This window comes from Triticum aestivum, chromosome 4D (assembly GCF_018294505.1).
Source record: "Triticum aestivum cultivar Chinese Spring chromosome 4D, IWGSC CS RefSeq v2.1, whole genome shotgun sequence".
Lineage (NCBI taxonomy): Eukaryota > Viridiplantae > Streptophyta > Magnoliopsida > Poales > Poaceae > Triticum > Triticum aestivum.
Window position 1 is genome coordinate 513,337,136 of NC_057805.1, and position 72,089 is coordinate 513,409,224.

The following is a 72,089-nucleotide window of genomic DNA, read 5'->3' on the forward strand; positions in this document are numbered from 1 at the left end:
GGAAAGGCAGGAGGGGCCACCCCTTCCCTTCCCCTAGGGCCAGCCAGCCAAGGGAAGGGGTGCACCAGCCCCCTTGTGGGCTGGTCTGTCCCCCCTTTGGCCCATAAGGCCCATACACTTGCCCGAGGTGAAACCCCTTCCGGTGACCCGATGAGTACCTGGTGCACTCCAAAACTGTTCCAGTGTCCGAATTGAAGGAAATATGCCCTAGAGGCAATAATAGAGTTGTTATTCATATTTCCTTGTATCATGATAAATGTTTATTATTCATGCTAGAATTGTATTAACCGGAAACTTAGTACATGTGTGAATACATAGACAAACAAAGTGTCCCTAGTATGTCTCTACTTGACTAGCTCGTTAATCAAATATGGTTAAGTTTCCTAACCATAGACATGTGTTGTCATTTGATGAACGGGATCACATCATTAGAGAATGATGTGATGGACAGGACCCATCCGTTAGCTTAGCATTAATGATCGTTTAGTTTTATTGCTATTGCTTTCATCATGACTTATACATGTTCCTCTGACTATGAGATTATGCAACTCCCGAATACCGGAGGAACACCTTGTGTGCTATCAAACGTCACAACGTAACTGGGTGATTATAAAGATGCTCTACAGGTGTCTCCGATGGTGTTTGTTGAGTTGGCATAGATCGAGATTAGGATTTGTCACTCTGTGTATCGGAGAGGTTTCTCCGGGCCCTCTCGGTAATGCTCATCACTATAAGCCTTGCAAGCAATGTGACTAATCAGTTAGTTGTAGGATGATACATTACGGAACGAGTAAAGAGACTTGCCGGTAACGATATTGAACTAGGTATGATGATACCGACGATCGAATCTCGGGCAAGTAACATATCGATGACAAAGGGAACAACGTATGTTGTTACATGGTTTGACCGATAAAGATCTTCGTAGAATATGTAGGAACCAATATGAGCATCCAGGTTCCGCTATTGGTTATTGATCGGAGATGTGTCTCAGTCATGTCTACATAGTTCTCGAACCCGTAGGGTCCGCACGTTTAACGTTCGATGACGATTTGTATTATGAGTTATGTGATTTGATTACCTAAGATTGTTCAGAGTCCTGGATGAGATCACGGACATGACGAGGAGTCTCAAAATGGTCGAGAGGTAAAGATTCATATATTGGAAGGTTGCATTCTGACATCGGAATGGTTCCGAGTGATTCGGACATTTTTCCGGAGTACCGGGAGGTTACCGGAACCCCCCGGGGGAAGATTGGGCCTACACGGGCCATAGGGAAGAGAGGAGGCAGCCCAAAGGGGGCAGCCGCGCCCCCTCCCTATAGGGAGTCCGAATTGGACTAGGGAGGGGGCGCGCCCCCCTTTCCTTCTCCTCCTCCTCTCCCTTCCCTCTTTCCCCCTCTCCGAAAAAGGAATGGTGGTCCAACTAGGATTGGGAGTCCTAGTTGGACTCCCCTCTATGGCGCGCCCCCTAGGACGGCCGCCTCCTCCTCCCCTCCTTTATATACGGGGGAGGGGGGCACCCCATAGACACACAAGTTTCTCTTAACCGTGTGTGGTGCCCCCTCCATAGTTACACACCTCGGTCATATCGTCGTAGTGCTTAGGCGAAGCCCTGCGTCGGTAACTTCATCATCACCGTCGCCACGCCATCGTGCTGACGGAACTCTCCTTCGTCCTCAACTGGATCAAGAGCCCGAGGGACGTCGTGTGCTGAACGCGGAGGTGCCGTACGTTCGGTACTTGGATCAGTTGGATCGCGAAAACGTTCGACTACATCAACCGCGTTACTAAATGCTTCCGCTTTCGGTCTACGAGGGTACATAGAAACACTCTCCCCGCTCGTTGCTATGCATCTCCTAGATAGATCTTGCGTGATCGTAGGTAAATTTTTTGAAATACTGCGCTCCCCAACAGTGGCATCTGAGCCAGGTCTATGCGTAGATGTTATATGCACGAGTAGAACACAAAGAGTCGTGGGCGATAATAGTCATACTGCTTACCAGCAACGTCTTACTTTGATTCGGCGGTATTGTTGGATGAAGCGGCTCGGACCGACATTACATGACTGCGTTCATGAGACTGGTTCTACCGACGTGCTTAGCACACAGGTGGCTAGCGGGTGTCTGTTTCTCCAACTTTAGTTGAATCAAGTTTGACTACGCCTGGTCCTTGTTGAAGGTTAAAACAGCACACTTGACGAAAAATCGTTGTGGTTTTGATGCGTAGGTAAGAATGGTTCTTGCTAGAAGCCCGTAGCAGCCACGTAAAACTTGCAACAACAAAGTAGAGGACGTCTAACTTGTTTTTGCAGGGCTTGCTGTGATGTGAAATGGTCAAGACGTGATGAAATATAAATTGTTGTATGAGATGATCATGTTTTGTAAAAGTTATCGGCAACTAGCAGCAGCCTTATGGTTGTCGCTTTATTGTATGAAATGCAATCACCATGTAATTGCTTTACTTTATCACTAAGCGGTAGCGATAGTCGTAGAAGCAATAGTTGGCGAGACGACAACGATGCTTCGATGGAGATCAAGGTGTCAAGCCGGTGACGATGGTGATCATGACAGTGCTTTGGAGATGGAGATCAAAGGCACAAGATGATGATGGCCATATCGTATCACTTATTTTGATTGCATGTGATGTTTATCTTTTATGCATCTTATTTTGCTTAGTACGGTGGTAGCATTGTAAGATGATCTCTCACTAAATTTCAAGGTATAAGTGTTCTCCCTGAGTATGCACCGTTGCTACAGTTCGTTGTGTCGAGACTCCACGTGATGATCGGGTGTGATAAGCTCTACGTTCACATACAACGGGTGCAAGCCAGTTTTGCACACGCAGAATACTCGGGTTAAACTTGACGAGCCTAGCATATGCAAATATGGCCTCGGAACACTGAGACCGAAAGGTCGAGCGTGAATCATATAGTAGATATGATCAACATAGTGATGTTCACCATTGAAAACTACTCCATCTCACGTGATGATCGGACATGGTTTAGTTGATTTGGATCACGTGATCATTTAGATGACTAGAGGGATGTCTATCTAAGTGGGAGTTCTTAAGTAATATGATTAATTGAACTTTAATTTATCATGAACTTAGTACCTGATAGTATTTTGCATGTCTATGTTGTTGTAGATCAATGGCCCGTGCTACCGTTCCTTTGAATTTTAATGCGTTCCTAGAGAAAGCTAAGTTGAAAGATGATGGTAGCAATGATACGTCTTCAACGTATCTATAATTTTTGATTGTTCCATGCTATTATATTATCCATCTAGGATGTTTTATATGCATTTATATGCTATTTTATATGATTTTTGGGACTAACCTATTAACCTAGAGCCCAGTGCCAGTTTCTGTTTTCTCCTTGTTTTTTAGTATCGCAGAAAGGGAAAACCAAACGGAGTCCAATTGACCTGAAACTTTACGGAACTTATTTTTGGACCAAAAGAAGGCCATGGAGTAAAAGAGCTGGGCCAGAAGAGTCCCGGGCTGCCCACGAGGGTGGGGGGCGCGCCCACCCCCTGGGCACGCCTCCCTACCTCGTGGACAGCCCGGAGACCCCCCTGACTTGTTCTCGACGCCAAAACCTCTTATATATACAGAAACCTCCAGAATATAACCTAGATCGGGAGTTCCACCGCCGCAAGCCTTTGTAGCCACCAAAAATCAATCTAGACCCATTCCGGCACCCTGCCGGAGGGGGGAACCCTCACCGGTGGCCATCTTCATCATCCCGGCACTCTCCATGACGAGGAGGGAGTAGTTCACCCTCGGGGCTGACGGTATGTACCAGTAGCTATGTGTTTGATCTCTCTCTCTCTCTCTCTCTCTCTCTCTCGTGTTCTTGAGGTGGTACGATCTTGATGTATCGCGAGCTTTGCTATTATAGTTGGATCTTATGATGTTTCTCCCCCTCTACTCTCTTGTAATGGATTGAGTTTTCCCTTTGAAGTTATCTTATCGTGTTGAGTCTTTAAGGATTTGAGAACACTTGATGTATGTCTTGCATGTGCTTATCTGTGGTGACAATGGGATATCACGTGATCTACTTGATGTATGTTTTGGTGATCAACTTGTGGGTTTCGTGACATTGTGAACTTATGCATAGGGGTTGGCACACGTTTTCGTCTTGACTCTATGGTAGAAACTTTGGGGCACTCTTTGAAGTACTTTGTGTTGGTTTGAATAGATGAATCTGAGATTGTGTGATGCATATCGTATAATCATACCCACGGATACTTGAGGTGACATTGGAGTATCTAGGTGACATTAGGGTTTTGGTTGATTTGTGTCTTAAGGTGTTATTCTAGTACGAACTCTAGGATAGATTGAACGGAAAGAATAGCTTCGTGTTATTTTACTACGGACTCTTGAATAGATCGATCAGAAAGAATAACTTTGAGGTGGTTTCGTACCCTACCATAATCTCTTCGTTTGTTCTCCGCTATTAGTGACTTTGGAGTGACTCTTTGTTGCATGTTGAGGGATAGTTATATGATCCAATTATGTTATTATTGTTGAGAGAACTTGCACTAGTGAAAGTATGAACCCTAGGCCTTGTTTCCTAGCATTGCAATACCGTTTACGCTCACTTTTATCATTAGTTACCTTGCTGTTTTTATATTTTCAGATTACAAAAACCATCTACCATCCATATTGCACTTGTATCACCATCTCTTCGCCGAACTAGTGCACCTATACAATTTACCATTGTATTGGGTGTGTTGGGGACACAAGAGACTCTTTGTTATTTGGTTGCAGGGTTGTTTGAGAGAGACCATCTTCAACCTACGCCTCCAATGGATTGATAAACCTTAAGTCATCTACTTGAGGGAAATTTGCTACTGTCCTACAAACCTCTGCACTTGGAGGCCCAACAACATCTACAAGAAGAAGGTTGTGTAGTAGACATCAAGCAGTTTCTGGCGCCGTTGCCGGGGAGGTGAGTGCTTGAAGGTATATCTTTAGATCTTGCAATCAAATCTTTTAGTTTGTTGTTTTATCACTAGTTTAGTTTATAAAAGAAAACTACAAAAAAATGGAATTAAGGGTGCCTCATATTCTTCATCTTTTTAATGTCTTTCGTGAAAATGATGGGATGAAAATTGCGCTCAAGTACTAGAAGATGAATTACATAGAATGCTTGGCATAAAATATGTGAATGATGAGCATGATTGCAATGTTGTTAGTATGAATTCTTTGAATACCCATGATGCTAATGATATGCAAAGCCACAAGCTTGGGGATGCTATGTTTGATGAAGATGATATGTTTAGTCCCCCAAGTTTTGATGAGCAAATTTATTATGATGAAAGCATGCCTCCTATTTATGATGATTATATTGATGAAAGTGGGTTTGGAAGAGTGTCAACTTTAGGAAGTAATGATCCCACTATTTTGGAGGATGTTGAATATTATTGTGATAATTATGAAAGTGGATTTGGAGAGGTCATGACTTTATTTAGTGATGAATCCACTATTTCGGAAGAGGTTCCAATTAATTATGAGAACAAAGTTGCTATCTATGATGATTATTGTGATGACTTGTATGCTATTACGAATAATGATAACCATGAAACTTGTCATCATGATTTTAGTTTTCAATTGGATTATGCCTCACATGACAGTTATTTTGTTGAGTTTGCTCCCACTATTATTCATGAGAAGAAATTTGCTTATGTGGAGAGTAATAATAATTCTATGCTTGTAGATCATGAAAAGAATGCTTTATGTGATGGTTATATTGTTGAATTTATTCATGATGCTACTGAAAATTATTATGAGGGAGGAATATATGCTTGTAGGAATTGCAATAATATCAAGTTTCCTCTCTATGTGCTTAAAGTTTTAAAGTTATGCTTGTTTTGCCTTCCTATGCTAGTTGATTATTGTTCCCATAAATTGTTTTCTCACAGAATCCCTATGCATAGGAAGTGGGTTAGACTTAAATGTGCTAGTCATATTCTTCATGAAGCTCTCTTTATGTTTCAATTCTTATCTTTTATGTGAGCATCATTGAAATCATCATGCCTAGCTAGGGGCGTTAAACGCTAGCGCTTGTTGGGAGGCAACCCAATTTTTATTTTTGTTCTTTGCCTTTTGCTCCTGTTTAGTAATAAATAATTCATCTAGCCTCTGGTTAGATATGGTTTTATGTTTTAATTAGTGTTTGTGCCAAGTAGAACCTTTTGGGAAGACTTGGGTGAAGTCTTTATGATCTTGCTGTAAAAAACAGAAACTTTAGCGCTCACGAGATTAGCTGCCATTTTTTACTGGAGAGTGCTTTTAGGTTGATTCGTTTTTTCAGATGATTAATAGACAAATTCCTAAGGTCCACCAATTTATTTCAGATTTTTTGGAGTTCCAGAAGTATATGTTTGATACAGATTACTACAGACTGTTCTGTTTTTGACAGATTCTGTTTTCATTGTGTTGTTTGCTTATTTTGATGAATCTATGAGTAGTATCGGAGGGTATGAACCATAGAGAAGTTGGAATACAGTAGATATTACACCAATATGAATTTAGAATGAGTTCACAACAGTACCTAAGTGGTGATTTATTTTCTTATACTAACGGAGCTTACGAGTTTTCTGTTGAGTTTTGTGTTGTGAAGTTTTCAAGTTTTGGGTAAAGATTCGATGGACTATGGAATAAGGAGTGGCAAGAGCCTAAGCTTGGGGATGCCCAAGGCACCCCAAGGCAATATTCAAGGATAAACAAGAGCCTAAGCTTGGGGATGCCCCGGATGTCATCCCCTCTTTCGTCTTCGTTCATCGGTAACTTTACTTGGAGCTATATTTTTATTCACCACATGATATGTGTTTTGCTTGGAGCGTGATTTTATTTTATTTTGTTTTGCTTTCTGTTTGAATAAAATACCAAGATATGAAATTCTTAAATGTTAGAGAGTCTTCACATAGTTGCTTAATTATTCGACTACTCTTTGATCTTCACTTATATCTTTCGGAGTAGTTTGTCATTTGCTCTAGTGCTTCACTTATATCCTTTTAGAGCACGACAGTAGTTTTATTTTGAAGAAATAGATGAACTCTCATGCTTCACTTATATTATTTTGAGAGTCTTTAGAACAGCATGGTAATTTGCTTTGGTTATGAATTTAGTCCTAATATGATAGGCATCCAAGATGGGTATAATAAAAACTTTCATATAAAGTGCATTGAATACTATGAGAAGTTTGATTCCTTATGATTGTTTTGAGATATGAAGATGGTGATATTAGAGTCATGCTAGTTGAGTAGTTGTGAATTTGAGAGATACTTGTGCTAAAGTTTGTGATTCCCGTAGCATGCACGTATGGTGAACCGTTATGTGATGAAGTCGGAGCATGATTTATTTATTGATTGTCTTCCTTATGAGTGGCGTCGGGGACGGCGATGGTCTTTTCCTACCAATCTATCCCCCTAGGAGCATGCGCGTAGTACTTAGTTTCAATAACTAATAAATTTTCGCAATAAGTATATGAGTTCTTTATGACTAATGTTGAGTCCATGGATTATACGCACTCTCACCCTTCCACCATTGCTAGCCTCTCTAATACCACACACTTTTCACCGGTATCATACACCCACCTTATACTTCCTCAAAGCATCCACCATACCTACCAATTATGGCATTTCCATAGCCATTCCGAGATATATTGCCATGCAACTTTCCACCGTTCCATTTATTATGACACGCTTCATCATTGTCATATTGCTTTGCATGATCATGTAGTTGACATCGTATTTGTGGCAAAGCCACCTTTATAATTCTTTCGTACATGTCACTCTTGATTCATTGCATATCCCGGTACACCGCCGGAGGCATTCATATAGAGTCATATTCTGTTCTAAGTATCGAGTTGTAATTCATGAGTTGTAAGTAAATAAAAGTGTGATGATCATCATTATTAGAGCATTGTCCCAGTGAGGAAAGGATGATGGAGACTATGATTCCCCCACAAGTCGGGATGAGACTCCGGACGAAAATAAATAAATAAAAGAGGCCAAAGAAGCCCAAATAAAAAAAAAGAGAAAAAAGAGGCCATAAAAAAGGGAGAAGGCCAAAAAAACAAAAAAATGATGAGAGAAAAAGAGAGAAGGGGCAATGCTACTATCCTTTTACCACACTTGTGCTTCAAAGTAGCACCATGATCTTCATGATAAAGAATCTCCTGAGACTGAGTGCTTCTACTGCAAAGGGACTGGTCACTGGAAGCGGAACTGCCCCAAGTATTTGGCGGATAAGAAGGATGGCAAAGTGAAAGGTATATTTGATATACATGTTATTGATGTGTACCTTAGTAATGCTCGTAGTAGCGCCTGTGTATTTGATACTGGTTCTGTTGCTCATATTTGCAACTCGAAACAGGGGCTACAGATTAAATGAAGATTGGCTAAGGACGAGGTGACGATGCGCGTGGGAAATGGTTCCAAAGTCGATGTGATCGCCGTCGGCACGCTACCTCTACATCTACCTTCGGGATTAGTTTTAGACCTGAATAATTGTTATTTGGTGCCAGCGTTAAGCATGAACATTATATATGGATCTTGTTTGATGCGAGACGGTTATTCATTTAAATCAGAGAATAATGGTTGTTCTATTTATATGAGTAATATCTTTTATGGTGATGCACCCTTGATGAGTGGTCTATTTTTGTTGAATCTCGATAGTAGTGATACACATATTCATAGTATTGAAGCCAAAAGATATAAGTTTAATAATGATAGTGCAACTTATTTGTGGCACTGCCATTTATGTCATATTGGTGTAAAGCGCATGAAGAAACTCCATGCTGATGGGATTTTGGAATCACTTGATTATGAATCACTTGATGCTTGCGAACCATGCCTCATGGGCAAGATGACTAAGACTCCGTTCTCCGGAACAATGGAGTGAGCTACAGACTTGTTGGAAATAATACATACTGATGTATGCGGTTTGATGAGTGTTGAGGCTCGCCGCGGGTATCGTTATTTTCTGACCTTCACAGATGACTTGAGCAGATATGGGTATATCTACTTGATGAAGCATAAGTCTGAAACATTTGAAAACTTCAAAGAATTTCAGAGTGAAGTGGAAAATCATCATAACAAGAAAATAAAGTTTCTACGTCTGATCGTGGAGGTGAATATTTGAGTTATGAGTTTGGTCCTCATTTGAAACAGTGCAGAATAGTTTCGCAACACACGCCACCTAGAACACCACAACGTAATGGTGTGTCTGAACATCGTAACCGTACTTTATTGGATATGGTGCGATCTATGACGTCTCTTACTAATTTACCGCTATAATTTTGGGGTTATGCTTTAGAGACGGCTGCATTCACGTTAAGTAGGGCACCATCTAAATCCGTTGAGACGACACCATATGAACTATGGTTTCGCAATAAACCCAAGTTGTCATTTCTTAAAGTTTGGGGCTGTGATGCTTATGTGAAAAAGCTTCAACCTGATAAGCTCGAACCCAAATCGGAGAAATGTGTCTTCATAGGATACCCAAAGGAGACTGTTGGGTACACCTTCTATCACAGATCCGAAGGCAAGATATTCGTTGCTAAGAATGGATCCTTTCTAGAAAAGGAGTTTCTCTCGAAAGAAGTGAGTGGGAGGAAAGTAGAACTTGATGAGGTAATTGTACCTGCTCTCTTATTGGAAAGTAGTTCATCACAGAAATCAGTTCCAGTGATTCCTACACCAATTAGTGAGGAAGCTAATGATAATGATCATGAAACTTCTGATCAAGTTACTACTAAACCTCGTAGGTCAACAAGAGTAAGATCCGCACCAGAGTGGTATGGTAATCCTGTTCTGGAGGTCATGTTACTTGACCATGACGAACCTACAAACTATGAGGAAGCGACAATGAGCCCAGATTCCACAGAATGGCTTGAGGCCATGAAATCTGAGATGGGATCCATGTATGAGAACAAAGTGTGGACTTTGGTTGACTTGCCCGATGATCGGCAAGAAATAGAGAATAAATGGATCTTCAAGAAGAAGACTCACGCTGACGGTAATGTTACTGTCTACAAAGCTTGACTTGTTGCGAAAGGTTTTCGACAAGTTCAAGGAGTTGACTACGATGAGACCTTCTCACCCGTAGCGATGCTTAAGTCTATCCGAATCATGTTAGCAATTGCCGCATTTTATGATTATGAAATTTGGCAAATGGATGTCAAAACTGCATTCGTTAATGGATACCTTAAAGAAGAGTTGTATATGATGCAACCAGAAGGTTTTGTCGATCCAAAAGGTGCTAACAAAGTGTGCAAGCTCCAGCGATCCATTTATGGACTGGTGCAAGCCTCTCGGAGTTGGAATAGACGCTTTGATAGTGTGATCAAAGCATATGGTTTTATACAGACTTTTGGATAAGTCTGTATTTACAAGAAAGTGAGTGGGAGCTCTGTAGCATTTCTGATATTATATGTAGATGACATATTGCTGATCGAAAATGATACTGAATTTCTGAATAGCATAAAAGGATATACTTGAATAAGAATTTTTCAATGAAAGACCTCGGTGAAGCTGCTTATATATTGGGCATCAAGATCTATAGAGATAGATCAAGACACTTAATTGGACTTCCACAAAGCACATACCTTGATAAAGTCTTGAAGAAGTTCAAAATGGATCAGTCAAAGAAAGGGTTCTTTCTTGTGTTACAAGGTGTGAAGTTGAGTCAGACTCAATCCCGACCATTGCAGAAGATAGAGAGAAAATGAAAGTCATTCCCTATGCCTCAGCCATAGGTTCTATCATGTATGCAATGTTGTGTACCAGACCTGATGTGTGCCTTGCTATTAGTTTAGCAGGGAGGTACCAAAGTAATCTAGGAGTGGATCACTGGACAGCGGTCAAGAACATCCTGAAATACCTGAAAAGGACTAAGGATATGTTTCTCGTTTATGAAGGTGACAAAGAGCTTGTCGTAAATAGTTACATCGATGCAAGCTTTGACTCTGATCCGAATGACTCTAAGTCACAAACCGGATACGTATTTATATTGAATGGTGGAGCTATAAGTTGGTGCAGTTCCAAGCAGAGCGTCGTGGCGGGATCTACGTGTGAAGCGGAGTACATAGCTGCTTCGGAAGCAACAAATGAAGGAGTCTGGATGAAGGAGTTCATATCCGATCTATGTGTAATACCTAGTGCATCGGATCCAATGAAAATATTTTGTGACAATATTGGAGCAATAGCCTTGGCGAAGGAATCCAGATTTCACAAGAGAACCAAGCACATCAAGAGACGCTTCAATTCCATCCGCGATCTAGTCAAGGAGGGAGACATAGAAGTTTGCAAAATACACATGGATCTGAATGTTGCAGACCCGTTGACTAAGCCTCTTCCACGAGCAAAACATGATCATCACCAAGACTCCATGGGTGTTAGAATCATTACTATGTAATCTAGATTATTGACTCTAGTGCAAGTGGGAGACTGAAGGAAATATGCCCTAGAGGCAATAATAAAGTTGTTATTTATATTTCCTTATATCATGATAAATGTTTATTATTCATGCTAGAATTGTATTAACCGGAAACTTAGTACATGTGTGAATACATAGACAAACAGAGTGTCCCTAGTATGCCTCTACTTGACTAGCTCGTTAATCAAAGATGGTTAAGTTTCCTAACCATAGACATGTGTTGTCATTTGATGAACGGGATCACATCATTAGAGAATGATGTGATGGACAAGACCCATCTGTTAGCTTAGCATTAATGATCGTTTAGTTTTATTGCTACTCCCTCCGTTTCAGTTTACAAGTCCTATGCGTATACCTAGGTTGCCAATTTTATCACCCTATAAATTATATAACATAAAAGTTATACCGTTTGAAAATAGAACATTTTAAGTTTATATTGGTATATTTTTTTGTAATATATGACTTGTATTTGGTTGGTCAAACTGACGACCTAGGGGTACGCGCACGCCCTGTAAACTGAGAGAGAGGGAGTATTGCTTTCATCATGACTTATACATGTTCCTCTGACTATGAGATTATGCAACTCCCGAATACCGGAGGAACACCTTGTGTGCTATCAAACGTTACAATGAAACTAGGTGATTATAAAGATGCTCTACAGGTGTCTCCGATGGTGTTTATTGAGTTGGCATAGATCGAGATTAGGATTTGTCACTCAGTGTATCAGAGAGGTATCTCTAGGCCCTCTCGGTAATGCTCATCACTATAAGCCTTGCAAGCAATGTGACTAATGAGTTAGTTGCGGGATGATACATTACAGAACGAGTAAAGAGACTTGCCGGTAACGAGATTGAACTAGGTATGATGATACCGACGATCGAATCTCGGCCAAGTAACATACCGATGACAAAAGGAACAACGTATGTTGTTATGCGGTTTGACGGATAAAGATCTTTGTATAATATGTAGGAGCCAATATGAGCATCCATGTTCCGCTATTAGTTATTGACCGGAGATGTGTCTCGGTCATGTCTACATAGTTCTTGAACTCGTAGGGTCCGCACGCTTAACGTTCGGTGACGATTTGTATTATGAGTTATGTGATTTGATGACCGAAGATTGTTTGGAGTCCCGGATGAGATCACGGACATGACGAGGAGTCTCGAAATGGTCGAGAGGTAAAGATTCATATATTGGAAGGTTGCATTCGTACATTGGAATGGTTCCGAGTGATTCAGGCATTTTTCTGGAGTACCGGGAGGTTACCGGAACCCCCCTGGGGGAAGATTGGGCCTACATGGGCCATAGGGAAGAGAGGAGGCAGCCCACAAGGGGCAGTCGCGCCCCTCCCTATAGGGAGTCTGAATTGGACTAGGGAGGGGGGCGCCCCCCCTTTCCTTCTCCTCCTCCTCTCCCTTCCCTCTTCCCCCCTCTCCGGAAAAAGAAAGGGAGTCCAACTAGGATTGGGAGTCCTAGTTGGACTCCCCTCTATGGCGCGCCCCCTAGGCCAGCCGCCTCCTCCTCCCCTCCTTTATATACGGGGGAGGGGGGCACCCCATAGACACACAAGTTTCTCTTAACCGTGTGCGGTGCCCCCTCCATAGTTACACACCTCGGTCATATCGTCGTAGTGCTTAGGCAAAGCGATGCGCGGGTAACTTCATCATCACCGTCGCCACGCTGTCGTGCTGACGGAACTCTCCCTCGTCCTCAACTGGGTCAAGAGCCCGAGGGACATCATCGAGCTGAACGTGTGCTGAACGCGGAGGTGCCGTACGTTCGGTACTTGGATCGGTTGGATCGCGAAGAAGTTCGACTACATCAATCGCGTTACTATACGCTTCCGCTTTCGGTCTACGAGGGTACGTAGACACACTCTCCCCGCTCGTTGCTATGCATCTCCTAGATAGATCTTGCGTGATCGTAGGTAATTCTTTTGAAATACTGCGTTCCCCAACATGAATACCATCGTCCTATATATTAATCTTTACCTCTCGGCTATTTCGAGACTCCTTGTCATGTCCGTGGTCTCATCCGGGACTCTGAATAACATTCGTTCACCAAATCATATAACTCATATAACACTATATCGTCAACAAACGTTAAGCGTGCGGACCCTACGGGTTCGAGAACTATGTAGACATGACCGAGACACCTCTACGATCAATAACCAATTTCGGAACCTGGATGCCCATATTGGTTCCTACATATTCCACGAAGATCTTTATCGGTCGAACCGTTATGACAATATACGTAATTCCCTTTGTCCGTCGGTATGTTACTTGCCCGAGATTCGATCATCGGTATCTCTATACCTAGTTCAATCTCTTTACCGACAAGTCTCTTTACTCGTTCCATAATGCATCATCTCGTAACTAACTCATTAGTTATTTGCTTGCAAGGTTTCTTATGATTTGTATTACCGAGAGGGCCCAGAGATACCTCTCCGATACTCAGAGTGACAAATCCTATTCTTGATATATGCCAACTCAACAAACACCTTCGGAGATACCTGTAGAACATCTTTATGATCACCCAGTTATGTTGTGACGTTTGATAGCACACAAGGCATTCCTTCGGTATTCGGGAGTTGCATAATCTCATAGTCAAAGGAATATGTATTTGACATGAAGAAAGCAATAACAATAAACTGAACGATCATTATGCTAAGCTAACAGATGGGTCTTGTCCATCACATCATTCTCCTAATGATGTGATCCCGTTATCAAATGACAACACATGTCCGTGGTTAGGAAAATTTAACCATCTTTGATCAATGAGCTAGTCTAATAGAGGCTCACTAGGGACACGGTATTTGTTTATGTATTCACACATGTATTTAAGTTTCCGATCAATACAATTATAGCATGAATAATAAACCTTTATCATGAATAAGGAAATATAAAATAACAACTTTATTATTGCCTCTAGGGCATATTTCCTTCAGTCTCCCACTTGCACTAGTCAATAATCTAGTTCACATCGTCATGTGATTAACACCCATGGTTCACATCGCCATGTGACTAACACCAAAAGAGTTTAAGGTGTGATCATATTTTGCTTGTGAGAGACATTTAGTCAACGGGTCTGCCACATTCATATCCGTATGTATTTTGTAAATTTCTATGTCTACAATGCTCTACATGGAGCTACTCTAGATAATTGCTCCCACTTTCAACGCGTATCTAGAACGAGACTCAGAGTCATTTGAATCAGTGTCAAAGCTTGCATCAACGTAACCCTTTATGACGAACTCTTTATCACCTCCATAACCGAGAAACATTTCCTTAGTCCTCTTAGGTAACTAAGGATAATTTTGACCGTTGTCCAGTGATCCACTTCTGGATCACTATTGTACCCCCTTGCCAAACTCATGGCAAGGTACACAATAGGTCTGGTACACAACATGGCATACTTTATAGATCCTATGACTGAGGCATAGGGAATGACTTTCATCCTCTCTCTATCTTCTGCCGTGGTTGGGCTTTGAGTCTTACTCAAGTTCACACCTTGTAATACAGGCAAGAACCCTTTCTTAGACGGATTCTTTTTGAACTTCTTCAAAACTTTGCCAAGGTATGTGCTTTGTGAAAGTCCTATTAAGTGTCTCGATCTATCCCTATAGATCTTGATGCCCAATATGCAAGCAGCTTCACCGAGGTCTTTCATTGAAAAATTCTTATTCAAGTATCCTTTTATGCTATCCAGAAATCCTATATCATTTCTAATCAACAATATGTCATCCACATATAATATCAGAAATGCTACAGAGATCCCACTCACTTTCTTGTAAATACAGGCTTCACCGTAAGTCTGTATAAAACCATATGCTTTGATCACCTCATCAAAGCCTATATTCCAACTCCGAGATGCTTGCACCAGTCCATAGATGGATCGCTGGATCTTGCACACTTTGTTAGCACCTTTAGGATCGACAAAACCTTCTGGTTGCATCATATACAACTCTTCTTTAAGATATCCATTAAGGAATGCAGTTTTGACATCCATTTACTAGATTTCATAATCATAAAATGCGGTAATTGCTAACATGATTCGGACTGACTTAAGCATCGCTACGGGTGAGAAAGTCTCATCGTAGTCAACTCCTTGAACTTGTCGAAAACCTTTCGCGACAAGTCGAGCTTTGTAGATAGTAATATTACTATCAGCGTCACTCTTCTTCTTGAAGATCCATTTATTTTCTATGTCTTGCCACTCATCGGGCAAGTCCACCAAAGTCCACACTTTATTCTTATACATGGATCCTATCTCAGATTTCATGGCCTCAAGCCATCTGTCGGAATCTGGTCTCATCATAGCTTCTTCATAGTTCATAGGTTCGCCTTGGTCTAATAACATGACTTCCAGGACAGGATTACCGTACCACCCTGGTGCGGATCGTGCTCTGGTTGACCTACGAGGTTCAGTTGTAACTTGATCTGAAGTTTCATGATCATCATTAGCTTCCTCTCTAGTTGGTGTAGGCATCACGGGAACAGATTTATCTGATGTAGTACTTTCCAATTCGAGAGAAGGTACAATTACCTCATCAAGTTCTACTTTCCTCCCACTCACTTATTTCGAGAGAAACTCCTTCTCTAGAAAGGATCCATTCTTAGCAACAAAGATCTTGCCTTCGGATCTGTGGTAGAAGGTGTACCCAATTGTTTATTTAGGGTATCCTATGAAGATGCACTTCTCTGATTTAGGTTCGAGCTTATCAGGCTAAAGCCTTTTGACATAAGCATCGCATCCCCAAACTTTAAGAAACGACAGCTTAGGTTTCTTTCCAAACCACAGTTCATCCGGTGTTGTCTCAACGGATTTAGACGCTGCCCTATTTAACGTGAATGCAGCTGTCTCTAATGCATAACCCCAAAATGATAGTGGTAAATCGGTAAGAGACATCATAGAATGCACCATATCTAATAAAGTACGGTTACGACGTTCGGACACACCATTACGCTGTGGTGTTCTAGGTAGCATGAGTTGTGAAATAATTCCACATTGTTTTAAATGAAGGCCATAACTCAAATATTCGCCTCCGCGATCAGATCATAGAAACTTTATTTTCTTGTTATGATGATTCTCCACTTCACTTTGAAATTCTTTGAACTTTTCAAATGTTTCAGACTTGTTTTTCATCAAGTAGAATACCCATACCTACTCAAATCATCTGTGAAGGTCAGAAAATAACGATACCCACCGCGTGCTTCAACACTCATCGGACCGCATACACATCGGGACGTATTATTTTCAATAAGTCATTAGCTCGCTCCATTGTTCCGGAGAATAGAGTTTTAGTCATCTTGCCCATGAGGCATGGTTCGCAAGTATCAAATGATTCATAATCAAGTGAATCCAAAAGTCCATCCGCATGGAGTTTCTTCATGCGCTTTACACCAATATGACCTAAACGGCAGTGCCACAAGTATGTTGCACTGTCACTATCAACTTTGCATCTTTGGCATCAATATTATGAATATTTGTATCACTACGATCGAGATTCAATAAACCATTTATATTGGGTGTATGACCATAGCAGGTTTTATTCATGTAAACAGAACAACAATTATTCTCTGACTTAAATGAATAACCATATTGGAATAAACATGATCTAATCTTGTTCATGCTCAACGCAAACACCAAATAACATTTATTTAGGCTCAACACTAACCCCGAAGGTAGAGGGAGTGTGCGATGGTGATCGTATCAACCTTGGAATCACTTCCAACACACATCGTCACCACGCCCTTAACTAGTCTATGTTTATCTGCAACTCTGAGTTACTAATCTTAGCGACTGAACCAGTATCAAATACTCATGGGCTACTACGAATACTAGTAAGGTAGACATCAATAACATGTATATCAAATATAACTTTGTTCACTTTGCCATCATTCTTATCCACCAAGTATTTGGGGCAGTACTGTTTCTAGTGACCATTCCCTTTGCAGTAGAAGCACTCAGTTTCAGGCTTAGGTCCAGGTTTGGGCTTCTTCACGGGAGTGGCAACTTGCTTGCCATTCTTCTTGAAGTTCCCTTTCTTTCTCTTTGCCTTTTTTCTTGAAACTAGTGATCTTATTAACCATCAACACTTGATGCTCTTTCTTGATTTCTACCTTTGCCGATTTCAGCATCGCGAAGAGCTCGGGAGTATTTTTCATCATCCCTTGCATATTATAGTTCATCACGAAGTTCTAGTAGCTTGGTGATAGTGACTAGAGAAATCTATTAATCACTATCTTATCTGGAAGATTAACACCCACTTGATTCAAGCGATTGTAGTACCCAGACATTCTGAGCACATGCTCACTGGCTGAGCTATTCTCCTCAATCTCGTAGGCAAAGTACTTGTCAGAGGTCTCATACCTCTCGACATGGGCATGAGTCTGAAATACCAATTTCAGCTCTTGGAACATCTCATATGCTTCATGGCATTCAAAATGTTTGTGAAGTCCCGGTTCTAAGCCGTAAAACATGGCGCACTAAACTATTAAGTAGTCATCACATCGAGCTTGCCAAACGTTCATAACGTCTACATCTGCTCCTGCAATAGGTCTGTCACCTAGCAGTGTATCAAGAACATAATTCTTCTGTGCAGCAATGAGGATAATCCTCAAATCACGGACCGAGTCCGCCTTATTGCTACCATCATCTTTCAACTTAGTTTTTTCTAGGAACATATCAAAATAGGGGAGCTATATCATGAGCTATTGATCTACAACATAGATATGCAAAAACTATTAAGACTAAGTTCATGATAAATTAAGTTCAATTAATCAAATTACTAATGAACTCCCACTTAAATTTACATCCCTCAACTTATCTAAGTGATATATTATCCAAATCAACTAACCCATGTCCGATCATCATGTGAGATGGGGTAGTCATCAATGGTGAACATCTCAGTGTTGATCATATCTACTATATGACTCATGTTCGACCTTTTGGTTTCTAGTGTTCCGAGACCATGTCTGTACATGCTAGGCTCGTCAAGTTTAACCCAAGTATTATGCATGTGCAAAACTGTCTTACACCCATTGTATGTGAACGTAGAGTCTATCACACCCGATCATCACGAGGTGCTTTGAAATGACGAACTTTGGCAACGGTGCATACTCGGGGAGAACTCTTTTATCTTGAAATTTAGTGAAGAGATCATCTTATAATGCTACCGTCGTTCCAAGAAAAATAAGATGCATAAAGAATAAACATCACATGCAATCAAAATATGTGACATGATATGACCATCATCATCTTGTGCTTTTGATCTCCATCTCCAAAGCATCGTCATGATCTCCATCGTCACTGGCTCGACACCTTGATCTCCATCGTTGCGTCGGGGTCGTCTCGCCAACTATTGCTTCTACAACTATTGCTAACGCATAGCGATAAGGTAAAACAATTACATGGCGTTTGCACTTCATACAATAAGAGACAACCCTAAGGTTCCTGCCGGTTGTCGATATTACAAAACATGATCATCTCATACATCAACATATATCATATCACATCACAACATGCCCTGCAAAAACAAGTTAGACGTCCTCTACTTTGTTGTTGCAAGTTTTACGTGACTGCTACGGGCTTCTAGCAAGAACAGTTCTTACCTACGCAAAAACCACAACGGTGATTCACCAAGTTTACTGTTTTAACCTTCTTCAAGGACTGGCCGTAGTCAAATTCGACTCAAGTAAAGTAGGAGAAATAGAAACCCGCCAGCCACCTTTATGCAAAACTAGTTGCATGTCAATCGGTGGAACTAATCTCATGTGCGTGCACATGTAAGGTTGGTCCAGGCCACTTCATCCCACAATACCGCCGAATAAAAATAAGACGTTGGTGGTAAGTAGTATGACTATCACCACCCACAACTCTTTGTGTTCTACTCGTGCATATCATCTACGCATAGACCTGGCTCGGATGCCACTGTTGGGAAACGTTGCATGGAAAATAAAAAATTCTACGCACACGCTAGATCTATCCATGGAGATGCATAGCAACGAGGGGGAGAGTGTGTCTACGTACCCTCGTAGACCATAAGCGGAAGCCTTTGACAATGCGGTTGATGTAGTCGAACTTTCTTCGCGATCCAACCGATCGAGTACCGAACGTACGACACCTCCGTGTTTAGCACACGTTCAGCTCGGTGACGTCCACGCCTTCTTGATCCAGCAAGACGACAAGGTAGTGGATGAGTTCCGGCAGCACGACGACCTGGTGATGGTGATGGTGAAGTTATCTCCGCAGAGCTTCGCCTAAGCACTACAAAAATATGACTGGGGTCTAAATGGTGGAGGGGGGCGCCGCACACGGCCAACAAATGTTGTGTCTTGTTCTAGGCGCCCCCTCCCACATATATATAGGTGGGGGGGGGGGTGTGTCGAGGGAGTGGCCAGGAGGCGCCCCCCAAGTAGGCCGAATCCTACTTGAGGTTTTTGTTGGGGAACGTAGTAATTTCAAAAAATTTCCTACGCACACACAAGATCATGGTGATGCATAGCAACGAGAGGGGAGAGTGTTGTCCACGTACCTTCGTAGACAGAAAGCGGAAGCGTTAGCACAACACGATTGATGTAGTCGTACGTCTTCACGATCCGACAGATCAAGTACCGAACGCACGACACCTCCGAGTTCAGCACACGTTCAGCCCGATGACGTCCCTCGACCTCCAATCTAGCCGAGTGTTGAGGGAGAGTTTCGTCAGCACGACGGCGTGGTGACGATGATGATGTTCTACCGACGCAGGGCTTCGCCTAAGCATCGCTACAGTATTATCGAGGTGGACTATGGTGGAGGGGGCACCGCACACGGCTAAAAGATCAAACGATCAATTGTTGTGTCTCTAGGGTGCCCCCTGCCCCCGTATATAAAGGAGCAAGGGGGAGGTGCGGCCGGCCAGGAGGGGGCGCGCCAGGAGGAGTCCTACTCCCACCGGGAGTAGGACTCCCTCCCTTTTCCTTGTTGGATTAGGAGAAGAGGGGGAAAGAGGTGGAGGAGAAGAAGGAAGGGGGGGGGGCGCCGCCCCCCTCTCCCTGTCCTATTCGGACTAGGGGGAGGGGCGCGCGGCCCTTGCCCTGGCCGCCTCTCCTCTTCTCCACTAAGGCCCACTATGGCCCATTAACCCCCGGGGGGTTCCGGTAACCCCTCCGGTACTCCGGTAAAATCCCGATTTCACCCGGAACACTTCCGATATCCAAATATAGGCTTCCAATATATCAATCTTCATGTCTCGACCATTTCGAGACTCCTCGTCATGTCCGTGATCACATCCGGGACTCCGAACAATCTTCGGTACATCAAAACATATAAACTCATAATATAACTATCATCGAAACGTTAAGCGTGCAGACCCTACGGGTTCGACAACTATGTAGACATGACCGAGACACGTCTCTGGTCAATAACCAATAGCGGAACCTGGAAGCTCATATTGGCTCCCACATATTCTACGAAGATCTTTATCGGTCAGACCGCATAACAACATACGTTGTTCCCTTTGTCATCGGTATGTTACTTGCCCGAGATTCGATCGTCAATACCTAGTTCAATCTCGTTACCAGCAAGTCTCTTTATTCGTTCCGTAATACATCATCCCGCAACTAACTCATTAGTTGCAATGCTTGCAAGGCTTAAGTGATGTGCATTACCGAGTGGGCCCAGAGATACATCTCCGACAATCGGAGTGACAAATCCTAATCTCGAAATACGCCAACCCAACAAGTACCTTCGGAGACACCTGTAGAGCACCTTTATAATCACCCAGTTACGTTGTGACGTTTGGTAGCACACAAAGTGTTCCTCCGGTAAACGGGAGTTGCATAATCTCATAGTCATAGCAACATGTATAAGTCATGATGAAAGCAATAGCAACATACTAAACGATCGAGTGCTAAGCTAATGGAATGGGTCAAGTCAATCACATCATTCACCTAATGATGTGATCCCGTTAATCAAATGACAACCCATGTCAATGGCTAGGAAACTTAACCATCTTTGATCAACGAGCTAGTCAAGTAGAGGCATACTAGTGACACTCTGTTTGTCTATGTATTCACACATGTATTATGTTTCCGGTTAATACAATTCTAGCATGAATAATAAACATTTATCATGATATAAGGAAATAAATAATAACTTTATTATTGCCTCTAGGGCATATTTCCTTCAGTCTTCCCCCAAGTGGCGCCCCTTCCTCATTTGGAGTGTGGGAGGAAGGAAGGAGGAGGTGGCGCCCCCTTTCCTTTCTCTCCTGAGGAGGGAAAGGCAGGAGGGGCCACCCCTCCCCTTTCCTTCCCCTAGGGCCAGCCAGCTAAGGGAAGGGGCGCACCAGCCCCCTTGTGGGCTGGTCTGCCCCCCCTTTGGCCCATAAGGCCCATACACTTGCCAGGGATGCCCGAAACCCCTTCCGGTGACCCAATGAGTACCCAGTGCACTCCGAAACTATTCCTCTGTCCGAATACCATCGTCCTATATATCAATCTTTACCTCTCGACCATTTAGGGACTCCTCGTCATGTCCGTGATCTCATCCGGGACTCCAAACAACATTCGGTCACCAAATCATATAACTCATATAACACTATATCGTCAATGAACATTAAGCGTGCTGACCCTACGGGTTCGAGAACTATGTAGACATGACCAAGATACCTCTTCAGTCAATAACCAATAGCGGAACCTGGATGCCCATATTGGTTTCTACATATTCTACGAAGATCTTTATCGGTCGAACCGTTATGACAACATACGTAATTCCCTTTGTCCATCGGTATGTTACTTGCCCGAGATTCGATCGTCGGTATCTCTATACCTAGTTCAATCTCGTTACCGGGAAGTCTCTTTATGAAGGGGAACGCAGCAGAAAACAAAAATTCTCTGACCTACGCACCAGCCCAGGACCACTATGGAGACTGCATACATGGTTTGATCTTTTTCGTTACCGACTCGTAGCGCACCGGGAAGTAGAGTCGATGATGATCGGCGGTGCAGATCCCCGCAGCTAGGATTTACAACCTCCCAACCGCGAGGATGTATACCCTCATCTGCTCCTCGGACAGCCCTCCGGGAGGCGGTCGAACAGTCCCCCGGACGGTGTCGCGGACAGCTCTTCGGGAGGACCTTCGAAACTCGAACGGTCACTCGGACAGCCCTTCGGGAGGACCTTCGAAACTCAGACGGTCACACGGACAGCCCTTCGGGAGGCACTCACGAACTAAGACCGAAACTACGATCTCTCTACAGAGTTGCACACATACGGTGTCATCTATCCGGCAGGGCTTCGCCGTCCAGAACTAGTTCCTGCCGGAACCCAGACAGCCTTACGGCTCTACGAAACTCTTTTCCTGGGAGGGAGAGAAGAAGCCAGATAATGCATGGCATGTGTATGAGAGCAAGGGATGAGTGTGGAGGGCTGCCCCTCCACCTCTATTTATAGGAAATCCCAAGGGGGTAGGGTAGTTTCACAAAAAACCCAAAATGCACATGAATGAAGTCCTTCCACAAGGACCTAGGAGTGAAACCAAGGAACAAGAGGGTCCCCAAGGGGGGATACCCCATGTGGCCGGCCACACCCCCATGAGGGGCCCAAAAAATGGCTCCTATCCATCCATGTCATCCCCAAGATCTTTTGGAGCAAAGCCCCAAAAGGTGGCTTTCCATAAAGTAACCATAAAGCTGATTTTCACTATTCACGACGACATTTTTGAGCGTCTGATCGAACTGAAAATATTTATGTGGGCTAAGAACATTTCTAGTACCCACTAAAATGATTTTCAATGCGTTCCGAAACAATTCCGGTTTTAGTGATTTTCATCTGCGAAACGCATCTGAAGTGGCTCCGGCAGCTCCGGAACATTTCCGGTTTTTATCTCAGAAAATTCCAAAAAGCTTCCAGAATGATTCTGGCATCCTCCAAGAATTATCAGGCATGTGCACAAACCAATTTGACTTAATGGTGTATCCCGAAACAACTTTTCGGTATCATCGAAACTTATCCGGTGACCTCTCTCTGCGGTACGATTCCGCTGTCCGAAACTTTTCGGTGTCCGAAACTTTTTCGGTGATTTTCTCTCAGACTCCCTGTCTAGTATTCAGCAGATAGATGACCCTTAAGCGTGTGACCCTATAGGTTCGGTGAAGTATAGACATGACCCGGAACCCCTTCCGATCAATGATCAACATCGGAGCCGTGGACACCCATATTGACCCCTATACCCACACGAATAAATATTCGAGTGAACCTCCAGTTGCCGTGTGCTATTCCTGTTGCTTCGCGATATGTTACAAATACCCGAGGTGAGACATGTTGGCATTCCCGTGGATCAACAACTTGTCCACTATGCTAGTTACCTCGTTACCGGTATTGTTCTCTTTTCTCGTTATCGTGTTCCGGCATCCCCGTGATCAAATCACAAAGTGTCTGGCCAGACGATGATGGATACCGTAACACCGAGAGGGCCCGGAGATATCTCTCCATCGTTGGAGGAGCAAATCCCAATCTTGAGCTATCAAGTTACTTGACACACTTTTCCATGAACCCGTAAGCCGCCGTAATAGCCACCCATTTACGGATGACGTTTAACAAACCCCAAAGTTCATGAAGCAAGCATGAAGAAACTCGATACTCTCATGGTCTAAGGAATCATGCAAACGTTAACCATCTCTATGTTATGTACCAATAAACTTGTGACAAATGTATCTCATAGCATAACATCAATTTGGGTCGATTCAACACAAATGTCCTTCCTGACATTGTGCCCTCAAAGTTGCTTGGCATAGACATGCCCATGATTGGGAAAACATAATCATCATGCAACACTTGAGCTAGTCTTAGAGGCATGACTAGGAATACATTTTATCGTTTATTATTCCACATGTGCATATGGGTTCTCCCCAGAGCCTTTATGGATATACGGGCTCGGGAACCACATAAGTTATAGCATGGAACATAAACATAATTATGAACAGGGAGATAATCAATAACATTTATTATTGCCTCTAGGGCATATCTCCTACACTTTACTCGTTCCGTAATACATCATCTCGTACTAATTCATTAGTCATTTGCTTGCAAGGCTTCTTTTGATGTGTATTACTGAGAGGGCCCAGAGATACCTCTCCGATACTCGGAGTGACTAATCTTAATCTTGATCTATGCCAACTCAACAAACACCTTCGGAGATACCTGTAGAGCATCTTTATGATCACCCAGTTACGTTGTGATGTTTGATAGCACACAAGGCATTCCCCCGGTATTCGGGAGTTGCATGATCTCATAGTCGAAGGAATATGTATTTGACATGAATAAAGCAATAGCAATAAATTGAACGATCATTATGCTAAGCTAACGGATGGGTCTTGTCCATCACATCATTCTCCTAATGATGTGACCCCGTTATCAAATGACAACACATGTTCATGGTTAGAAAACCTTAACCATCTTTGATTAACGAGCTAGTCTAGTAGAGGCTTACTAGGAACACGGTATTTGTTTATGTATTCACACATGTATTTAAGTTTCCGATCAATACAATTTTAGCATAAATAATGAACCTTTATGATGAATAAGGAAATATAAAACAACTACTTTGTTATTGCCTCTAGGGCATATTTCTTTCAGCCACTTCAGAAGGTGAGGATCCGTTTCTACTAGTGGTAGGGGCGCCACCACCCTGTGGCGCCGCTTGACAGAAAGTTGTGCGCACTTTTCATTTAAAAAAACACATGAAGTCCTCTTCTCCATCTAGGAAAACATTATAAAAAATCCTAACTTCCATCTAAAAAAAAGTAAAAAAGAAAAAAAATCACCAAAGCAGCGTACCAGCGAGCGCCACTTTGCGTAGCCCTCCATTTAAAAAGCTAGATGATACCCCGCACGTTGTTGCGGGAACTCTTAGTTGTACGCACGTGATAATGTAAATTAAATAACTTTGCTTGCAAAGTTGATATATGATTTTAAGATGAAAAAATTGCAATGAATACCGCAATTGGAATATAATTGAACTTACAAAAATGTGAATTATGATATCAAATTTTCTACTAATGGTAGTGATATGCCATAAGTAATCTCATATGAGTAAACCAATCCTTATATCTACATAGTTATTAAGACCTCATCAAAGAACAAAAACATAAAACAAATATGACCACCGTAGTATTTTGCTATAATTGACGTCGAATGATGAAGCTCTAATATCACAATGAGAACAAATCAAATCAAGATCATTTGAAGAAAAGAGTACCTATTTATTTTCTCTTTTTCCTGTCAATACAAAAACCAATTCCTATTGTCTAAAAGTATGGGGTTGCCAAGAGCATGAGAACTTACATATAGATAAGCGCCAAGGTCCAAGTTATCCATGTAGTTAAAAACTACAATCACATGCAAGCAATTAACCAATAATCATATCGACTTGACATACTTTCAGTTCACTGGCATTTTTCCATGCAAGATACCAACGGAAAAGAGCACTACAGAATAGAGCTCCCTACAGAGTATACTGAAACAAACACATTAATTTAGGCAAACTGATAAAAATATGATATAATATTGTGGATTCCATTTATTATTTACCAGAAATTTGGTAGGTGATCACACATAAGCTAACTGTACACATACTTCTGAGAACCTTACCCTATATGATTTACATATAACCATAAATGAGAACAAAATCACTGTTATGCAAAACAATCACAGATCATTTTCTGTCAGGGCCTAGACTACATGACCCATCACCAGTGATATTTGGTAATTACAAATAACCAAGTATCTCATGAGACAACAAATATCACACATGAGCATCAAGTACAGGTATCTTCCAAACCCAAGGTGATTTGTTTTTTTTAGCGTAAAGCCAAATTTCATTTTAGGTGTGTCCATGCGTATGGGTTGGATAGAAACACATAGTACAATAGGGGTTCATCTGCGAGAATTATGACGAAAGTCAAAACAGTTACTTCTCGAATCTTTTTTTAGGACTCTTGTATCAGTTTAAACTTTCTCCACTTCTGCATTCATGCTCTCCAGCTATGTCAACAAAAGCAGACTACGTCAATACCAGTAAACAGAGCTGACACCCCAAGTTGTATGTGAAGGGCTCTGACCGTGAAGGGGGTAAATCTTGGATGCCATTCCTCAACTTAATTAAGCTTCTGCTTCACCCATCCTGCAGTCTACAATTGCTAAACAAATACAATATTGGCAGGCTGATAGATAATAGCCACAAAGAGATCCACCAATGGACTGCTGGTGGAAGTAGACCAAAACTTCTCTGAAACAAAAGCCAATACACATATCTGAATGAATTATAGCAGAACAGATACTTCAATCCTAATATGTGATGGATAGTTAATAGCTTTATAGTGTGTCAGTACATATTTGCATTTCTGAACATTTTGTAGGCTGTAAAACCTTACTGAGCATTTCAAATCGTTCTGTGCAGTATTTGTAGATCTAAAAGAATATATGCAGTGTGTCGATACCGATTTACAACAGCAGATACCCTTGAAGAAAAAATATTCTTTGTATGAACTGAACTGGAGAGCATGAGCGTATGTATTAGATTTTATTAAAAATGTCAGGACTCCGTTTCATAAAAAATGTCAGGACAAAATTTTGATTTTCACGAGGTCTCTTAAAAAGTGATACAGTGCTTAGGGACGAGTGCTAGCCCATCTCGTTTGAAATAAAAAATAACATTGTGTAGGCCTACTAGAATACTGGTACAATGATTAACGGGGGCTTTAGAAAGGTTAGAGCTAACTAATAAATTTGAATTCAACCAGGGAACATATCCACATGTAAAGCAGTAGTGCACATACGGCGCCCAGCATGGGTTCGGCCGGACCATGGTTCTGAAACTCACCTCTCCAAACTGGGTCCTGCCGGAGGGCCGTAAAATGAGGTCTCGGCCGCCTTGCCGAATGCAGATGAGAGCCGGGCCACCGGTCCTGCCGAAGAGGCGTCTGACGGGAGCCTGGCCGCCGGGCCGAACGAAGAGGGTAGCCGGGACAATGGTCCTGCCTAAGGAGGCTCCTGAGGCGGTGGTCGGCGCGGAAGGCAGAGGAGGTGTCGGTTGCCACGAGTTAGAGTTGGAGATCGAGCGGCGGTAGGCGCGGGTGGTGCCGCGCGTGGCGCAGGAGGCGGAAGAGCACCTTGGGGGAGGAGGCGTGTGCGGAGGGGAGCCCCGGGACTGGGAGGGGGCTCGGCGTGAGAGGTGGAGCGGCAGGTAGGGGTCGAGGGGGTGGAGGCGAGTGCGGTGGAGAAGAGGTACGTGGAAGAGATCGACGGATGGGCTTCTGTTGGGCTCCCTTTATCCATTATTACACCGATTCGTCGTCTACACACACCACGGAGTCCTCTTCGGTTACCAGAGTCGAATTACATGATTTCTTCCAAAACAAATGCTGACGTGGTGAGCTGCACAAAGATAAAGAAACAGTAATTGATGAGGTGGCAAGGCTGCTGAGGTGGATAGGCTGCATGTCAAGAGAAATAGAATAGTGGGATGAACTATTTAGGTATTATAGATATGTGGGTCATCACCTACATCTAAAAAGAGAAAAAAATTAAAAAAATTCGTCACATCCATCTAAAAATAATATCCGAAAAGCTTTTTCAACGCTGCCAACCAACTTACGCCACGTGGCATAGTTAGTTGGCTGCCCTTCACGCGATGCTTAATGGGTTTAATAACGAGGCACCGTCTAAACCACTAAATGAATTTTTTGAAGACATGGAATATAGGATCACGGGTGGGAAAGACGGCGTTGGTGGACATGCCATATACGAGGATGCATGCTGTGATAGTTGTTGGGTATCCTAATGCGGTTCCAGAGACGGTACCTTGCTACTATAGTTTATCTATGCCAAAACCTTACTTGCTTTTGTATAAGTTTAGGGGGCTGTTTGGATTGGAGCCCTTGGCGCTGCCAATCCAAAAAACTGATCGTTGACCAGGCTTGGCTTTCCGTTTGGATGGCACCAATTTTTTTTGGTGCGCCCAATCCACCCCAACTTCTACTCATCGGTTTTACGCCAAACTATTGTCAAGTCTCCGGCGCGCTGCATAATCAGCGCCGATTGGCGGGGCTAGCACATACAAAGACTAGCAAACATCCCCTAGGAGCAACTACAGCCGGATATGACAAATATGACCTCTCAAACGCTTGCGGACGCGTCCGGACGCGTCCGCAGACAGTGATTGGGCACATCTTAAATTTCTAAAGTTGCATCTGGACATCTCATACTAGATTCTTAAATTCATATAAAGACACATAAACTAAATAAACTACGTACTACGTCAATCATCTTGCTACTCGTCGTCGGAGATGTCGACAATCTCCGTGCCCGGCTCCGGCAGCATGGGCGGCAGCTGCAGCTCCGGCGCCTCCGGCTACTCCGTTCCGGCCTCCTTCTCTATCTCCACGTTGAGTTCGGCGAAGAGCGCGTCGGACGCCGCCTGCTCCTGCCGAAGGAATGCCCAGTTAGCCTCCACATAGGCCTCATCCTGAATGGACTCCAGGATTGTGATGCCCGGATATTTAAGCTACAGTAACCCTCTACTAATGATGCCACGTCACCACGACTACTATTGATAAACTCGCGTTGTTTCAAACCCCGTTCAAATTCAAATTTAAATTCAAGTCAAACAAATAAAGTTTTCAAATGTCAAACCTAAAATGTTCAAAGTGTTGAAAATATTCCATAACTAATTATGGAGGTGAACCAACATTTTTTTATAAAGTGGTTTAATGCCCTTGAATAATTAAAACAGTAGCTAAGACTTTAATTCAATGCCTTTTATAAATATTAAATTGTTAAACTATTTTATTTTGGACCTAAGATAATTGTGGCAGTGGCATAATTGCTAATGCTAATTAACTATTTTATAAAACTAAAATATAAAATGAAACTGATGGAAAACAGAAAAGTTGTTAAAAGTAAGACAAAACAAATGGAGTTAAGTAAAAAGAACAAAGCCCCCTGCCCCATGGGCCTGAGACCATCCAAGCCGGCCAGCAAGCCCACCTAACCCCCACCCCCCCCCACCGGTCGCTCCCTGCCTTCCTATTCCTCTGCTCCGTGTCGCTACAGGGGCGAGGTCGACCCCGACCACCTCGCCGGCCTCACCACGGGGATAAGACCAACCCGGCGCCCCCCTCTCTCCCCCATGGAACCCTAGTCCCCTCTCCCTCCCTCACGCGCCCCTCGCTCTCTCCGCCAGATCTTGCGCGCCCCTCGCACCCGAAGACGCCGTAGTCGCCGCCCGTCACCACCGTCGTCGCCGTCGCTCAGGATTACGTCCACGAGGTCCACCACGGTCGCCTTCCTCCGTTCAGGGCATCGGAGCAAGGAGGGGAGCTGCGTAGCCGATGCCGTCTTCATCTCTTTTCTCCGGCCGCCACGCGTCGTCGTCGTCGATCGCCGCCGCCGTACGCCTCCGACAAGCCTCCCCAAGCACGTTGCCACTTCCCTACAGCTCCCGGTGAGCCACCGTGTCTCTCCCCTCGCTCCCCCGCACGGATCCATCGTTGTAGCCGCCGCTGCCATCGCCGCCCGAACGCAGCTCCGCCGCATAGCTCGCCACCGTCGCTGTGGGCATCGTCATGCTCACCCGAGCACACGAGCGTGCTCAGGACCGCTCGTTGAGGCCGCCCGTGCCACCGTTGAGTTCGTAGGGCCTCTAGGGCGTCGTTTGGCTCGTCAAACATCTCAATCCGCCCCTGCATCACCTGGCCGCGCTCGTCGTGAGCTCCTAGCCACCTGGGCCGTGCTCCCCTGCTGCTCCCGCTGCTGCTGTTGATGCTATGCGCTACTGCTTCTACTCCTGCATACTGCTTGCTGTTCGCCCGCCCGTGCAGCTCCGCTGCCTACGGCTCGTCCCCTCCCCGCGCCGCGCCGCGCCTTTGCGACCTGGTGCCCGCTCGCGCGCCGTGCTGCTGCGACTCGCCGCCCCGCCATCTGCCACTGACGTTGCTGCCGTCGCCGTGCGCCGCACCTGCGCCTGCAGCCCCGCGCCCGCGCTCGCCTTACCTGGCCTCGCCCGCAGCCGCTGTACCCACTTCGCTTGGCCGTGCTCGTCCCCGCCTCCTTGGACGCAGCCCCGCCTGCTGCCGCCCGTGCCCGCCGCCTCCTCCGCGCGCTACTGCCTGTTGCTGCTGCCCGCGCCAGGCCGTGCTCGCATCGCCCGACCGCGCCCGCATCCCCCCGCCGCGCCGTACGCCACTGCTGCCCCGCTGCCGCCTAGCACCGGCACCGGCCGCGCTTGTCGTTGCTCCTTGCCGTGGCCGCCGGAGCACTCTGCTCCCGTGCGTGCCAAGCCATGGAAGGGCACGGTTTGTGCCCTGCCCAGTGGGGCCGGCCCGGTTAGTTAATAACTAGGCTAATTAGTCTAATTAGATAATTAGTCTAATACGGCCCCACCACTAACTAGTTTAAAACAAATAACTTTTTATATATGCATGTGACACTGACATGTGGCCCCTACTGGGCCCCTTTGACCAGTCAACGGTCCCAGTTGACTGCTAACTGGGAAGTTGACTGGCCCTGCTGTCAGCCACTAGCGCAACTCTGAGTGCACTGCACCGGGTGCACCCAGCCTATTATGCCTTTTTGCTTAATTCGAGTTTAATTATTAAAATAATTTCATAATTGTTTAAAACTTTGAAAAATCATATAAAATAAACCATAAGTCAATGTTTTCTACATGAAAGTTGCTCAGAAAAATCCAACGAATCCGGATACGCGGTTCATTCATATGTCACATGCCCCTAGCATACTGAACATGGACCGTCCCCTCTCTTTTCATCTGTCCGGAAAACGCCAGACGTCGGAAAAACCCCTCCGGATGTTTCCCTCTCCGTCTGCAACGTCTAGCATTGCGTTGGTTCATAGCCGGTGTTGGGAATCGTAGCATAATTTTAAAATTTTCCTACGCTCACCAAGATGCATCTATGGAGTCTACTAGCAACGAGGGGAAGGGTGTGCATCTACATACCCTTGTAGATCGCGAGCGGAAGCGTTCCAATGAACGTGGATGACGGAGTCGTACTCGCCGTGATCCAAATCACCGATGACCGAGTGCCGAACGGACGGCACCTCCGCGTTCAACACACGTACGGTGCAGCGACGTCTCCTCCTTCTTGATCCAGCAAGGGGGAAGGAGAGGTTGATGGAGATCCAGCAGCACGACGGTGTGGTGGTGGATGTAGCGGTTCTCCGGCAGGGCTTCGCCGAGCTTCTGCGAGAGAGAGAGAGAGAGGTGTTGCAGGGGAGGAGGGAGGCGCCCAAGGCTGTAGTGTGCTGCCATCCCTCCCCCCTTTATATAGGCCCCTGGGGGGGCGCTGGCCCAAGGAGATGAGATCTCCAAGGGGGGGCGGCGGCCAAGTGGGGGGGAAGGGGTGCCTTGCCCCCCAAGGCAAGGGGGAACTCCCCCCCCTTAGGGTTCCCAACCCTAGGCGCATGGGGGGAGGCCCAAGGGGGGCGCCCCAGCCTACTAAGGGCTGGTTCCCTTCCACTTTCAGCCCACGGGGCCCTCCGGGATAGGTGGCCCCACCCGGTGGACCCCCGGAACCCTTCCGGTGGTCCCGGTACAATACCAGTAACCCCCGAAACTTTCCCGGTGGCCGAAACTGGACTTCCTATATATAATTCTTCACCTCCGGACCATTCCGGAACCTCTCGTGACGTCCGGGATCTCATCCGGGACTCCGAACAACTTTCGGGTTTCCGCATACATATATCTCTACAACCCTAGCGTCACCGGACCTTAAGTGTGTAGACCCTACGGGTTCGGGAGACATGCAGACATGACCGAGACGCCTCTCCGGTCAATAACCAACAGCGGGATCTGGATACCCATGTTGGCTCCCACATGTTCCACGATGATCTCATCGGATGAACCACGGTGTCGAGGATTCAATCAATCCGTATGCAATTCCCTTTGTCAAACGGTATGTTACTTGCCCGAGATTCGATCGTCGGTATCCCAATACCTTGTGCAATCTCGTTACCGGCAAGTCTCTTTACTCGTACCGCAATGCATGATCCCATGACTAACGCCTTAGTCACATTGAGCTCATTATGATGATGCATTACCGAGTGGGCCCAGAGATACCTCTCCGTCACACGGAGTGACAAATCCCAGTCTCGATCCATGCCAACCCAACAGACACTTTCGGAGATACCCGTAGTGCACCTTTATAGTCACCCAGTTACGTTGTGACGTTTGGCACACCCAAAGCACTCCTACGGTATCCGGGAGTTGCACGATCTCATGGTCTAAGGAAAAGATACTTGACATTGGAAAAGCTCTAGCAAACGAAACTACACGATCTTTTATGCTATGCTTAGGATTGGGTCTTGTCCATCACATCATTCTCCTAATGATGTGATCCCGTTATCAATGACATCCAATGTCCATAGTCAGGAAACCATGACTATCTGTTGATCAACGAGCTAGTCAACTAGAGGCTTACTAGGGACACGTTGTGGTCTATGTATTCACACATGTATTACGATTTCCGGACAATACAATTATAGCATGAATAATAGACAATTATCATGAACAAAGAAATATAATAATAACCATTTATTATTGCCTCTAGGGCATATTTCCAACAGTCTCCCACTTGCACTAGAGTCAATAATCTAGTTACATTGTGATGAATCGAACACCCATTGCGTCCTGGTGTTGATCATGTTTTGCCCTAGGGAGAGGTTTAGTCAACGGATCTGCTACATTCAGGTCCGTGTGTACTTTACAAATATCTATGTCTCCATTTTGAACACTTTCACGAATGGAGTTGAAGCGACGCTTGATATGCCTGGTCTTCCTGTGAAACCTGGGCTCCTTCGCAAGGGCAATAGCTCCAGTGTTGTCACAGAAGAGAGTCATTGGGCCCGACGCATTGGGAATCACCCCTAGGTCGGTAATGAACTCCTTCATCCAGACTGCTTCCTGTGCTGCCTCCGAGGCTGCCATGTACTCCGCTTCACATGTAGATCCCGCCACGACGCTTTGCTTGCAACTGCACCAGCTTACTGCTCCTCCATTCAAAATATACACGTATCCGGTCTGTGACTTCGAGTCATCCAGATCTGTGTCGAAGCTAGCGTCGACGTAACCCTTTACGACGAGCTCTTCGTCACCTCCATAAACGAGAAACATATCCTTAGTCCTCTTCAGGTACTTCAGGATATTCTTGACCGCTGTCCAGTGTTCCATGCCGGGATTACTTTGGTACCTTCCTACCAAACTTACGGCAAGGTTTACATCAGGTCTGGTACACAGCATGGCATACATAATAGACCCTATGGCCGAGGCATAGGGGATGACACTCATCTTTTCTATATCTTCTGCCGTGGTCGGACATTGAGCCGTGCTCAATTGCACACCTTGCAATACAGGCAAGAACCCCTTCTTGGACTGATCCATACTGAACTTCTTCAATATCTTGTCAAGGTATGTACTCTGTGAAAGACCAATGAGGCGTCTTGATCTATCTCTATAGATCTTGATGCCTAATATATAAGCAGCTTCTCCAAGGTCCTTCATTGAAAAACACTTATTCAAATAGGCCTTTATACTTTCCAAGAATTCTATATCATTTCCCATCAATATTATGTCATCCACATATAATATGAGAAATGCTACAGAGCTCCCACTCACTTTCTTGTAAACACAGGCTTCTCCATAAGTCTGTGTGAACCCAAACGCTTTGATCATCCCATCAAAGCGAATGTTCCAACTCCGAGATGCTTGCACCAGCCCATAGATTGAGCGTTGGAGCTTGCATACTTTGTTAGCATTCTTAGGATCGACAAAACCTTCCGGCTGCATCATATACAACTCTTCCTTAAGGAAGCCATTAAGGAATGCCGTTTTGACGTCCATCTGCCATATCTCATAATCATAGTATGCGGCAATTGCTAACATGATTCGGACGGACTTCAGCTTCGCTACGGGTGAGAAAGTCTCATCGTAGTCAACCCCTTGAACTTGTCGATAACCCTTAGCGACAAGTCGAGCTTTGTAGATGGTCACATTACCATCTGCGTCCGTCTTCTTCTTAAAGATCCATTTGTTTTCTATGGCTCGCCGCTCATCGGGCAAGTCAGTCAAAGTCCATACTTTGTTTTCATACATGGATTCTATCTCGGATTTCATGGCTTCTAGCCATTTGTCGGAATCCGGGCCCGCCATCGCTTCTTCATAGTTCGAAGGTTCACCGTTGTCTAACAACATGATTTCCAGGACAGGGTTGCCGTACCACTCTGGTGCGGAACGTGTCCTTGTGGACCTACAAAGTTCAGTAACTTGATCTGAAGTTTCATGATCATCATCATTAACTTCCTCCCCAGTCGGTGTAGGCACCACAGGAACATTTTCCCGTGCTGCGCTACTTTCAGGTTCGGAAGGGGTGACTATCACCTCATCAAGTTCCACTTTCCTCCCACTCAATTCTTTCGAGAGAAACTCCTTCTCTAGAAAGGACCCGTTCTTGGCCACGAAGATCTTGCCTTCGGATCTGAGGTAGAAGGTATACCCAATAGTTTCCTTAGGGTATCCTATGAAGACGCATTTTTCCGATTTGGGTTCGAGCTTTTCAGGTTGAAGTTTCTTGACATAAGCATCGCATCCCCAAACTTTTAGAAACGACAGCTTAGGTTTCTTCCCAAACCATAATTCATACGGTGTCGTCTCAATGGATTTAGACGGTGCCCTATTTAAAGTGAATGCGGCAGTCTCTAAAGCATAACCCCAAAATGAGAGCGGTAAATCGGTAAGAGACATCATAGATCGCACCATATCCAATAGATTGCGATTACGACGTTCGGACACACCATTTCTCTAAGGTGTTCCAGGCGGCGTGAGTTGTGAAACTATTCCACATTTCCTTAAGTGTGTACCAAATTCGTGACTTAAATATTCTCCACCACGATCTGATCGTAAGAATTTTATTTTCCTGTCACGTTGATTCTCGACTTCACTCTGAAATTCCTTGAACTTTTCAAAGGTTTCAGACTTGTGTTTCATTAGGTAGACATACCCATATCTACTTAAATCATCAGTGAGAGTGAGAACATAACGATATCCTCCGCGAGCCTCAACACTCATTGGACCGCACACATCGGTATGTATGATTTCCAATAAGTTGGTTGCTCGCTCCATTGTTCCGGAGAACGGAGTCTTGGTCATCTTACCCATGAGGCATGGTTCGCACGTGTCAAATGATTCGTAATCAAGAGACTCCAAAAGTCCATCTGCATGGAGCTTCTTCATGCGCTTGACACCAATGTGACCAAGGCGGCAGTGCCACAAGTATGTGGGACTATCGTTATCAAATTTACATCTTTTGGTATTCACACTATGAACATGTGTAACATCACGTTCGAGATTCATCAAAAATAAACCATTGACCAGCGGGGCATGACCATAAAACATATCTCTCAAATAAATAGAACAACCATTATTCTCAGATTTAAATGAGTAGCCATCTCGAATTAAACGAGATCCAGATACAATGTTCATGCTCAAAGCTGGCACTAAATAACAATTATTGAGGTTTAAAACTAATCCCATGGGTAGATGCAGAGGTAGCGTGCCAACGGCGATCACATCGACCTTGGAACCATTCCCGACGCGCATCGTCACCTCGTCCTTTGCCAGTCTCCGTTTATTCCGTAGTTCCTGCTTTGAGTTACAAATATGAGCAACCGCACCGGTATCAAATACCCAGGAGCTACTACGAGTACTGGTAAGGTACACATCAATTAATTGTATATCACATATACCTTGGGTGTTCCCGGCCTTCTTCTTGTCCGCTAAATATTTGGGGCAGTTCCGCTTCCAGTGACCACTTCCCTTGCAATAAAAGCACTCAGTCTCGGGCTTGGGTCCATTCTTTGACTTCTTCCCAGTAAATGGTTTACCGGGCGCGGCAACTCCCTTGCCGTCCTTCTTGAAGTTCTTCTTACCCTTGCCCTTCTTGAACTTAGTGGTTTTATTCACCATCAACACTTGATGTTCTTTTCTGATCTCCCCTTCCGCTGATTTCAGCATTGAATATACCTCGGGAATGGTCTTTTCCATCCCCTGCATATTGTAGTTCATCACAAAGCTCTTGTAGCTTGGTGGAAGCGACTGGAGGATTCTGTCAATGACCGCGTCATCCGGGAGATTAACTCCTAGCTGAGACAAGCGGTTGTGCAACCCAGACATTCTGAGTATGTGCTCACTAACAGAACTGTTCTCCTCCATTTTACAGCTGAAGAACTTGTCAGAGACTTCATATCTCTCGACCCGGGCATGAGCTTGAAAAACCAGTTTCAGCTCCTCGAACATCTCATATGCTCCATGTTTCTCAAAACGCTTTTGGAGACCCGGTTCTAAGATGTAAAGCATGCCGCACTGAACGAGGGAGTAATCATCAGCATGCTGCTGCCAAGCGTTCATAACGTCTTGGTTCTCAGGGATTGGTGCTTCACCTAGCGGTGCTTCTAAGACATAATCTTTCTTGGCTACTATGAGGATGATCCTCAGGTTCCGGACCCAGTCCGTATAGTTGGTGCCATCATCTTTCAGCTTGGTTTTCTCTAGGAACGCGTTGAAATTGAGGACAACGTTGGCCATTTGATCTACAAGACATAGTGTAAAGATTTTAGACTAAGTTCATGATAATTAAGTTCATCTAATCAAATTATTTAATGAACTCCCACTCAGATAGACATCCCTCTAGTCATCTAAGTGAAACATGATCCGAGTTTAACTAGGCCGTGTCCGATCATCATGTGAGACGGACTAGTCAAGATCGGTGAACATCTCCATGTTGATCGTATCTTCTATACGACTCATGCTCGACCTTTCGGTCCTCCGTGTTCCGAGGCCATGTCTGTACATGTAGGCTCGTCAAGTGAACCTAAGTGTATTGCGTGTGTTCCGAGGCCATTTCTGTACATGCTAGGCTCGTCAACACCCGTTGTATTCGAACGTTAGAATCTATCACACCCGATCATCACGTGGTGCTTCGAAACAACGAACCTTCGCAACGGTGCACAGTTAGGGTGAACACTTTCTTGAAATTTATTATAAGGGATCATCTTACTTACTACCGTCGTTCTAAGCAAATAAGATGCAAAAACATGATAAACATCACATGCAATCAAATAGTGACATGATATGGCCAATATCATCATGCTCCTTTGATCTCCATCTTCGAGGCACCATGATCATCTTCGTCACCGGCATGACACCATGATCTCCATCATCATGATCTCCATCATTGTGTCTTCATGAAGTCGTCACGCCAACGATTACTTCTACTTCTATGGCTAACGCGTTTAGCAACAAAGTAAAGTAATTTACATGGCGTTGTTCAATGACACGCAGGTCATACAAAATAATAAAGACAACTCCTATGGCTCCTGCCGGTTGTCATACTCATCGACATGCAAGTCGTGATTCCTATTACAAGAATATGATCAATCTCATACATCACATATATCATTCATCACATTTCTGGCCATATCATATCACATATATCACTTGCTGCAAAAACAAGTTAGACGTCCTCTAATTGTTGTTGCAAGTTTTTACGTGGTTTGTAGGTTTCTAGCAAGAACGTTTTCTTACCTATGTATGACCACAACGTGATTTGCCAATTTCTATTTACCCTTCATAAGGACCCTTTTCATCGAATCCGTTCCGACTAAAGTAGGAGAGACAGACACCCGCTAGCCACCTTATGCAACTAGTGCATGTCAATCGGTGGAACCTGTCTCACGTAAGCGTACGTGTAAGGTCGGTCCGGGCCGCTTCATCCTACAATGCCGCCGAAACAAGAAACGACTAGTAGCGGCAAGAAGAATTGGCAAACTCAACGCCCATAACTGCTTTGTGTTCTACTCGTGCATAGTAACTACGCATAGGCCTGGCTCATGATGCCACTGTTGGGAATCGTAGAATAATTTTAAAATTTTCCTATGCTCACCAAGATGCATCTATTGAGTCTACTAGCAACGAGGGGAAGGGAGTGCATCTACATACCCTTGTAGATCGCGAGCGGAAGCGTTCCAATGAACGTGGATGACGGAGTCGTACTCGCCGTGATCCAAATCACCGATGACCGAGTGCCGAACGGACGGCACCTCCGCGTTCAACACACGTACGGTGCAGCGACGTCTCCTCCTTCTTGATCCAGAAAGGGGGAAGGAGAGGTTGATGGAGATCCAGCAGCACGACGGTGTGGTGGTGGATGTAGCGGTTCTCCGGCAGGGCTTCGCCGAGCTTCTGCGAGAGAGAGAGAGAGAGGTGTTGCAGGGGAGGAGGGAGGCGCCCAAGGCTGTAGTGTGCTGCCCTCCCTCCCCCCTTTATATAGGCCCCTGGGGGGGCGCCGGCCCAAGGAGATGAGATCTCCAAGGGGGGGCGGCGGCCAAGTGGGGGGGAAGGGGTGCCTTGCCCCCCAAGGCAAGGGGGAACTCCCCCCCTTAGGGTTCCCAACCCTAGGCGCATGGGGGGAGGCCCAAGGGGGGCGCCCCAGCCCACTAAGGGCTGGTTCCCTTCCACTTTCAGCCCACGGGGCCCTCCGGGATAGGTGGCCCCACCCGGTGGACCCCCGGAACCCTTCCGGTGGTCCCGGTACAATACCGGTAACCCCCGAAACTTTCCCGGTGGCCGAAACTGGACTTCCTATATATAATTCTTCACCTCCGGACCATTCCGGAACCTCTCGTGACGTCCGGGATCTCATCCAGGACTCCGAACAACTTTCGGGTTTCCGCATACATATATCTCTACAACCCTAGCGTCACCGGACCTTAAGTGTGTAGACCCTACGAGTTCGGGAGACATGCAGATATGACCGAGACGCCTCTCCGGTCAATAACCAACAGCGGGATCTGGATACCCATGTTGGATCCCACATGTTCCACGATGATCTCATCGGATGAACCACGGTGTCGAGGATTCAATCAATCCATATGCAATTCCCTTTGTCAAACGGTATGTTACTTGCCCGAGATTCGATCGTCGGTATCCCAATACCTTGTTCAATCTCGTTACCGGCAAGTCTCTTTACTCGTACCGCAATGCATGATCCCGTGACTAACGCCTTAGTCACATTGAGCTCATTATGATGATGCATTACCGAGTGGGCCCAGAGATACCTCTCCGTCACACGGAGTGACAAATCCCAGTCTCGATCCGTGCCAACCCAACAGACACTTTCGGAGATACCCGTAGTGCACCTTTATAGTCACCTAGTTACGTTGTGACGTTTGGCACACCCAAAGCACTCCTACGGTATCCGGGAGTTGCACGATCTCATGGTCTAAGGAAAAGATACTTGACATTGGAAAAGCTCTAGCAAACGAAACTACACGATCTTTCATGCTATGCTTAGGATTGGGTCTTGTCCATCACATCATTCTCCTAATGATGTGATCCCGTTATCAATGACATCCAATGTCCATAGTCAGGAAACCATGACTATCTGTTGATCAACGAGCTAGTCAACTAGAGGCTTACTAGGGACACGTTGTGGTCTATGTATTCACACATGTATTACGATTTCCGGACAATACAATTATAGCATGAATAATAGACAATTATCATGAACAAAGAAATATAATAATAACCATTTATTATTGCCTCTAGGGCATATTTCCAACAGCCGGCACATCATATTGCCATGTTATGCTTTGTGATGTTATGTTTGCTTTATATTTATTGTTTCTTCCCCCTCTTCTCTTCGGTAGACCCCGAGACCGATTCCACCCCTGTGATCGACTACGTCCACGACGACCCCTCCTTGCCAGAGCAACCAGGCAAGCCCCCCCTTTGATCATGCTGATATCGCCCATTCCATTCTCTCATGCTTGCATTAGATTTTGCTACTGTAATTGATTGCTCATATTCTGATGCATAGCCTGCTTTTGTAACCTGCTTATTGTTACCTACCTGCTTATCCTAAACTGCTTAGTATAGGTTGGTTAGTGATCCATCAGTGACCCCCACCTTGTCCTTGTTGCCCCTGCTTCATCATCGAAGACCCGATCAATGGGATTGGAGACCAGGCCCCGACACCGCACATCACTTTCTCCTTAGTTGCTCGACACTACTGGGTGACTATCGAGTGCTGAGGGTGAGACCTCTTCAGCACTTCTGATGTTAACCCTATAGTGTAGCTATTCGGTCGTGGTCATCGAGGGTGATTTCCTCCTTAACCACTTCCGATACGACTATGTCATGCAACCCCTCAAGTGTGAACCTCGGGGGTGGTTCCTCTTACATTCACCTTGATGATTACATCGAGTGGAATTCACCGGGGGTGATTCCTCGGGTTTTCCCCTTGATGTTTGGACACACTGATACTTGGACTTTACAGCTGTTACTTGGAAAGGCGGGTCGACCCTGAGGGGTACCCGCGAGTGATGTGGATACGGGTTGACCTGGAGGGTGCCCGCGAGATAATTACGAGGCGTGGCCGGGCATTCCTAGCCCTTGCTGCAAGTCCTCGAGATGGCGCAACGGGGTCACATCTTTCGTGAGTCTCTGCTTGTTACCGTGCGTTCCTAATCCACTACGAGTTGGATATTTGATCCGAGGGGCCTCTGGCCTGATAGCACTAACCATTACGTGGGCATAGTATGGGCGTTCTGTGTCATATGCATCAGCCGAAGCTTAATAGACGTCAGGGACTGAGCGGCACGCGCCGGATTGGACTGGAACGCCTGCTCTTGTATAAGGGAGGCTAGGTCTGCTTCCGGCCGCCCTCGCAACGTGCAGGAGTTCCCGGGAAGATGGCCCATGACCCCTGGGGGCATAGGTTTAGTCCGGCGTGCTGACCTCTCTATTAAGCCTAGGTCGGGTTGCGGCGTATTGTTTGGCCGTGGCCAGGCATGACCCAGGAAAGTGTGTCCGGCCGGAGTTAATCGAGCGTGGTGGGTAAGTTGGTGCACCCCTGCAGGGAAGAAAACATCTATCGATAGCCTGTCCTACGGTAACGGACACTTGGAGTTGTATCCCGATCGATACAACTAGAACTGGATACTTGAGATGAGAAATGGATAGTATGGCTCTGGGATTGCTTTCTCGCAGGGAGTTGAGAAAGGATCTCTGGCCGAGGTTGATAACACTACTACTACTTTACATTATGTTGATTTGTACTCTTTTAATGCTGCAAGACCGCGGAAGATGTTGAAGATGCTAGTCTTCGATAGGCTAGGCTTTCCCCTTCTCTTCTGGCATTCTGCAGTCCAGTCCACAGATACAACCCTTTTCATTGATACCGATGCATATGTAGTGTAGATCCTTGCTTGCGAGTACTTTGGATGAGTACTCACGGTTGCTTTGCTCCCCCTTTTCCCCCTTTCTTCTTCTTTCTGGTTGATGCAACCAGATGTTGGAGCCCAGGAGCCAGATGCCACCGCCGATGCTTACTACTACGTGGAGGCCGCCCACGACCAGGAGTAGTTAGGAGGCTCCCTGGCAGGAGGCCTTGCCTTTTCGATCGATGTTGCTTTTGTGCTAGCCTTCTTAAGGCAAACTTGTCTAACTTATGTCTGTACTCAGATATTAGTGCTTCCGCTGACTCTTGTGTATTCGAGCTTATGTATTCGAGCCCTCGAGGCCCCTGGCTTGTAATATAAAGCTTGTTTTATTTTAATTTGTGTCTAGAGTTGTGTTGTGATATCTTCCCGTGAGTCCTTGATCTTGATCGTACACATTTGCGTGTATGATTAGTGTACGATTGAATCGAGGGCGTCACAAGGATGGCCTGCTGCTCCGCCATGTCCTCCGATTGGGCTACGGCGAACTCCGCCTCCGCCTGCTCCATGTTGAAGCTCGGCAGTTCCTGCTCCGATAGCTCCAGCTTCGGCTGCTCCGCCTCCTCCACCTCCATTGGAGCCAACTCCTCTCCCTCCTCTTCCCCCGGCTCCTCCTCCTCCTCCTTCTCCGGCTCCGACGAGTCCGGAGGCAGCCCGGCAGGGATGCGGGTAGCGCGCGCGACCTGTCTTGCCCGGATCTCCTACTGGATCTCGTACCCGCGCTCTGGCGTGAGCATTGCGTAGTAGGTGATCTTCCTCCGGACCATGACGAAGCGCCGTAGCTTGAGCAGAGCGCTGGAGCGAGAGAGGGAGGAGGTGGATGGGCTTGGATTGGCGGGGCTATCACCCGGCTACCCGGGCAGCTGCCGGGCCCTAGCATGGATTACCATTTCAACAGTAGTGCAAATGAAGAGCTAATCCTCATTTTGTAAGGGCAAACAGCCGGTGGATAGGAACCTTGTGTATTTTCCTTGGCTCTCCGGCCGAGCTGGCTCCGCCACTGAGTAGATAAGTGTTGAGGTGGAGGCGAGAGATATCAATTTTAGTTAAGAGATGATCGCTTAGCAAAAACATCTCTCGCTATATATTTAGGGATATCTAGTTAGTGAAGATAAGACTAAGAAATAACTCACTATACATATTTTTGTTATTGTCTTCTCTAGATTACGTGACAAAAATAAATAAGTTTGTTATTGTCTTCTCTAGCTAGTCAAGTATCCTTATAACCTGTGGAGAAAAGTATGTTTTTGGTCCCTCAAGTTCCCCAAAAGTATAGATTTGGTCCCTCAAGATTTTTTGGTATACATTTGGTCCTTCAAATCTTAAAACCGGATACGTTTTGTCCAGAACCAGATTTTGAGCATGTTGACCGAGTTTGACCACATTTGACCGGGTTTTACCATGTTGACCTGACTGATGAACAGTAAATTCATAAAAATAACAGAAAATTTAAAAAAAATCTGAAATTTAGTGGTAATCAAGATGCTTCGGTGCGCTGTGTGCGTGAATTTTTTTGTGGTATTTCGACATTCGAGGAGCTCGTGAAAAAAAAATTTGGCTCACAAGAAAAGCCAAAATTTGATACTTTGCTAGAGCTCCTCAGATGCTATTTGACCATGAAAATTTACAGGCATCTAGCGCACGTAAGCATGTTGGTTGGCATGAAAATTCAGTTATTTTAATTTGTTTGCTATTGTTTTGAATTTATCGTTCATCGATCAAACTTGGTCAACGTGGTCAAACCCGGTCAACGTACTCAAAATCTGGTTTTGGACCGAACTTATCCGGTTTTGAGACTTGAAGGACCAAATGTATACCAAAAGAAATTGAGAGACCAAGTCTATACGTTTGGGGAACTTGAGGGACCAAAAACATACTTTTCTCCAAGCTGTGGGCAGAAGCACGAGAAATGTCCTTTCCGCGGAAGATAGCTCTCGAGCTTCTCTTCCCTTTAGCGACAAGATTGTTGTTATAGGAGGGGATTTCAGACAGGTGTTGCTTATTGTGGTGGCTGCACGTCTGAAACAATAGACATATATCACACTAGATCCCCATTGTGGCAGCAGACAATTCTAAATGTACTAAACCTAGCTAGTATTATTTTTTCCTATTTTATTGAGTTATTTCTAGTAAAAATCGGACCAATCAGAGTGCGGCACACCAATTAAGGTCTCATCTAATTTTTTATTAAAGGATTTGCATGGATGTTTCCTAATAACTCTCCCTCGAAGATTCCTGTCGTCCACCCATCATTCCGCCGCCCGCGCACTACCGTCCTTGAACGCGCCACCGCTCCACCGCGACATCGTTCTAACTCCCTATAAAATGCCTCCCCACCCCTCCTCTACAATTCACCGCAGTTTCGCAGCTGCGACTTCCCGTACCCGGCGGTGCCCAGCTGCTCACACCCATCCTTTTCGAACTCCCCATTGCCGCGGACGAGCCTCGTCGTGAAATCGCTCCGCCAGAGAGCATGCTAAAAACGTGTTTGAGATCAAATTATATTCTCTGCATTAGATGAAGTGCTATATATAGCACTGGAACAGGCGTTTACAAGGGGCGGACGGAACCGATGCAACAATTGCAGAAAGCAACCGCCAACGGTTATTACCAGCAGGGATTAATCCCTTAATTAAAATGTTAATTACACTACTAGGAAAAGGGCTATAGATTGAATGGCCACTAATGACGCACCAGACATGTGGTGCGCCATTGCTATATAGCAGTGGCGCACCATGTGCTGGTGCACCATTAGGGTGAAAGACACTAATGGCGCCACTATGCCCCAACACACGGTGCGCCATGAGTACAAATACATTTTTATTTTTTCCATACATACTAATGGCGCACCAGGGCCAGTCCCATTAGTTTAGTATGGCGCCCAGCCACATGCCCACTACCATATTTTTTTATTTTTTATTCTTTTGCAAACTACTAAATGGCGCAGCCAGGGAACAGTGCGTCATTACTAGTTTAAACTAGTAATGGCGCACTGTTCCCTGGTGCGCCATTAGTGTTTTTTTTGCAAAACTACTAATGGCCACCACCAGCAGGTGCGCCATTAGTAACCAGGGTACTAATGGCGCATTAGGTGGTGGTGCGCCATTAGTAACCTGGGACGAGCTAGATATTTTGGACAGCCACACCTACCCACTCACTTTCCCCACTTCATTCTCTCCACCTCCTACTCCAAGCTTGTCTCGGCTGCCTCCTCCTCCTCACCTCATTTGCACCATAAATTCATCCAAATTAAGTGGTTAAATTACCTTTTTTTGATAGGTAAGTAAGGGGGAAGCTATCTTTATGTTGTTCTCCCTCTCGAACAACGTGCACATGCACTTTTTATGGCCTAGCTAGATCTATGTATGTTTGTGGTGTTGCATATGTTTGTGGTGTTGCATATATGTTTGTGTTTGCAGGTACCGGTATTTGAAATGCGATAGTTGCCAATATTTTGCCGGAATGTTGATTCATTTCCGTTTCGGCGAGAATTTTGGCACTATGCATTCTTTTTGGTCCTATTTTTAGGGAAAGTCATGCCAATTTTTTTTTTGGTTCTAAAATATCGTTTTGCACTACCCCGCAGGCGACCATGGTCCGCACGATGACCGAAGGCATCGTGAATAGGTTTTTGAGCTCCGCGAATGCCGAGATGCTTGAAAAGAACGAGACGGAGATAAGATGTCCGTGTCGAAGATGCAAGCTGAAGAGCCTTATTGCGGACCCGGATTCCGGGCAGGTGCGGGACCACCTGCTCTTGCGTGGTTTCATGGATGGCTATCGGTGGCAAGGTGATGAAGATGACTATGAAGTCGTCCATGGGGTCGGGCAAGAAATGAGGATGGGCAGCAAGACAACCACCGCGGCTCGGGCGGGCGAGAAGACGAAGAATCTCCAGGACATGATCACGACGGTGATGCTGTACACAGTCATCATGTAGAAGATGCCGCACATGATGATGAGGAAGATGCGGGAGCAGACGAAGGGCATGATCATGAAGATGAAGATGCCGGCGGAGCAGACGACGATGGACCATCGATGGGCTGGGTGCAGGACCCTCATATTCAAGAGCTGCTTCTCAAGCAGACGGATAACGCAAGAGCTGCCGCCCGAGAGAAAGCCAAGCTGGATCAACTGGAGATAGACGCGGTTACTCCACTGTATGAAGGATGCAGGCCCGAGGATACCCGCCTGAAAGTAACGCTCATGGCTCTGGAGATGAAGGTAAAACACAAAATGACCGACGCATGCTTCGACGAGAACATGTCATTCTAGCACGAACGTCTTCCCAAGGGGAACAAGTGCCCGACCAGTTTCGAGGAGGCGAAGAAAATCGTGTGTCCTCTGGATTTACTGCACGTGAAATACCATGTGTGCATGAACAATTGCATCATTTATCGGGACGAGCACGCGGAGTCTACCATATGTCCGGTGTGCGGCGTCACTCGATACAAGAAGAGGAAGAAAGCTCCTTGAAAAGTGGTGTGGTACTTTCCGATCACTCCTCGTCTGCAGCGGTATTTCGCGGACCCTAAGGTAGCAAAGCTTGGCACGCGGATAGGGAGGAGAAGAAGAGAGAAGATGACGCAAATGATCCGGAGATAAATAAAAAAGACAAGATGCTGAGTCACCCTAAGGATGGGAGCCAGTGGCAAGCGTTGAACTTCGAACAACCAGAATTTGGGAAGGATCCAAGGAACATCGTGCTGGGCGCGAGCACCGATGGAGTCAATCCGTTTGGCAGCCAGAGAAGCACACATAGCACCTGACCTGTGTTTGTGTGGATGTACAACCTTCCCCCCTGGTTGTGCATTACGAGGAAGTACATTCACATGAGTATGCTAATTGAAGGGCCGAAACAACCAGGGAACGACATCAATCTGTATCTGGGGCTGCTGAAAGAGGAGCTAGACACGCTGTGGAAAACGCCAGCCAATACGTGGGACGCCGTAGAGAAAGAATATTTCCCTATGAGAGCCGCACTGCTCACGACGGTGCACGACTATCTCGGTTACGGATATCTCGCGGGGCAGGTGGTCCACGGATTTTCTGGATGCGTCAGGTGCATGGATGACACAACGTATCGCCAGCTAGATAGAGATCCCGGGTCTTCGAAAACCGTGTTCATGGGACATCGAAGGTGGCTTCGCGACGATGACCCGTGGAGGAAACACAAGGATCTGTTCGATGGTGAAATCGAACCCCAAAGACGCCCGCGTACGAGGAGCGGCGAGGAAATAGACTAGCTGTTGAAAAATTGGAAAGATTGCCCACTGCCGGGAAAGAAGCAAAAGGCGCCAGAGCCGGGAAAGAAGCGAAAGGCGCCAGAGCCACTGCTGAAGGTATGGAAAACGAGGTCTGTTTTCTGAGACTTGCCGTACTGGAAGATCCACCGTGTGCCTCACAGCCTTGATGTCATGCATATCACGAAGAACGTGTGCGAGAGTCTGCTTGGTACCCTGCTCAACATGCCAGAGAGGACCAAAGATGCGCCGAAAGCAAGGGCAGACTTGAAATCAATGGGCATCAGGGAGGAGCTTCACGCTAATGATGATGATGATGATGATGAGGCGAAGCAGGACACGAAAAGTCGTCGCAAAGGCAAAAAGGCCAAGAAGACCGGAAATGACTTCCCTCCCGTGTGCTTCACTCTAAATCAGGAGGAGATCGATCAGTTTTTCACCTGCCTCGTAGGAGTAAAACTTCCTTACGGTTACGTGGGGAAGATAAGCAGATACCTAGACTCAGCGAAGCAGAAGTTCAGCGGGATGAAGTCTCACGACTGTCACGTGCTGATGACGCAGATACTTCCAGTTGCAATCCGTGGGATCATGGACGCGCACGTCCGTGAAACGCTATTTGGCCTATGCAACTTTTTCGACATCATCTCTCGGAAGTCGGTTGGCGTGAGGCAACTCAGAAGGCTACAGGAAGAGATCGTGGTGATACTATGCGAGCTTGAGATGTACTTCCCTCCCGCATTCTTCGATGTTATGGTGCATCTGCTGGTCCATATCGTGGAGGATATCATCCAACTCGGGCCGACGTTCCTGCACAGCATGATGCCGTTCGAAAGGATGAATGGTGTCATCAAAGGATACGTTCGCAACATGTCACGTCCAGAGGGAAGCATAGCCAGGGGCTTTCTGACCGAAGAGTACATCTCCTACTGCACGAATTATCTAGGCAACGAGAAACCCGTTGGTCTGCCGTCAACAGGCACCTCAGCAGGCTCGCTGGATGGGGTCACCGTGAGGGTCGCCGTGAAATGCATGTCGACTTCGATGGTCGACTCGCCGACTTTGAAAGAGCAAACCTAGTCGCGCTACAACACATAGACGTGGTCGATCCTTGGGTGGTACAGTACAAAACGTTTATTGAGAAGACGTACAATGACAGAGGCCAACAGAGGACGTATGGAGATATAATCAAAGAGCACAACTCATGTTTCACGCGTTGGTTCAAGCAGAAGCTTCTGTCGCACCCTTTACATGAGGATTCTTCCGCGGAAGAACAACTCATATTCGCCTTGTCACAGGGCGCCGAGCACAACCTGATGACGTATGAGGCGTAGGATATCAACGGCTACACATTCTACACCGAGGACAAGGACATGAAGAGCGATGGTTATCAGAACTCCGGGGTAACGATGGGATCCTACACCGGTAACGACATGGACAGATACTACGGAAGGATCGAGGAGATCTGGGAGCTGAGCTACGCTGGAGAGAAGGTCCCGATGTTCCGTGTCAGATGGGCCAAGAGCGTCATAAAAGAAGACCGGTATTTCACCACCATGGTTATAGCCGAAGCCAAATCCAAGACCGCAGGCGCGAACGTCACCGCGAAAAATGAGCCATGGGTACTGGCTTCCCAAGTGGACCAATGCTTCTTCATTACTGACCCGTCAAAGCCCAGTCATGTTGTCGTGAGGAGAGGCAAAAGGAAGATCATCGGAATGGATGGAGTTGCCAATGAGCAAGACTTCGACAAGTACGGCGACCCGAAGATGGAACATGACGACAACGATGAAGTATCAGCATACACCACAAGAAAAAGCAGGACCACCCTACCTAAAGGACGTCCGTTCAAGAGAAGAACTCCATTAACGAAAAATAAGGGTAAGAAGATTGTGAACACATAGCTAGCTAAGAACTCCATTTCTCGATTGTATTTCGCCATATTGAAATGATATTTCTTCTGTTCTAGTGTCCTCATGAATATTTATTTATGTTTATTATTAATATTTTTTGAACTCATGAATATTTTTAAATTTCATGGGCATTTTTTGAATTCATGAATATTTTTTAAATTTGATAATATTTTTTCATATTCAATATGAAAAAATATTGAATATTCATGAGGTCGACACTCGATCTCGATCCCCCTCCATCTCGATCGCTATCCCCCCTCGCCAGATCCCCCTCGCCGCCGAGCACCCCCCACCCTCCCCCGCTCCACCGCCGCCGCCGACCCCCCGCACCCTCCCCGCTCCACCGCCGCCGCCGACCCCCGCACCCTCCCCGCACCCTCCCCGGCCCGCTCCACCGTCACAAATGAATGCAACTAAAATTGCAAAAAAAAACAAATTTGATTATATTTTCAAATAATAAATTTGATGATTTTTTCATATTCATAAATATTATTACTGTTTTTATAAAAAATTATTACTGTTTCATATTCATATTCATTTTCTAAAAAATTATTACATGCAACAAAAAATAATAATAATAAAAGTTTACTAATGGCGCACCTCTGGCTGGTGCGCCATTGCTATATAAAAAAAGTTTACTAATGGCGCATCGATCGTGGGTGCGCCATTGCTATATATAAAAAAATTCTAATGGCGCACCGCTTCGTGGTGCGCCATTAGTAAGTTTCCGCCCTATAGCTAATTCCTCCCTCTCCCTCGCAAGTTCCCCTTCGTCCCTCTCCCTCGCCAAGATCCACCCGCGCGCTGCCCCGACCCACGACGCCGCCGCCCCGACCCCCGCCGGACTCCACCCCCGCCGCCCCCACCACTGCAGCTCCCCCGCGCCGCCGCCCCCGCGCCCCGCCGCTCCTTCGCCGCCCCGCCCCAGCACGTACGTCCCCTCCCTCCCTTCCCCCATCCCCCGACCCACTGCGCCGCCTCCTCGACGCGCCGCCTCCTCGACGCGCAGCTGCCCGCAGCCTCCTCGACGTCGGTGTTCTCCTACGGCAGCCTGCCGTTCTCCCACAGGTGATTCCTCCCCTCTCCTCCCCTCCCCCTTCCCCCTAGGTTTTCTTGGCTCCTCCCACCATGGCTACCTCCGGCGAGCACGACGCTGCACCGACGCCGACATAGCTCCCGGGCTCCGCCGCCCCCACCCACCCCCTCCCTCGCCTTCGCCGCACCCACCCACCCCCTCCCTCGCCTTCGCTTCCCCTCGCCCTCTCCCCCAGAGCCCAGAAAGCCTCGCCGCTGTCGCCCCGTCTCCTCCCACCTGCCGCCAGACCGCAACCGCCGCCGCAGCCATCCAAGGTTTCCTGCTTGATTTTAGTTACCAGCATACTTGTAGTTAGGGATCCCCTCCTGTTATTTTTTTGATGAGATGCTTAAGGCAGCTAGTGGGTTCTGTTGTTATCAATCTTAAGGCAGCTAGTTTCTGTAAATCTAGTCTGAAACTAGTAGAGCTCTTGGTGATTTGCAAATTCAGTTAAAATAAAAATTTGGTACATGACTACTGATCATGTATGAAAGATGTTGCTACTGGATGAGCACAAGAACTACTCAATAGATTTTGGTTCTTATATTGCTTGTTTTTTATTTGATGATTCTTAAATTGTTTTCTGAAGATTGCTGAAGAGCACAACTTTCTGATCTTTGAAGACTGCAAATTCACTGACATTGGGAACACAGTAACTACGCAATAGGAGGGTGAGAGCAGAGTAAAAATAAACCACCTATTAAGTTTGTTTATTTTATATTTACTGGCATAAGATAACTAGGGCTTGATGTATGGAGGCTTGTCTACTTGCTGCTAATACAACATAATATTTGATATGAGCAGGGTGAACAACCTTCAGGTCCCGGGAATCTACTCAAGGCTGCAGACACTTCTTGTCTCACTTCTTTTATCATCGATATAATATTCATATTAAGGAGTTTCTATAAGTTCATTGTTCTTACCTGCAAATTTAAAATGAAAGCACAATCAATCCATATTAAAGACTTTAGGTTGGTTTTGTTTTGAAGGTTCTTACTAGGGTTCTTCTTGGCTGCAATTCCCTGGTATATTGGTGCTTTTCTTCTATTCTTTGTTGCTTTGGATCACCAGGAGAAGCCTGGATTGATTGCCTACACAGTTGCTATAAGTACTCCATTTTCTAAAGCTTATCACATAGTACTAGCATTTTCTTCCGGTGCAAAAGAAAAGGGTTGTTGTTTGTCTTTTGTATAAAATGAACTGAAAACACTTAGATACTTATTAATGTTTCCTTACACGAATACTTCCTGTAAAGTTGATTTTATAAAGATGTGTGATCTTTGTTTCTGAGACTGAAAGTGCTTCTATCTCAAAAAAAGAAGAAGCAAAAAATTAAAAGTGCTCATTCTAGTGGATGGCACAACTCCTGTCACTTGTGACCATTGCTGCTGGGAGCTTGATGGCATCTTGCCGCACGCCCTTCCCTTTTAATGCAGCTCCTTAGAGATCTACACCACCTTGTATACTATTTAGAGAAATGTCTAACACTTATGTACCCAAATTGTATTTGTTTTCTGTGTACCCAAATATGTACCACCTTGTATACACCACCTTGTAGAGGTACCCAAATTGTATAGAGGTACCCAAATATGTACCCAATTTTTTTGATGGTTTTTGTTTTCTGTGTTACTGACAAAAATGCATTTTCTGAATTTTTGCTGTCAAAAACTGTATGTGCAATCTCCAGAACAATTATGTTTATGCTGAGAACTTCATGTATGTGAAAACTGCCATAAGTGCTGTGTTGTGTGATTCTTCATGCTTATGTGAAAACTGTATGTGCAATCTCCAAATGTGAAAAACTGTATGTGCTGTCATAGGTGCTGTGCTGTCAAAAACTATATGTGCAATCTCCAGAACAATTATGCTTATGTGAAAACTGTATGTGCAATCTCCAAATGTATCATCATAATGTAGGTGCTGTGTTGTGTGATTCTTCATGCTGAGAACTTCAGCTTTTTCAACTTGCTGGACTATATGTTCATTGGTACTACTTGTGATGCTGCTGCTGTACTACTTGGACTTGTGATGCTGCTGCTGTACCCTGAGAGGCCCTTGAGTTTGCCGGAATGTCGATTAACTTCCGTTCCGGCAAATTCGGGTACTCCATATGTCCTATTTTCAGCAAAGGTCATGCTGAAATTTTCCGTGAATTTTAGCATGACTTTGCTAAAAATAGGACATATGGGGTACTTGCGACTAATGCATGGGCCGGGGTATCTTAGTACTTAATTAAGTAGGATCAACTGCCCCTTTATTCTTGCTGCATTAAACCATAGGTGGCAATAGAGCCAAGTGATTAGGCCCAACTTAGAATTCTCCTTCCCAGCTTAGCTTTTAGGGTGCCTCGGTGTCGATGAGAACCTAAATGATGTACGCTTAGGCTTTTAGGGTGCCTCGGCGTCGACAAACCCTAAATGATAAAAGCTTAGCTTTTAGGATGCCTCGGTGTCGACAAACCCTAAATGATGAGACCATGATCTTGTTCCTTGACAATAACCAACTTTTTGACCAAACTTTTTTCCTATTTAGAGCGAAACATGGCCCACAACGATGAGGCCGGCGGTTCGGGCGGCAAGCAATTCTGGGAGCTGTCCCAGGAGATGGAGGAAGAACCTCACCGCTATGAGGACGCCGCCGCGGAAGACACCGATCCTGACTACACAACCCCTAGTGGCGTCGGGGATGACACCACTGATGGTGCCGCCGAGGATGCCACCACTGATGATGGCGGCGCACGCACAGATGGCAGCCAACCGAAGAGGCAACGGAAGGACCGGCGCCCGAACGTGCTCGGCACCGTCAAGGAGGAATTTACTGAAGTGAACTCCGACGGGCATCCAACGGTGCCCAAACATGTAGTCAAGGGGTACTCGGTTCAGCTCGGGTGCATTCTCCGGAGCACCGTCTCGATCAACACCGAGAACCTAAGGCATAAGGACCGAGGGAATTTGCGCAGCCTCCTCTTCACGAAGCTGCACGAACGATACAAGTTCCCCGCTGAGTTTGCAAACACACGCCTCTCAGGGAATAAAGTGAACAGTGCCGCCCTCACGAGGATGAGCACGGCCCTGTCTACATGGAGAAGCACGGTGAAGGCAATGATTGAAAAAGGTGATAGTTATGAGAAGATCAAGGCAAAATATCCTTTGATGAGCGAAGATGACTACAAGGAGTTCAAGATCAAGTGCGAGAGCAGCGCAACCTCCGAATCAAGTCAGTGGGGGAAAGAAATGCGGGAGTTGAACTTAGGGGTCCACCAACTCGGTCCCGACGGTTACAGAGTGGCGGAGCCTATATGGGACAAGGAGGACGCGGAGCGTGCCGAGCAAGGCCTACCGCCCCGCTTCGAGAAATTACGTGACAAGCAGACCAGGAACTTTGTCAGGGCCCGGTACAAGGAGGACCCGGTAACAAAGGAGCTTACCACGGATCCGAAGACCAGGGCGCTTGAGCTTGTTCTGGTAAGGAATACACCCCCGCGTAATTAGCTCCATATGGTTGCATTCTAATTAATGAAGCCAAATTTCTAAATGGTTCACATTCCTTCCGCAGGAGGCTGAAAGCAGTAGCGCGGGGTCGTCTCAGAGCTCCCCTTTTGACACCCCTTTAAATAGGGCGTTGAACGTAATGAAAAACAAGGATAAGCTCAGTAAGCCGTCGTCAGCTGGTCGTGTGGCCGGCAAAGGCTTGTCCACAAAATGGTCGTCATACTATACCGCTGGTGGGCGAAAGGAGAAAAAGACCAGCTCGGAAAGCCAGTCGCGCGAGGTTCAAGAACTCAAGGCACAAGTGGCGCGGATTCCGGAGATTGTCCAAGAGCAAGTGCAACAACAACTGGGAACGACGCTCACCGCCATTGTGCCTACCTTGATTCAGGGGCTGACGACGTGGATTGCGGGCGGCCAACAGGGGCCTCCCCCGGTTCCCAGCTTCACGGCCAGCAACTCGCACAACGCGCAGGCGGCGCCATTGGTGTCTCTGGCGGAGGCGGTATTCGTGTCTCCGGCGCCGGCACGGGCATTGGACCTTAATGCACCCGGGTGTACGCCGGCCGGCACCTCGCCAGCAAGCGGCCCCTCCGTCAGTTGCACGCGCACGCCCGCCGTTGGCGGTGCCTCGACATTAGCCGAGCTCGACGGCATCATGGTAACTAAGCCTCTCGGCCGATGACTTCATCTCCTTGCCTTTGACTGGGCATCCCTGACGCCCTACATGTTTTCGCAGGGCGCCACCGATGTTCCTTGCACTCTCCTGCACTTCGTGGGCGGCGAGTTGGTCGATGTCGCCAAGGGCAGAATCGTTCAATCGGGCAACCGCGTGTTCCACGGTAATCCGATGCCACCCACCTTGTATAGGGTTGAACTAGTTCGGGTGCTGCCAGGCTGCGACGAGTTGTTACCTCCGGTTCGACCCGCTGGGGCCGACGAAGATGATGTGATGACCCTCAGCGCCTGTGTAAGCTGGCCCCTGCTTTGGCCGAAGAGCCAGATTCGTTTGGGGGCGGGGGACACCACCCCACAGACAAGACCGCCAGTCGTGCCAGCGCCAAGCCATGGCAAGAACGCCGCAACGCTACCGGACATCCCTATGGCACAGGATCCGGACGACGACGACAACGACGGCCGTACATTTTCCAACGTCGATAAGTACTTTGCCGAACATGGGTACGGTGACGAGTTCTGCGGGCCTCCTTCTCAAGAACCCAACCCTGGAAAAGACTACCGCGATCTAGCTGGTACGGCGGAGAAACCCAATTGCAACAGGCATCGTCTGGCGTTCAGTTCTCAGGAGACACCTCCAGCTGCCGCCTTCACCGAGCCTCAGATAGCTGAGGTGCCAAATATTATCAGCCCCAACACGCTCAAGAAGGCGGTCTGCGAGCAGAACTCGATCCCATTACAGCAGATCAGGAAGAAGGGATGGAAACGAAAGACTAACAAGGGCGCCAGTGTGAGCCAGCTGGCACTGAGTACGATCCGTGCTCAGGACGGGCCACCTTCACCTAAGGATATCTCGAGGAGGGTGCATGTGGCGGGTAGGCCGATGCTACCGACAAATATGCTCAATGCAGCAACCGGTGCTATGCGGAGTCTCCATGACAGTGTTCTTTCTTTGGAGAAGCGGCGTCTCAGAGAGAATGATGTGGCATACCCGGTTTTCGTGGCCAAGGTGCCAGAGGGCAAGGGCTTTGTGGATAGCGTCGTTGGGGGTACGATCGTCATGCGGTTTGATGACATCTTTGCTATACTTAACCTTCATCCGCTGCACTACACCTTCGTTCGGCTGTTTTCGCTGAGTATGGAGATGCGGATCATTAGAGACAAGACCCCGGACATTGTGATAGTCGACCCCTTCTACATGCGTGCCAAGATCTTGGGAAGCGCTGGGGACCGGCAAGTCACGAGTTCACACCTCGAAGGCGTCATTCTGGCAAACCCAGATAAGGATAACTTCCTCGTGCCTTACTTTCCCGAGTAAGTCATCTCCTAACCACCCTGTAACATATGATTTCTTAGATTTCGATCGTTCTTTTTTTCTAACATTCTGTGTTCTGTGCAGTGACACACATTGCACACTCATCCTCTTAAGCCCGAAATATTCCATGGCCACGTATTTCGACCCGGACCGTGACTCCAAGATAGACTACACAAATATCAAGAAAGTTCTTGATGATGCTCTCCCCGGCTACGCCGCATCTGGAGGCACCTTTAAGAGGCCATCTCGTAGGTACGGCAGGCACGTGTTCACCCACAATACGACGTTCCCCTGCGTCAAGCAGCCGCCTGGCGGTCAGAAGGATGCCTACTACGCCCTCCATCACATGCGGGCGATCGTACGGGACCATAATCACCTTCTGCTACCAAATAATCTCAAAGATTGGGCCGCAAGCTTGGCGGCAATCCAGGACGCGGACATCCGACAAGAATTCTTTCGCATCCAGTCGGAGTTTGCAGAAATCATCCATCAAGATGTCCTTCGTACCTCGGGGCAGTTCTACCTCAAATTTCAACCGTCCAACAGTGAGATAGACACAACGCTACAAATGCAGGCTGACAACGCCCGCGACTTCATGACCATCACGACAGACGGCGGCTTCATCCACGCTCCGGTCCCATGAGTCGAGTCGAAAGTAGTGATGCTATGTGTAGTTCTGAAACATTGATTAGCTCATGTTGTAATTAAACTTTAATGAACTTGTATGTCTCTTTGGTTTGGACAGTCGTTCAACTTAGATGTAATCGATGCTATTTATTAGTAGGACCATGAATCGTGCTATTAATGTCTTGCTTTTCTCTTCCGATCCTTTTGTTGCATACTTATATATTGCTTATGTATTGTCTGTTGTTTGGCTAGTGCATAGAGATGCCGTCGTATGTCGTGTACAAGGGTAAGGTTCCCGGAGTCTACGACGACTGGGAGGAGTGTCGGAGACAGGTTCACCGTTTCAGCGGTAACAGTTACAAAGGGTACACCACTAGGGCGGAGGCGGAATCTAGATACGCGCGCTATCTAGCGGGAGAGAGGAGGGAGCGTTGGAGGAACCGGATGAAGACCAGTTTCATCGCGATGATGCTCATCGTGATGACCGCAGCTCTCTTCTATGTGATGGTAGTTTAGATGATCGATATTGACTTGTAATGTGAAGACAAACTCGCTACTCGCGGTCTCGAGACTTGTAATGTTCTAACTTTGTTCGGTCTTTTGGATTCGGAGACTAATCTTCTATTGTATTCGATGAATCTGCTGTTGCCGTGTGGTGCTGCTTATATTCTGTCCAATAATATATTTTGTAATCTGTGCAAAAATCAGAAAAGAAAAAAATAATAATCCCTAATATACATACTAATGGCGCATCACCCCAACGTGCGCCATTAGTATGCCAAAGGATACTAATGGCGCATCACACCGCAGTGCGCCATTAGTATGCCAAAGGATACTAATGGCGCATCACCCCGCAGTGTGCCATTAGTATGCCAAAGGATACTAATGGCGCATCACCCCGCGGTGCGCCATTAGTATGGCTAGGCACATGGGTAAATATGGCCCCCTGGGAGGCATACTAATGGCGCACCGTGGCCTATACTAATGGCGCACTGCCTGGTGCGCCATTAGTATACCAGATACTAATGGCGCACCAGTGGTGCGCCATTAGTAAAAAATACTAGTGGCGTGGTGCTAGTGGCGCACCAGTAGTGCGCCATTACTAGGCAAAACTGGTGCGCCACTAGTAGGCCTTTTCCTAGTATACTTGTCTCACGTACTCATCTAAAATGACCACAACATTTGTACACCATGCTTTGAGAATGTGCAGTCATGGGCGGGCATTGTATAGTGAGCACGACCAATTCTTGTGATCACATGAGTTTTGTTGCTGCGATTAAACAACAAAGTGCAACTGTTCCAGTGATAAACTAAAACACTCATTCCTCCTAAGGTGAGTTCAAATATTCAATGGCAGCGTCAACATAATCTTTATCAACCGTCAGACGGACCGACAGTAGACCTAGCCTCTAATGTTTTTTTCTTCATGTGAGGTGTATCATAGTGCATCGACCCCTTGTGCTTAATAATTTCCCTCATACAAGCTTGATGGCTTAACCAGATTCTAGTAAGCTTACGATGTGGGTACTGAGCAAGGCTTTCATTAACATGTGGAACAATTGAAAAAACATGAAGTTAGGTCGCTGTGCACAAATATTAAGAAGTTGCATAGCTAAAATGGAGTGCTACCTTCTGAACAATCTCTGGAAGGGTTTTGGGCATTTTCCTATGGAACATAGATTGAATGGAGGCAAACCACCCAAGATCAAGTATGTTACAGTCAGGTGAATTTGGTGGTTGATTTACAATTCTGATATCCCAACCTCCCTTTGCCGCTTCCATTGCAAAAATGGGATCATTTGCTAAAACATGAGTTCTTGCATTGTCTTGCTGAATGTACACGGTGTTCCATCTATCACTCTCAAGCCACTTTTCCTTTATAGCAGGCAGTACATACTGCACAATGTACTCCCTACTTTTGTTCCTGTCCACCGAAGATGAAGGCTTGAGCTCCCATTCTCCTCTCCCTCTACATTGAAAGAAAAAAAGATGTTACTTTAGCAAACGAATTTCACACTTGATGTAGATCATGCTTAAAAGAACATCATGGTAGTTTACCTGTTAGCACTCTTCTTTTGAGCTGGCACCCAATCAACAAATGCCCACACACCTATTTTTCCATCAAACACACAATTTCCTTGAGAATCATACCTTGGCCTTGCCATAGCCGACAAGAACATGATCTGCTGGATGTGGTTTTTATGTTTGCATTCTCTTTTTGGTGCTTCCTCTCTATGACTCAAGTACATTTTCTGTGTCTTCCTTGTACGGTAGAAGATCTTCTCATCCAAATGAACCTTGTTAAAACTAGCTTTAAAAGTGGGATTGTCCTCCAATGAACTTGGCTCCAAATTCTCAAGGCAATACGCCACACGTGCCTTCTTGTTGGCTTCAGTTAATGAAGGTTTCAGTTCTTTTGAAACTCGTCTCATTACCTTCTCCTTCAACCTAGACAGAAACAAGAAAAGTTGATCATGATTTCGGTCATCATCGAAATGTAAGAACTAATGCTTTTTTTTCATACCTACGGTGAACTGTGCTTTTGGACATGTTAAGTCCAGCAGCAACTTGTCGAATTGTGGTCCTCTCACCAGGTGGAATGGCTTCTAATGCCTCAATATCCAAACTCATTTTCTTCCTTCCCGTTTTTAACTTCAAATTGTTCTTGATAGAGTTAATGACACCTCCTGACTTCGTTTCTTTCCAAATCCTACTCACGCACCTCCGAGAACAATTTCCATCACGTACAACAGAATCCAAAACCCCCTTCTTTAACCTTCCACGCTCTCCATTTCGAGCAAGCAGCATAGCGTAAATATTACGCTTGTCTTCGACAGTGTACTGTTCTCTGTTATTCTTGTTAGCCAAAGCATCTACACACATGAAAACAAATCATAAGCACAAACCAAATATGCTGCTACTAAACAAAACTGAAAACAAATCATGGTTGAGTTGGAGATGAAAAACCTACTCAAATCAATCTCTTTTGCAGAAGGTGCTTCTACATGTTCCGGGCGTGGAGGATACTCGTCAGCGTTCTCAAAATTTGGATTATATCCAGCGCCACGCCAGCCGCCTTCTCTGCCGTTAGTAGATGCAGCAAACTCACTGGTACGGTCTACATAGAACAAATTATTTGTACACTTGAGTATGCAAGGATATCACAGTCACAGAACAAATTATTCCTAACAAAACATAGCGTCTCTCATGCTGTGGCTGACCAAGGCCTTTTATTCTTCACTTCACACAATCGATGGAGAGCTAAGATCTACGTACGTACATTACACGGCTCACAGAACCTGACTCCCCAAACTGAAAGATAGTTCAGAACGAAACAACATAGAAAGAACTAAAACAACAGCAAACGTGACAGCATATCCTGATCAGGCAAGAAGGACTACGTACCTCTCGTGCAGAATACAGACGAATTTGGTCCGACGCAGATGGAGCCGTTCATGATGTTCAAGCCGACGTAGGAGGACGTCCTTCCGGCGGCGCTTGCACTGCCGCTCCCGCCCGGCGAGGTGGCCCAGTTCGACGAGCCTGCCTGATTTGGAGAAGGAGGTCGAGGTGGGCGCGACAGACCGACGCGGCGTCTCCCTCCGACGCTGGGGCTGGACACCGGTGTAGAGGCAGCCGTCCCAATGGAGAACGACGGCAGTGGTCCTCGACCTGCAAGACCGAGTGGAGGAAGGCCGCCGCCATGACGAGTACGAAGTGGAGGAAGGCCGCCGCCATCGCCGGAACGAGGAAGGAAGGCATCGCGAGTCAGGCCTCGGAGGCCAAGAGGCGGCGGACGACGATGTCCCTCGTCTCCCCCGTCCGACGCCATGAAATCGAGGAGGAGAGGAGATGAGATTGGCGCTAGACTGGGCTGTTCGTCTCCGTAAGTCCATGGCTATATAAAGAAATCTGGGCGCTGCTTTCGTTTGAGTTTGGAACGAAATCCTTGCGCGCGGAATCAAATCTCTGGTTTAGGAAAGAAATCTGGGCGCGATAGCAAAATTTAAGGGGAAAATATCGCGCCGAAGGAGGAAGGAGCGTGCGAGGCGGAAACAGCGCGCGGGGCAGAGGAAGGAGCGCGAGATTGGCACTGCATGCAGCGATCGGGCGGTTTTTTACGTGGAAAATCAAAGCCAATGGAAATTCACCTTGGGCCAAGATATTTGAAAACTTTGCCTTGCGAACTAGGACGGAGGGAGTAGTGTTAATCTTAACACTTACTACTGTTGGTCATTTGTCCGAGTGCTTCACTGGCAAGTGCCAGTGAGCAACACACCATAGTGTGATTGGCATTCACATTCCGAAAATGTTTCCAGCTCAGTTAGCTGGCCGCACAGAGTCAGTCTTTTCGAAGCCAGCTGCAGACTGCATGCACGCATTGGAATGAGAATTTACAGGCACAGCTCATTCCTGAAGTTGCAGGAGACCCTTTTGCAGGCACAGCTTCTTTCTGCTGTAGCGACCCGTGCTCTATCTATCACCCCATCCTGTAGTAATCTATGAGAATATTTGCGGTACTCCCTCCAAAGTTGTACTAGAGATGCCTCAATTAATTTGGCTCGGATCGCGTATTAAATTTTCTGTATTTTGGCAGAACAAGGAAACCAAAACTATTCCTACATTTTTACAGCTGGTAACATGCTCACCCACCACAGATTCATCGGTGCTGGAATTTCCCTCAAATTCACATCTCTGTTAGTGAAATCACAACTCTCCTTAATCACTACAAAATGCCACAAATCTATATAGAGCATATTGAAAGGCTGAACGCGGCTAAATAATAAAAAATGACATTAATGCAGACTAAGGCATAGCCTAGTGGTGGGAAGGGGCTGATGCCTTTCCACCCACCCAGGTTCAAAGCATGGTACTCATAATTTGGGGTTGTTGCACCAATTATTTCAAAGCATGGTACTCATAATTTGGGGTTGTTGCACCAATTATACTGTAAGGGGTTTCCTTACAGTCTTTCTATAAAAAAATGACATTAATGATTAGTTGCACAGTTCATGGCACTCACTATTCTGATCATTGACCACTCACTACTTGGGACAATCTACGCAATAATACACTCTTTCTACAAAACGTTCAAGTGCATTTGATTCCCATCTTCACATGAACAATGAACAGAAATGCATTCCATGCCAAGCACGACCACGACTTTGCAGGTACACGCTCGCCTGCCCGTCCATTCCCCTCCCCTTTGCCAAAAAATCGCAAACCCACCCTACTGCTGTTGAGTCACAGAGCAGCGTGTTAATCTTCTGTAAATTCTACCCTTTGGTGCAATGCTTCAGGATGTAACTTGCGCAATTCTACTCTTCTAAAAAAATTAACTAAAACATGCAACAACTTTCTTGCAGTAAGGTGATCTTTTACTCCAAAGAAATTGAACATAGTCGACATGTGACATTTTGAAGAAGTGAACATAAATTGATATTATAGGCAAAAATAGTTGTGCTGAAAAACAGTAGAGGCAGAAATAATGCAACAAACAATAACCACTTTCAAAACTCTCCGATACCTAGTCAAGCAAGGGACCAGCTGCGGGACATGGATTTTGCGCTCCCACTGGCAGATGCACTGGGATGAACAGTAAATTCCAAAAAAATCAAAAACTTCTTATTATTTTTAACAACAATCATTTTCTATAAATAAATGACGAACACGAACACAAATTTGTAGAAATAAATTACTCAATGGGGCTTAGCAGCAAATGCAGCATATCAGTGATTTATAGAAAGTTTGTAGCAGATGAAAATCCAATCTTGCATTGAACTTCATTGGCCCAGAATTGTACCAATAGTTGTAAGGCATCTAAAGGTTACGTTTCAAAAAAAAACATCTAAAGGTTTCTGTGGGAATAATCATTACTTAAGATACCAGGGAATGATTTTCCAGTTTCCAATGGCAAACAACCGCAGACTTCAATGAGAACCTTCAACTTCATGTCCAGTGCTCCCATCATCACCAACCAAACAAGACGGCCAGGCCATAATATACGGACAGGGAAGATCATCAAAGCATCCCTCGACCAGTAACTCAAGGTCCGTCGTCTCTAGTGAAAGGGAGAAGAACCGGCAGTGCAGTGTGCCGACAGGTGTCATGCATGTCATGGACAAGTACACCTTTCCACACCTAACTTGCACAACCGTGAGGCGGGCTTGCAAGCCCAGAGCACGCTTCCCAATGATCCTGTCAATTTTTACACTCAAAGAGATTATGTTCTGCAGCACCCAAATCTCAATTCCATCAGCATTCACACTATGGGTCCAAACATGAAGGAGGAAATCGTCAGATGCATAGACAATGCATAGCAGACCGTCCTTGGTCTCCCCAGCCCTGAAATTGGATCCGTCCACCTTCATTTGCAAGGGTAGATCCACAATGGAGAAATCCATGGTGGTTGCGTTGACCCTAATCATCCGCCCTTTGCCATGAAAAGGCCAGTAAACGCAACCACCCACCAGCGCGCCAGTGCTGGACTTTAGGCTGTTGTCACCGCCGATGTACACCCACGGGTGGACGACCCAATCCCTCGTCTCCGGCGAGAAGACGGCGACACGAACCCTTTGCTTGTCAGCGCAGACGCAGACCACGCGGAAGGACGAGGGCTTCTCATCGGTAGACAGCAGATGGAAACCAAGGAAGGCGAAGTTGCGGCGTCTCCCGCTCCTCCCAGCCCACACATCGCAGGGCACCGGGATGATGTCCACGGCCCAGGTCATGGGGTTCACGGCAGCGACGACGGGCGGCTTAACCATCTTGTTCCATAGGAGGACGTAACCGTCGCGGCAGTCCGTGACACCCCAGCTGGTATACGCGTCGTCATTCACAGGGAGGGAAGTGAGGAAGAAGTCGCCACGGTGGAGGGCAGCGGTGACATCGGGATCTGAGCGGCGCAGGGGGGCGAAGGAGGGGGTGGCGGCGCCATTGATGTCGAGGAAAAGCCCGATGGGCGGCGCTGGGTGAAGGGCGCGGAAGAGGCGGCGGAAGGACGGGGAGCAGCGGACGGCGCCGAGCCAGGAGCGGCAGGTGAGCGCGGCACGGACGACGTCCGGCAGGTTCGGCAGGCGGAGGAAGATCTCGAGGAATAGGTCTTGGCCGAGGGAGGATATGGTGGTGGCGGTGGCGGTTGTTGTTGCTGTTGCGGGGGTGGTGGTGGTGCCATCGGCGGCAGAGATGGTGGTGTTTGACCTTTTCGCTCTGGTGGTGGTTCCCTTGGCGGCGGTAGCGGGGGTGGACGGAGGCCTCGCTGCTGGCGCAGCCGATGGCGGCGGCGGTTCGCTGCCCATTGCTCTCTCTCGATGGAGGGATTCTGTGGATTCAGGTCAGGCTGGCTGCTACCACCCGTTGGGTTGACGCATGGCCCAAGTCCATCACACCCTTCAGCTTTTAGCCCATGTGTATATGTACGCATGACCCCCGATGAAATCTCTACAATCTTGACCTTTTCTCAGTGAATTTTATAATTCAAATTTCACACGAGCAACTTGATAATGTACTTTGGAATAAAACTAGAGTTTAACTTCCAGTTTCCTAGAGAGGTGTGACATTTTCAAACAACACGCAAAGTGTGGCAATGCGAAGAAGAAGAGGCTCGTAATGACATATAAATCTTATGACTTCAAATTATACTTTTGGAAACCCTTTCAAATATGAATTTGATGATGTATTTTTTTTATTTTCTATTTGCAAATGGATGCTGTAATTTTTTGACACAATATCTATATTTAATTTGTCAAAATCATGATCAATCTCTAATCTTGAGAAGCATGTCACTGGTGCAGAATGATTCTATGAAGATACACTTATCGCAGACCCTTGGGCCAAATTGTGTGCGATGTAGGTATCACAGACATTAGAAAAAAAATTGTGAGCCAGAAAACAAAACGTGTGTGATAGCCAATCCTTTTGACAAGATTTTGAGATGCAAACCGTGTATGATACATGGCACACAGTTCGGCAGGAAGACGCGCTAGAAACATGTGCATTGATTGGCAAACGATTTGAATAAATGAACAACTGTGTGTGATGTTTTGGAGAATTCCGCATGTTGCGATATGTACACACCGTGTGCAAAGTTCCGCACATGATTGTCTAAAGGCAACTGAAGAATTCTCATATCATTGTGTGGTAAGAATTGTGTGCTCTATCAGACACGCAATTGAATTAAATAAACTATGTGCCGTACTGAGAATCATTGCACATGATTCCATCATATGGACCCGTGTGCGATGTGAATTGCTTTGCCTGCAAGAACAACATGCCATAGTGCCCTAAAAACAACATACTTAAATATCAGTGTATATCTAGTTGCATAGTCAAACTAAACATCCATTAAATAAGTAACTAAACATAATATCAGTGTATTCATTGACTGTTCCTGTATAAGAAAGTTGATGTAGCAACGATCAATACTTGTCACTTCTGTGAGAAATTTATGCTTACATTTGCGTATGCCATGTTTTAGAATATACTTGTTCCAGCCATGTGCTGGACTCTGGAGTTTGGTGTAGAAAGCAGTGCTTTATTACTACTGGCAAAATCTTCCTTTTTGTTTAACTCGGCCTAAAAATGTCAGATAAATAAATCCTGATGTCATATTTCGAATCAGGTTGTTGTCTGTATCATATGGATAATATGCAGTCACGATGTTGTCTATATCTAGATGTAGAACAAAGCTAGAATGACGGAGAAAGATCTTCAGCAATCACCAAGGCTGATTACTATCTTTTCTTGTTTTCTGCAGTTGATGACTTCAAATTTTTCAAGGAGTGTACAAGGGTGTAAGGTTTCTGCACTTGTATTCATAGAAATCTTGGTGTTGGTAAATCTGTTTCCAATGGATTTGAAGGGGAACTTTTGTTTTTATCGATGATCAGACAATACTAAGAGACTAACAAGAGTATGGTAAATTACTAGATCATCCGTAGTTCGATAGACTAGAACTTGCCGTGGTTACTTTCTTGGGGTTCTGAAAATAATTCCTCTAAAACTGAATCATTCAGTCATACCTTCAGTAGTAAATAATGGCTCTGAAACTGGGATCTCTCATCTCGGTTACCTTTACCTACTGCACTACAAAACCTGAAGCTCAAGCTAGGCTAGTCTCACAGAATAATGGTGATGATTAGTTAGCTAAAATCTGAAACTCTCTGCCCACTTGCTCTAGCTGACAGCAAGAATAATGAATAGTAAGCACTATGCTTGATTGTGTCCTGAATGCCTAATCAAGTTACAATTGCATTGTGTTTGACTTGAGAAATCGGTGCAGATGTTGGCGTCAAAGTTTTGTCTGGCCGCGGAGAGATGCCTGGAGTTCCATTACAGTACAGGCAATCTCTCTCTCTCGGGTATGTTAGAATTAAATCGAGGTAAATAGTCAGATCCATAGAGGAACAAACAATCACAGACAATGACAACATCGAGATTTGTTAACGAGGTTCGGCGAACTCGCCTACTTTCCGGGGCAATGGCTACGAGCGCTCCTCCCCGAGATACCGCAACACCGGCCACCCGGGAGCCGGCACAAGCCGCGGGCACCCCCTTGCGAGCCTGTTGCTATCTAATCGTCATAGGTTACAACGCGGGGTGCCTCCTCATATATAAGAGGCCAAGGGTACAACATGTCCGACTCCGACACTACAAGTATCCTACCCACACTACAACACCAAGTCCAAGCGTAACCTAACTAGTACAAAATATTCGACACAAACACAACAAACTCCACCTTGACGAATATTCTCCACCACCTTGAATTTGTCCATGCGTCAAACTTCCATGTACTCCGGACTTGTGTTGTCTTCTTCGTAGCTTACCGAGAGCTACTCGACGAGTCTGCCCCAGACCCGCCGCCGCCGTGAGACCCCGCTGCTACTCCTGCAACTCCAGTCTCCGTGACTCCACCTGCAATAGTGCTCCCTTGCAACTTGTAAAGATGCGAAGCCGTCCTCCCTCCAATCATCACGGTCACCTCATCTTCCATGATTCTCATGGTCTTCTTGTCCCGATCACAACGGAATACCATACCACCATCATGAAGAACACCAAGCGAAATTAGATTCCAACTTAGCCCCGGCACATTCCTGACTCCCCGAAGCATCCGCTCAACTCCGTCAAACATCTTGATTTTGATGTCACCTACTCCAGCAACACGATAACCTATGTCATCACCCACATAGGCTAAACCAAGCTCACCAGACTTGTACGAAGAGAACCACTCCGTGTTGGGTGTCGCATGAAAAGAGCAAGCTGAATCCAACATCCATGCTTCACCTTCGGTTGACCGCCTGTATGATACTATGAGGACATCACTACTGCTGTCTGAGTCATCACCATGAGTTGCCTTATTAGCACTTGCCCCACCATTGAGTTCTGGACAGTCCTTTCTCATATGTCCCCACTGCTTACACTTGTGACACTGTATATTCTTTTTTTTTCTTGTTCTTCCCAGCCTCATATCCCTTCCGCCACTGCTCACCCTTGACTAGCAAACCTTCACCATGAGAGACTTCCAGCGCGTTCTTCTTTCTCATATCATAAGATAGCAATGCCGCAGTAATATCCTCATTCTTGACGGTCTCCTTGCCGTGCGTCAAAGTAGTGATCAAATGGTCATAGGATGATGGCAACGAACAAAGAAGCAGAATTGCCCTATCCTCGCCGTCAGCCGTCGCACCCAAGCGTGCTAGATCCGTCACGACTTGATTAAAGGCGTTCATATACTCCACAAGATCTGACCCCTCCTGCATCCTCATCCCATACAACTTTTGCTTCAGATACACCTTGGTCGTCGCAGTCTTGGGCATAAACTGACTTTCCAGCTTCTCCTAGATCTTCTTCGGCGAATTCTCATCCATCACATGATAAATAACCTGGTCCGACAGAGACAACCGTATAGTCGCGGCTGCTTTCAACTGTAACTCCTCCCAGTCATCCGCCTCCATCTTAGCTGGCTTGGCTTCCTACAACAACGCCTTCAAGCATCCCTGTTGTGCCAACAAATCTTTCACCCTTGTCTGCCATAACCCAAAGCTTCCAGTTCCGTTGAACTTCTCCACCTCAAACCTGGTACCCGATGGCGCCATAGTTTTTTGTACAGCTGACCTTGCAAAAAATTATCCGAGCTTTACACGCGATGCCGGAGTACACAAAGAGAACCACGTTGTCTTCCGTGCACTAGTAGCAATTCCAACCAAAAAATCCCTTCCGGTCTTCACGTGTAGCAGCTTTGATCTTGGCTCAACTCTTGATTGCTAGGCTAATTGCTTTGCCCCAGCCCTTGCTCTTGATGGATGCGTGTATCTCCTGATGGAATTTTCTATTCTACCGATCTGATCTCTTTGTCTGCCTTGGCCGTACGCCTGCTGGGGCTTTTATTTCCAGCTGTAGCTCTCCGCTTTTGGCACGAGGCCGTTGCCTCCAGGAACTCGGTCCCGACTTTTTTTTCAAAACAAATCCGGTTCACTGCTGCACCGAGATAACCGCTGAAACCTGCACAAACAGCGTCTAATACGCCTCTGCCTCGTCCAGCAACAGCACATACGCGTGTCCGCGTTGGGCACCGCTGGCCCGCCTCCAGCCACGTGCTGAACCGTACCTTAGCCCAACTGCATAGCCTCACACGGTACTGCTGCAGGCGTCAAGTTTCGATCTCGCCGACTCCATCGTCGACGCCTGATCCTTCCGCGGCATCTTCGTCTCCTCTAGATCAACCAAACAAATCGCCTCGTAACCTAGATCATGATACCACTTGTTAGAATTAAATCGAGGTACATAGTCGATCCATCACAGAACAAGCAATCACAGACAATGACGACACCGAGATTTGTTAATGAGGTTTGGTGAACTCGCCTACTTCCCGGGGCAATGGCTACGGGCGCTCCTTCCCGAGATACCGCAACACCGGCCACCCGGGAGCCGGCACAAACCGCCGGCACCCCCTTGCGAGCCTGTCGCTATCTAGTCGTTATAGGTTACAACGTGGGGTGCCTCCTCATATATAAGAGGCCAAGGATACAACGTGTACGACTACGACACTACAAGTATCCTACCCACACTACAACACCAAGTCCAAGCGTAACCCAACTAGTACAAAATATTTGACACAAACACAACAGGGTATGATGAAAACGGGTCTCTTTTGCTTGTGCCGTCACATTGCTGATATGACTCTGAATCTCCACTGCGCTTGACTGCACCCTCTATCTTGATCTGCTTGACAACTTATAATTTCCACAAACATTCCCCTGCATAATCTTTCCTTGGTGTGAAAGAACAATTCCTGATGATATATTTCAAATCAGGTTGTTCCAGGATCATATGGACAATATGTAAGTTTTCACTACATTTTGCTTCTGTTCCATTTGAGAATCCCTAAATCATGTAGATTTAGAGCAAAGATAGATGATGGACATCTTTACTAATCACCAGGGCTGATTACTACTACCTTTTTCTTGTTTCCCCAAACCATTTCATTGCATTGTGCTTGCATTGCATCCATGTAAATCTGGGAGTCGGTCAATTCTGTTTTGAATTATATAAGGGGAACTTTGTTTTTCATCAAGGACAAGACAATAATAAGATATTAATTAAGGCATCATTCTTGACTTGCAGGTCATGAATGCCAAGGTCACCTTGGTCTTTAGGCCTACAAACCACGCTCCATTTTGCCAATCTATATTTTTATTTTCATTGTCTCCTTGCCAAAAGAATCTGGATCTGAAATAATCCAGTCTTTGCAAGACCCCTCTTGGGAGTTGAAAAAAGAAAGCATATAGAGAATCATGTTTGTGAGAACAGAGTTGATCAAGACCAGTCGTCCTCCAACAGAGTGCAACTTGCCTTTCCAACTGCTCAATCATTTCTCTAAACGCTCCTCTACATATTTCCACTCCGCATTAGTGAGACGATGGTAGTGAATTGGAATTCCCAAATATTTAATTAGGAATTGGCCTTGTGCACAACCAAACAGGTCAGCATAATCAGCTGCCGCCTCAATGGCTTCTCCAAAGCAGAACAATTCACTTTTATGGAAGTTGATTTTAAGGCCCGACATTGGCTCAAATGCCGAAAGCAAGAATTTCAGGTTTCGAGCCTTGTCTAGGTCATGTTCCATAAAAAGAATTGTATCATCGGCATATTGCAAAATGGATAGGCCACCATCCACTAGGTGTGGCACTACTCCTGCAATCTGACCGTCCTGCTTAGCGCGCTCAATCAGAACCGCCAACATATCAGCAACAATGTTAAATAACATTGGAGATATGGAGTCGCCCTGGCGTAGTCCTTTTTTCGTTTGGAAGTAATGGCCTACGTCATCATTTACTTTGACGGCCACACTACCTCCAGTAACGAAATTTTGGATCCACTCGCGCCATTTATCAAAGAATCCTTTCATTCTTAGGGCCTGTTGAAGGAAGCACCATTTGACCTTATCATAGGCCTTTTCAAAATCAATCTTGAGAACTACTCCACTCATGTTTTTCCGGTGCATCTCATGAATGGTCTGATGTAGGATCACTACTCCATCGAGTATATTTCTTCCTTGCATGAAAGCAGTTTGAGATGGTCGGACGACATGGTCTGCAACCGTGTTGAGCCGATTAGTGTCCACTTTGGTGAAAATCTTGAAGCTGACATTAAGGAGACATATGGGTCGATATTGCTGAATCCTCTCAGCCTCCTTAATTTTTGGCAACAACACAATCTCACCAAAATTAAGCCTAAAAATCTCAAGTCGGCCGGCAAGAAGACAATTGAACAACTCCAAAAGGTCAGTCTTGATGACTTTCCAAAAATTCTGATAGAATTCTGCGGGGAAGCCATCAGGGCCTGGAGCTTTGTTATGTTCCATTTGGAACACCACATCTTTCACCTCCTCCTCAGAGAATGGAGCCGTAAGGATATTGTTTTGTTCTGCCGAGACTTGTGGAATATCATCTGTTCGGGTCTCATCAAGGGTAAAATTCCCTTCATCTGGCGGCCCGAAAAGAGACATGTAGTATTTAGTGATATAATTTTTGAGCTCTGCCTGACCTTCGATCCGCCCCTCATCTTGTTGAAGAGAGAAGATACACTTCTTCCTATGTCGCCCATTGGCAACCAATTGAAAGAACAAGAAAATCATCCAAATATCCAATTGAAAGATACCTTCGATCCTCACTGCATCTGGGTCCTTCACAGTCGACTCGATGTACCGTGCGCTCACGCATTCAGAGGTCCCAGTGGATAATAACAAGAAAATCTGGAGATCGAAGATTCCACTGAAAGTTAAAATCTTCATGTGGTACCTTCGAAAGGGAGTGGTGCTAACCAAAGATAACCTCGCTCGTCGCAACTGGCATGGAAGCAGTACTCATGACGAGACAATCAGACACCTCTTTTTCCAGTGCAAGTTTGCACGTTCTACATGGTCAATCATCCAAATAGCGTCTAATCTTTGTCCGCCCATAGGTGTTGCCAATATTTTTGGTCACTGGCTGGATGGTATTCCTTATAGATTCAAAACGCTAATAAGGGTGGGAGCGTATGCCTTATTATGGTCGCTTTGGCTATGTAGAAATGATCTGATTTTTAATGACAAACACTCTTCTCCTTTGCAGGTTATTTTTCGTCGTACGCAATCTCTTCGTACGTGGTCTATGCTTCACCGTACGGAGTTCCAACTGTTGTTCAAGGCGGTGTGTACACAATTGAAGCGAGTGGCCATGGAGGTTTTTTCCCAACATGGGTGGCAGCATAACCTCCGTACCGGCCCATCACATCCTTCAACATAGGCATAGTGACGGTCTTATTTGACTCTACTAGTGCCGATATGTCATCTTTTTATTTTCTTTCAGACTATTTGTGTTTGGCTGTGTGCATCCTAGCTATGCAGAGGCCGGGTGTTACTCATCATGATTTGTATCTTCTTGATGCTACGTTTTGAGTTAATAAAGACGCCCTTTATCGAAAAAAAAAAGATATTAAAAAAATAAAAAAATGCTCAGAAAACTCGCTTCACTTTTGTGCCACTTCAGTTCAGTAAGCTGGACCATTCTTACCCAACGAAACTAGATAATTTACACCTTCAACTCAGAACCTATTGCAGTTACTTCCCTGGGGCTCTGAAAACAATTGCTCTGAATTTTGATCATTCAGTCATGACTTTAGTTCAGTAAACATACAATTTCTCATCTTAGTTACCTGTACCTAGTGCATTGCAAAACCAGAACCTCAAGCTAAGATCGGGAGACACTATGCTCTATCCATTGCTGTAGCTGACAGCAAGAACGTACAGCAAGCACATTATGCTCGATTGTGTTGCGGATGTCTAACCAATGTTCTTTCTTTGTGTTTGCCTTGTGGAATGCAGATGCGGGGATCCGAGTTTCGTCCGATCGCAGAGAGACGCCTTGAGCTGCATTTGGTTCGTCGTCAACCCTGTCCTTGTGGGCAACCAGCTGATGTAGACCTCTGAGCCGTCGTGCTCTGAATCTGAACCTGAACCTTAACCTGGACCTGGACCTGGACTCGGTTTGTATATTTTTGAGTTGTTCAAGGTAAGAGATGCTGAAACGGAACCTCCGTCAGTCAGTGTGCTTACAGGGCTTGGTTTCTGTAGATTTTGAATCGGAGGTGGAAGATGACAATGACATTATCCCTCTCTTTCGGAGGGGCGAGGTAATGTAATTCACATTGTGCTGCACAGATTGTTATCTTCCTTTTTCTTAACACTGCATCTGAACATGGTTTTGCTTTTCTAAACAGGATTTTAACTAATGCTGCTGATATCTTTCTTGTAGACCACATCCAGAGAGGCAGTCGAGGATGCATTAGCTCATCTTCAGAAGTTGATGATCCACTATACTTCTTTCATTGTGCAGGCAACCTCAGGTGCGACTCTGAATCTCCACTGCACTTGAGTACACCTTCTATTTTTATCTGCTTGACAACTTATAATTTGCACAGACTTTCCCCTGCACAGTTTGTC

At 45.8% G+C, this 72,089-nt stretch overlaps 2 protein-coding genes across 2 annotated transcripts; both read right to left on the reverse strand.

Annotated features, from left to right (window-relative positions):
* Positions 1 to 44,121: 44,121 nt before the first annotated feature.
* On the reverse strand, positions 44,122 to 58,555 carry LOC123097223 (uncharacterized). Its single transcript, XM_044518934.1, has 3 exons — positions 58,169 to 58,555; positions 57,740 to 58,079; positions 44,122 to 44,253 (listed from the first exon to the last, which is right to left on the reverse strand). The coding sequence occupies exons 1-3, from the start codon at positions 58,540 to 58,542 to the stop codon at positions 44,122 to 44,124; spliced, it is 846 nt and encodes a 281-aa protein (XP_044374869.1). The 5' UTR covers positions 58,543 to 58,555.
* A 3,274-nt stretch (positions 58,556 to 61,829) lies between these two features.
* On the reverse strand, positions 61,830 to 63,479 carry LOC123100766 (uncharacterized). Its single transcript, XM_044522647.1, has one exon. The coding sequence runs from the start codon at positions 63,406 to 63,408 to the stop codon at positions 62,041 to 62,043; it is 1,368 nt and encodes a 455-aa protein (XP_044378582.1). The 5' UTR covers positions 63,409 to 63,479; the 3' UTR covers positions 61,830 to 62,040.
* Between the last annotated feature and the right edge of the window lie 8,610 nt (positions 63,480 to 72,089).

Bases quoted from the DNA above. Each gene is read 5' to 3' on its own strand.
- LOC123097223 (XM_044518934.1), bottom strand. From the start codon at position 58,542: ATGAGACGAGTTTCAAAAGAACTGAAACCTTCATTAACTGAAGCCAAC. The intron at 58,080-58,168 runs GTAAACTACCAT...CTTTCAATGTAG, and splicing joins CAAAAGAAGAGTGCTAACAG to AGGGAGAGGAGAATGGGAGC. The intron at 44,254-57,739 runs GTAGCACTCCAT...ACACGTTTTTAG, and splicing joins TTCCAGAGATTGTTCAGAAG to CATGCTCTCTGGCGGAGCGA.
- LOC123100766 (XM_044522647.1), bottom strand. From the start codon at position 63,408: ATGGGCAGCGAACCGCCGCCGCCATCGGCTGCGCCAGCAGCGAGGCCT.